The sequence below is a fragment of the Eublepharis macularius genome, chromosome 13 (assembly GCF_028583425.1).
Source record: "Eublepharis macularius isolate TG4126 chromosome 13, MPM_Emac_v1.0, whole genome shotgun sequence".
NCBI classification, from domain to species: domain Eukaryota; kingdom Metazoa; phylum Chordata; class Lepidosauria; order Squamata; family Eublepharidae; genus Eublepharis; species Eublepharis macularius.
The window spans coordinates 22495594-22566477 of NC_072802.1; the positions used below are offsets into that span (position 1 = coordinate 22495594).

At 46.0% G+C, this 70884-nt stretch overlaps 2 protein-coding genes and 2 long non-coding RNA genes across 4 annotated transcripts in view; 3 read left to right on the forward strand and 1 right to left on the reverse strand.

The window, feature by feature from the left end:
• Positions 1-5445: 5445 nt before the first annotated feature.
• On the reverse strand, positions 5446-8778 carry LOC129341568 (uncharacterized). The gene is made up of 2 exons (XR_008598129.1): positions 7588-8778; positions 5446-6601 (listed from the first exon to the last, which is right to left on the reverse strand). It is a non-coding gene; the product is annotated as an uncharacterized LOC129341568 (long non-coding RNA).
• Positions 8779-8908: 130 nt separating this feature from the next.
• FAAH2 (fatty acid amide hydrolase 2) lies at positions 8909-40255 on the forward strand. The gene is made up of 11 exons (XM_054996831.1): positions 8909-9288; positions 17921-18003; positions 19423-19559; positions 24137-24346; positions 26084-26203; positions 30465-30600; positions 30933-31050; positions 34175-34294; positions 35985-36096; positions 36985-37179; positions 39414-40255. Exons 1-11 carry the CDS (start codon positions 9043-9045, stop codon positions 39587-39589), a joined length of 1653 nt encoding a protein of 550 aa, XP_054852806.1. The 5' UTR covers positions 8909-9042; the 3' UTR covers positions 39590-40255.
• Positions 40256-50053: 9798 nt separating this feature from the next.
• LOC129340921 (interleukin-20 receptor subunit alpha-like) lies at positions 50054-66411 on the forward strand. Its single transcript, XM_054995819.1, has 5 exons — positions 50054-50125; positions 52285-52432; positions 55879-56054; positions 65833-65987; positions 66259-66411. Exons 1-5 carry the CDS (start codon positions 50086-50088, stop codon positions 66409-66411), a joined length of 672 nt encoding a protein of 223 aa, XP_054851794.1. The 5' UTR covers positions 50054-50085.
• Positions 66412-68364: 1953 nt separating this feature from the next.
• The window catches only part of LOC129341038 (uncharacterized), a 7389-nt gene continuing 4869 nt past the window's right edge, over positions 68365-70884 (forward strand). The window contains exon 1 of the long non-coding RNA XR_008598086.1: positions 68365-68428. This is a non-coding gene — a long non-coding RNA (uncharacterized LOC129341038). The remainder of the gene's footprint in view (positions 68429-70884) is intronic.

The following is a 70884-nucleotide window of genomic DNA, read 5'->3' on the forward strand; positions in this document are numbered from 1 at the left end:
CTGTCAATCGTTTCCCCTGCTTTCTTCTTTGAGCCATGTGGGCCTTGCCAGGCAAACAGTATCAGTAGGGATTGCCAAATGACCGCTTTCCTATTTATCTGGTATCATATTTGCAGCACCTAAGGGCTAACTCTTGCAAAGTTGCTTGGGCTCAAGTCTGAGACACCTTTCTAATGACAGGATAGTTAATGGGTTTAGCAGGATGTAACTTCTTAGGATTAGCTGGATGTAACTTCCTAGTAGCCGTTGGTTACTGCCACTTCCATAGTTTGCCTACAGTTCCTTCTTTTAAAGTTTTATTTCTCCCGAACGCAAGCAAAGGTAGTTTCCCCCCCTCTAAGAAAACTTCTAAAAGATTGCATGGTTTAATTCATATGTTACTCTGACCTGGATAACCCAGGCACCTTTGATCTCGGAAGCAAAGCAGAGTTGGCCTTGGTTAGTAATTGGATGGGAGACCTCCAAAGCAGAGGCAGGCAATAGCAGACAATTTTTTTCCTTCTAGAAATGCTGAGCTGGATCATGCTACAAGTGGTTTAAATAATATGCATAATTAAAACGTTTGGCATAATTCTCCAGAATTACCATATTTTCCCTCTGTTTTTGCACTCTTGTTGGCTTGGCAGATCTTATACGGGCTAGAAAATAAACACACACGCACACTAACGCAAACTCGTTGAAGATCTCATGTTTTGGTTTTAAATACTTGAAATACTTTTTTAAATGGAGGAGGATGTTTTTTCGTGGTTATAGCAGACATACAAAAGGCAAGGTTTTATGTAGCAGATCATTTCTATCTCCTAAAAGGTTTGGAATGACAGGCCATATGACTTGAGCTAACTAGCTTTTTATTGCCAGCTGGCAAAGACATCTTTCTAGCTGCAAAAGGCTGAATCAACATGAAATTAGCAAATCTAATCATAGATAGAATGATTTCAGTATTTGGCGCTTTATCCACCTAAATGCTAAACTAAACTAGATTCCGCATTCTAATACTTAAAAAACAGTTCTGTGTCACATGGAAAATTGCTCCTATACCAACATTATGGCTTCCACAAGATGTCTAAAAATTTTCCTTTTGCTGTCTTCTGAAACTTGCTGAATAACATGGAGTGCGCCAAGATATAAAAAGTACAAGAAGCGGTGCCATCGCGTGGCTACAATCTGTCTCTGCATTGTTTGCCACAGAGCTCTGACTTTAGTAGATAGTGTTGTTCTGTAATTCTGTGAAATATTGCTGCATAATTTATGGGGGCAGGGACAGATAATGACCTTATGAAACGAGATTCTGGGAATTTTATAACTTTGTAGTGAATTCTAAGGGTGCAACTGCGAGTCTAGGTCTGCCTCCTTTGCCACAGATATTACTGACGCAAGAAATAAGAAATGAGAAAAACAATGGTGAAAAACTGGTGCTGTGGAAAGTATCTGATATTATCACACAGAACCTATTGAAGAAGCATCTGTGAATCAGCCCATGCATCTGACAAAGAGAGCTGTGGTTCTCAGAAGCTTATGCTACAATAAAGTTGGTTAGTCTTAAAGGTGCTACTGGACTCTTTACTATTGTGAAACACTTGGGGCAGTATATTGGAATAAAAGCACTTTCTCTAATGCACCACTGTTTCTCTTGTTTCTTGCCCTGTACTTGGTGTGGGGGAGGGAAGGCAGTATGGTATAGCTTGATTGTGTCAGATCTTGGAAGCTTGTGGTACCTTGAAGACTAACACATATGTTGTAGCATAAGCATTGTGGACTTGAACTCGCTGAATTATTTATGTCATTTATGGTCTGCCTTTCTTACTGAGACTCGAGGCTGATTACATGGTGTGAATCAGTCCAATCAACATCACAATGTTTCAATACGCATGTAATAGGTATGTACCTGCAATTTTCAATAGAAAGAATTAAAAGAAAGGTTTAAAGATTTAACTTTGTCGAAACAGAGCACAAGCAAATTCTATGACTGATATATTAAACAACATAGGAACTACCAGTAAGATCATACTCATAGCAATAGTGAATAGATGCACTTCACTGGATGTAACTACACTTTCTTGTTTGGTGTTTACTTTTCCTCCATATAAAATTTCATACCACGTTTAGAAGCAGGGCTTTTTTTCAGCAGGAACGCGGTGGAATGGAGTTCCGGAACCTCTTGAAAATGGTCACATGGCTGGTGGCCCCGCCCCCTGATCTCCAGACAGAGGGGAGCTTAGATTGCGGCGCGGAGGGCAATCTCAACTCTCCTCTGTCTGGAGATCAGGGGGCGGGGCCACCAGCCATGTGACCATTTTCTCCGAGGGCAGCCCACTGAGTTCCGCCACCTCTTTTCCCAGAAAAAAAAGCCCTGTTTAGAAGTACAAACCTTCCTGCCATTGGTCTGAGCTAAAGTCCAGTAGTGTCCTCTTTCCCTATCATTGTACCACCTCTCCTCTCTCATACGACAGATTTGCTGCTCTGTGCCATCTGTGTTCTCATTTGTTTACTCCTCCTGATTGCTTAAGAAAACCAGAAGAAACTAGCTGTTTCATATTGCAGGAATACAAACACTCCTCCTCCCCACTGTTGGGACAATATGCCTCCTTTTGACATACTGAAACTATTGCTGTTCCTATAGTCTGACCAGCCCAAATCAGAATGAATAAACCTGTGTCTTGAAATGCCAGGATGGGGAAAAAAATTACGAACAGAGAATGTTGTGAAAAAGCAAAATTACATGTTATGGGGCTGTTGAATTGGATGGAACCGTAAAAGATGTTTAGCCAGTATTAGTCTTGGACATTTTGGAACTTAAGGTCAAAATTCTCCCTGCCCTCCCCCCCCAGGGCTTTTTTTCAGCGGGAACGCGGGGGGACGGAGTTCCGGAACCTCTTGAAAATGGTCACATGGCTGGTGGCCCCGCCTCCTGATCTCCAGACAGAGGGGAGTTGAGATTGCCCTCCGCACCACTGAGCGGCGCAGAGGGCAATCTCAACTGCCCTCTGTCTGGAGATCAGGGGGCGGGGCCGCCGGCCATGTGACCATTTTCTCTGAGGGCAACCCACTGAGTTCCACCACCTCTTTTCCCAGAAAAAAAGCCCTGCCTCCCCCCCCCCAATAGTAGGGAAGTTGAGCCAGTTGTCCTCAGTTTGTCCCAGATAGCAGGGGCAGTTGAGTGCATGTAAAATATATTGGACTATCAACAAAGTCTGTTGTGTGAAAAAATACAATGGGCTCTAGAAAGAGCAAGGTGGGCAGGCAGGCATTCCCTCCTCCGTCACTGATCCTGGCTAGATGAAAGCAGGGGTGGGTGGGCATGGCCACCTCTTCTGCACCTGATCCTGGCCGAGTGAAGGGGTGGGTGGGAATTGCCACCTGCTCCACTCCTGATCCCGGCTGGGTGAAGAGGCGGACCTTGCTGCCTGCTCTGCGCCTAATTCCGGCTGGGTGAAGTGGGTGGGGGATGCTGCCTGCTCCGTGCCTGATTCCGCCAGGTTGAATGGGATGGGGTGGGGGGCGGGCATTGCCTCCTACTCCATGCCTGATCCATGCCGAGTGAAGGCGGCGGGTATTGTCACCTGCTCCTCGCCGGATCCCAGCCATGTGAACAGGGCAGGCATTACTACCTGCTCCACTCCTGATGCCTGAGGGGTGACACTGGGGACAGGTATTACCTCCTGCTGTGCCCCAATCCCAGCTGGGTGAAGGGGGATGGGCATTGCCTCATGGTCCACTCCTGATCCCAGCATAGTGAAGAGGGCATTGTCACCTGCTCCTCGCCTGATCCCAGCCAGGTGAAGGGGGAAGGCATTGCCACCTGCTCCGCTTCTGATCCCGGCTAGGTGAAGGGGTGGGTGGGCATTTCCTCCTGCTCTGTGGCTGATCTCGGCCAGATGAAGGGGAGCGGGCATTGCCACCTGCTCTGCTCCTGATACCAGCTGGCTGAAGGCGGGGGGGGGCACTACCACCTGCTCCATACCTGATCCCACCTGGGTAAAGGTGGGGGTGAGTATTGTCACCTGCTCTGCTCCTGATCCCACGTGGGTGATGGTGGGGTGCGGGCATTGCCCCCTGCTCCGTGCCTGCTCGTAGCTGGGGAAAAGGTGGGCAGGCATTGACACCTACTCTGCACCTGATCCCAGCTGGCTTAGGGTGGCGGGTGGGCATTGCCACCTGCTCCTCTCCTGCTCCCAACTGGGTGAAGGTGGGACGCCTGATCCTCGCCTGGGCTTTCTGCCGTGGCATGCTCTCTGGAGGTCTGGCTGCCTCATCTGGGCTTCCCTCCACAGCTCACCCTCTGGTGGCTCACCAGGGTAGGAAGCGAGTTGTTTTGAATATGCTTAACCTTTTATATAGTAGTTTAAGAAACGTTTGGTAAAATGGGCTAAAAATGTTGGGTATAATATACAAATGAACCAGTGGGAAAATATGTGGGTAAAGGGGCTAAAATTCACTTTGAGTTCCACACTTAAACTTTTATAAAATGATGCCTTCAATGGATGACTGGATTGTGAAAATGATGGAGTAAGCAGAGATGGCTCAACTTACTGCTCTGAGATAAAATATTTCTACCTTTATGGTTAATTGGAAACCCCTTATGGACTTTCTGCGTGAAATGAGAAAAAATGAACTGATGATTTGTGGATTTGATTTTTAATAAAATAAATTTGGGAAAAATAGATAGAAGGGGGTAGTATTGAAAAGGTAAATTCTGGACGTATCAAAACTACAAGTATAATAATTGTAAAGATATGATAGGTGTAGCGAAAAATGGAAAAATAAATTATGTATTTTTTTGTTCTTTTTGTATTCCTTTTCCTTTACTTTCTCGTTTATCTACCCTTTTTATTGGGCTTTTAATTTAATCAATAAAATAAAAAGTATTCTTGCAAAAAAAGAAACCTAGCCATTTATGGGTGCAGGATTAGGTGGCACTTCCTCTTCTGGAATATTGAATAAATACATGGAGAATTTTATTTATGAAATTTGGAAGCAAGTGGTACCATTCTAAGTGGAAGAGCATTTACTGCAAATGATGGCATGATGTCTTTTGAGAGAGCTTGCTGTGACTTTGCCCTTGATGACCTAGCCTGTGGGTTTTGGTGCTGCAGCGGCAACGTTTTAGGATTATTGTTTTCACAAGGTAGGTACTCATTTATACCACTTTCTTTCCACCTGAAATGCCGGTGTTGGCGGCATGACCGCTTCTGGGTTGAATGCACCTGTGCACCGGTAGGGTTTTAACTAGGCCAATACCATCATGCCCTGCCTGCATTTCATAGAACTATGTTTTAAAAAAAGCTTTAATTTTTCCAAGAAAACACAGTCCATTTGTTTGCTTGGGCCATCAGAGTGAGGTAATTAGCACATACAATGGATCTCTGAAAGTCCCTCTCTGCTGTTTTCAGAGATTCTAAGGTCTGCAACTCTTAGTGAAGGAAAACAAACATGTTTAGACATCTCTCTAGAGAAAAGTAGTTCCAGGTTTATTAAGAGAGTTATGCAAGTGTACATACATACAAATTGATAGGGAACCCAGTCCAGAAACTAGTCATGATGACTATCCGTGGTTTCTAGAGGGAGGAGATTCTAGAGGGAGATTCCATGTGCTGTGGCAGGCAAGTTCAGCTTGCCCTGGTAAGGGCTTCCTATATATTTCATCCATCAGATCCTTGTCCTTCTTTGTGGGCTTTTCTTCTTTTAGCACCAGAAACTGAAAGTGAGATAGAGCAGAACTTCTACAGGCAAGGCGCCAGGAGGTTTTTTTTTTAACATCTTGGTTTACCAGGGGAGGGGGGTGAGACTAATTGCCAGATGCGAGCAGTTTCATCCTCCGAGTTGCCAAGAAAAAAAAATGGTTTGGCGTTCTTGCTTATTTTTGTGCAGCTACGTTTTGTGATTATACACTTCAGTGGGGGCGGCTTTGCCTTTGTTTTGTTTTTTTCTAGGCTGTTTCCCATCAGTGGGCAAAAGCATTCTGCTGACTGTCCAAGACACAGTTTCTACAGCTCCATTTTTCAAAGCAGCTAATCCTATATCCAAATGAAACATGCTCAGAAACCACCATGTTTTTTCCACTCCGGGAAGGGCATGTTGCACACGCTTAGAAGCACTCAGCTCAGGATGCCAGACAGTTTGGAAAATTAATGTTGCAATGTAAGCAACTTTAGTCCCCATTGGTGAGACAGTATAAATGACTAAGATAAATAAAAATCTTAGGGCAGGCTATTCTCCTCTGGATGTGACTCTCTAGCCAGAAGACAGAACCCACTGTGGTAAGTGGATGGGAAGAACACCTTGACAAAAAAATAGCACAAGTAATTAAGCATATATATACAGGCATCAGTTAGCTTTATATCACCAAATTATAAGTAGTGTTAGGAACTACGTTGTTAAAAAGATCTGTTTATACAGCACTGCCAATGTGGAGCTGTTTCTTCTTTCTTGTTGCCTCTCTCCTAACACTGTATACCTTCCAATTGTCCCGTATCACCTAGGATTGTTACATTTACCAAGTGATAATCCTGGATACTACTCCGGAGAGAATTCAGAGCATTAGCCTTCCTTTCCACACCGTGGAGTCAGCCATTATCAGCGTATGCAGTCACAACTCCACCTGCTGTCATAAAAATCAGAAGCAGTATTTCAAGTTATGGTAAAGTATGTACAAGTCCTCTGCTGGAAGAAACGAATGACTGGGGAGGGGTTATTTGGGAAGAATCAAATAGGCCTACTCTTTCTTGAGTGCGTGTAAAGCACTGCTATTTATTCAGCCAGGTTTCTGGGCAAGTTGGAAGGCTATTTCCCCCCTTTTTTCTTAATGTGTAGGCAACACACCCACACACTCCATTCTTTTCTCTGACTGCTATTATTTACTCCTTCACTGAGGAATATACATTTTCTTTTCCAATGTTCAGATTGGAGCAAGATCTCCTAACTTCCCACCAGCAACAGAAAAATAACAATAAACCCTCCTTCTATTCACCACAGAGAGGTGTGTTGCATATTAGTGCCCATTACAGGAAATCCATCAGCCAAAGATTATATATGGGTATATTTACTTGTGTGTGTGACATAGAAAGGATAAACCTTTTTTTCTCCAAGAATGTTCACCTAACTGCACTGCATATGCTTGGCATATATCAGGTAAAATGAACCTCAACCATATCGCTAGGATTTCTGACTTTCATATCCCCACCCCATTAGCGCTCAGATTTCTAAACTCTTACAATATTGTATATACTCTTTAAAAGGAAAAGGGTCAACACTAAAGCCTTCCTGAAATCCTACCCTCTGTCATAGAAGCCTTCCTTCCTCTGTCCCTCTGTCCTCTGATGCATTAAAGCCCTCTGGCCTTTTCATTATTTCATATAGGCTTGACAATATTCAGAAGTCTGAAATGATCCTAATGCAAATTCAGATGTAATTTAATCTGTCATGGAAGCCTTAGTTGTCTCAGGACTGGATGTGGCTATTTAACAATACACTAAGGCCTTTTGCACATGTTTTGAGACTCTCTCTAACCCCTCTATTCCTACAACTTCTAAAAAAATTAAAGCAAAAGTTCTGAGGCTTGTGTATTTAACAGGTAATTGGAGTTACTACCTTTATGTTCAGCTGGTTGTGGTAACTTGGTGGTGATGGCTGCTATGTACTTGACAATCAGCATACTTTTGTTTATTACAGAACAATTCCAGGCTGAGAGTTAACATCCAATGAGCACTGGGTCAAATTAAACCATGATACATTGCCTAGTACAGTGATCCACTGTGGCTACAATAGCTCCTGATTTGATTCATGGCACCTGCTTCTCTTCTGTGCAACAAAACAAAACAGTCCTGGCTTTCTTCTACTTCACACGGGCTGCTTCAGAAGAGCCTCGGAGACATCACCTTTGCACCTGCAGGGAGGCATTCACAAACAGCTGTCTGCATCAAAGGATGCTTTGCTTGGAATGGTTGGCCCCTGCCCCAATAAGCAGCCATTTGTGGCAGGATCCATTACCACATTTCAAATTTTTAAGTGTCCACAAGGCTGGGGAAGGCAGTCTAGTGGACTAGAGGCAAAAAGGCTATGACAGATAACTCCCCCCAGGCCTTTCTTCCTCCTTAACTTTGAAGAGTACCCTGACCTGAATAGCCCAGATTAGCCGGATCTCAGAAGGTAAGTAGGGTCAGCCTTGGTTAGTAATTGGATGGGAGATCTCCAAAGAAAACCAGGATAGCAGAGGCAGGAAATGGCAAACCACCTCTGTTAGTCTCTTGTCATGAAAGCCCCAACAGGGGTTGCTGTAAGCCAGCTATGACTTGACAGCGCTCTCCACCACCATCCTTTAAGGGTAATAAAAGCTGACATGGCGGTGTGCGGTAATCTTCGTGAGAGGCAGTAATCCCCTCAGTCGGAAGAACGCCAGGGCACCCTTTTGGGCCCTCCTCAGGTTGCTAGCTCCAGGTCAGGAAAGAGCTGGAAATCTGGGGAGGGGATGGAGCTCAGCAGGGTATAATCCTATAGAGTCCGCTGTCCCAAGCAGCCACTTCCTCCAGGGGAACTGATTTCTGTCACCTGGAGACCAGTCCTAATTCCGGGAAATCTCCAGCCATCGCCTGGAGGTTGGCAAGTCATATGCATGTCAACGAGTCTCCTTTTCCGGACGGCGCTCCTCGAGACTGAAAGTGCCTTTCGACCCAGTTCAGGCTACTGCGGGGGTAATCAAAGAACACCCAGCCCAGTCTCGTGCTTCGAAACCAGGGCCGAGGCACAATCGCGACGTCGATCTGCGAGCCGTGGGAGGGGCCGCGGCGCGCGTCCCGGGCAACAAAATGGCAACGCCCGCGGGCTGAGGCGCTCGTCTTCCTCCTCGCGCTGGGCTTCGGGCGCGCCCGCCGCTTTTCCCCTCAGAAGAGCCGGTCTCGGCACCGGGCCCTCCCGCTTAGAGGGCGGGGCCGCACCTGCCGACGACTTTCCCCCACCAGCAGCCGGTCTCTGCCTCCGTCCCTCCCTCCCTCCCTGCGGGTCCCCGGCCACATTCGGCTGGACTCTCGACTTCGAAGCCGCCGGGCCATGGCGCTGTCTCGCGCGGAGCGTTACGCGGCCCGCCTGCTGCGCCTGGTGTCGCGCGCCCTGCTGGCGCTGCTGGGGCTGGTCTCGCGCGCCTCCTCCCTCGCCGCCGCCGCCCCCTCCCCTTCGCCGGCGAGCCCCGCCGCCTCCCCCCGGGCCTGGCGCAAAGCCCCCTGCGTCCCGCCGCCGGCCCACGAGCTGTTGCTCCTCTCAGGGGTCCAACTGGCGAGGCGAATTCGCCGTAAGGAGGTAAGGAGAAGGGTGGGTGATGGCTTAGCCATCCTTCGGGGGCCCGGTGACGGAAAGCCGCCCCGCAGAGGCTTCTGGGAGATGTAGTGAAAAGCAGGGAAGGGGGGAGTCCTGCACCTGCCAGGAGCGGTGCCAAGCTCCAGGACGGGCCTGGAGATCTCCCGATCGGCAGGCCACAAAGATCAGTTTCCCCTGCTTTAGAGGGTAGACTCTCTGTAGCATAGCGATTAAGTGGTTGGGTTGCAAGTTAACACTCTGCTGGTTTGACTCTCACTACTGCCACAAGCTCAGCAGGTGGCCTCGGGTAAGCCACTCCTCCTAGCCCCAGCTGGATTGTGGGGATAGTGATAACACTTGACTTTGTTCACCACTCTAAATGGGCCACTAATCTGTTTAGAAGAGCAGTGTACAAGTGCCGTTATTGTTACAGACTGCTGCTCTGCAGGTGACCTTGGGTAAGCCGCTCTTCTCAGCCCCGGCTCCTCTGCTGGATTATGAGGATAATGATAGCACTGCCTTTGTTCACCACTCTGAGTGGTTCACCACTTATCTGTTTAAAAGAACAGTATATAATTGTTATGCCAATATAGATTAAAATCATATGCCAATAATCAATACTGAACAATACTAGGCCTAGCTTCTGTACTCTCTAGATGAACTTTTAAACTTTGCATGAACTTTCAGTGTATTTTTCTATGTGTAAGGTAATTCAGCAGGTGTGCTTTCATCCTTTCACAATTAATTAAAATAGTGGACTCTACCGAGATTGATGTTCCTCTGTCAGAGATTCAACCAATGGTGATCGCCCAACTTAACTTTTTCTTGACACTTGTCAGAGATTTATAGTATTCTCTTGCAGATCAGACTATGACATAATTTTTAACTAATTGGAAGGCTGTACTATGAAATTATGGATATTCAGTGAAGTGTCAAACCAATCAATATTTGTTTGTGCTATCATGTGAATAGACCCTAAATATTTGCATATGATTAGGTATATAATTGCAAACACAGAAAGAATAAGCAGGGTACTGATGGAAGAGATATCTTGGGAGAATCTAGGTGAGAACCTATTTCTACCTATGTATTTCATAGAAACTTTGAGCAATGTTAAACTTAGGATTTATTAAGAAATGTTAGTGAACTTATTTCTTATTGCCTTTCTATGTTCTGTTGTTACAGGATTCATATTAATAGCCATTTATATTTTGATTACTTGCTTCATTAAAAAACTAGGGTATATTTTCAATAAAGTGAAATAAACTCTAGATTGGTGTCTGTGTGTTTGATAAGGAGTTGCAAAGCAATATTGAACCCTATATAAATAAATGTACTGATAAACAGCTGGTTCAAAGAACTTATCTGTTTGACAGGTCTAAAGACTAACTGCTTTCGGCTTCCCCGGAGAGAGATCCATCTTTCTCCTGGCAAGTTGAAGCTTGGTTTTAGACACGGGCAACCATCCCGTTACATAATCATAGTTATTATTATCCCTGCTAAGGTCCCTCCCTTAGGTTGCCAACCTCCAGGTGGTGGCTGAAGATCTCCTGGAAGTAACAGGCCACAGAGTTCAGAGTGATTTCCCCCCACATATCTGAAGAAGTGACAGGGTTGCCAGGTTGCTCAAGCAGCTGGCGGGCAGTGGAGGTGGGGGGGTGGATGGAATCCTGTGCATGTGGACTTCAGTATCCTAACAGCATCACTTCCAGTAGTGAGTGACATCATCATGTTGCCACTGCGCCAGAACTGCTCTGGGTTTTGCCCATATACCAGGTCTTCACTTGCTGATGTAGTGACAGCATTTCTGGGCATACAGAAAGTGATATTGCCATGTGCTCTGCAGGCAGGCTGTGTCTAGGCTTCTTTTGAGTGAGGCCTCAGGCTTGGATGGCTAGTCTTAAGACACAGACTGGAGCTTGGAGCCCAGGGCTTGTGCCTAGTGGACCAGTGGAGCCAGCAAAGCAGGTTTAGAGCTAATCTGGCTCATCTGCACTTGCTAGCAGGTTTTCCTGCCAGGATCCTGTGAGGAATTACCACTCTCAGCACTACAAGGAGACTGCGTGCAGCCAGTCTGGCACTTTGCCTCCTTTGTGCCACCTCTGCCTTCCTCTACCATCAGAGTCGAAGAGGGTCCTGGGAAGACGCAGGCTCGAGTTCAAGTCCTACCAGGAGGCATAACACCTAACTTGTGTGTTGGTGGCATAGTTTCTCTTTCAGGCTCTGTCAGGGTGGCCTCTAGTGTTGCTAGTTCATTCTCGGCAGGTGCCTCTGCGGTGCTGAGCCCTCCCTGGTCACACTGGTCCTCCTCAGCCACCGACTTGGGCTCCTCAGGCTACTCCCCTGAGGATTCTGAGTCCAGGGTCCTGAGATGATCTGAGGGGGTCTTGACAATGTCACCTGGAAGGGCTCATGGCAACTGGGTAAGTCCCTCATTTCTTCCTCTACTGGCCAGCAGAGCAGCGGGGAGGAGGGGCACCTGGGGGCAGGAATTCCCTGTCCCAGCTGGGAGTCTGCCACCCCTAAGAAGGGAGCTCTGGCTCACAGAACCTCATTTTGAAATAAATCTCGTCTTTAAGGCGCCGCTGGACTTTTGTTTTATTTTGCCTTTGCCACCCACTCATAATTCTTATGGATTGATCATATTTTGGAAACTTTGTTGATAAGATACAGAATGTTTATTAAAGACTGAATTGGTGTTTAGAACACCTACTTCCCTCCCCCCCTTCAAATGTGGACGAAGCCATCTGTCATACACTGAAAACTCATTATGAATGAAGTTTGGCTGTATTTGGGAGTGAGGGAAGGGGGAAGTCTGTCAGCAACCTTCAGTTGGTCCTTTTGAGTTCCAGAAATAGGTGTTTGAGGAGAAAAGAGATTCCTGGAAACAGCAAAGAGCAATGGCAAGTACATGCTGCTGTTGTTATTAATCGACTAAGATGCCCTGTTGGAATAAAATGCATAATGTTATCTTGCTTCTCATATATCCCATTTGCCATACCAGGAAAACCTGAAATTCTTGTGTAGGATGATAATGAGGCATAATGGCAATTTGGTATTGGTTTCCTGTTTTCCATCTTCTTTAATAACTGAAACAACAACGCCAACACTCAAAGAGTACTTGTGCGCTTCATAAAACAGTCCTTGCAACAATTGTATAAGGTAGATAAGTATTATTTCCATATTTTGGCTGAGAATGAGAGAACTCCTGAAGCGCCAGTTCATATCAGAAAAATGATTCAAAAGAAGCACTCCCTGTAGCATAACTCGTCAGCCACTAGCTGTCCCAGCTGCATGTAAGATATTCAGTGAGATACTCATGGTGACACTGTGATTGCAATAGGTCGTTCGTCATCCTTGTTTTGTTCTGTGGCCACTGCGATGGTCTGAGTTGTCCACCGTTTGACAGTTGAAAAACTGGCAATTGTGGTTGCCGCTGTCTCCAAACCAGTGAAAGCATCGGCCGTTCTGTACAGCATCCCAACTCATTTTGTGAGTGTTTAAGGTCTGATGAAGAATAACAGTGCTGTTTGGCAACTCTCCTAGGCCTTCTTGTCAGGGTTCAATCTGTAACTCAGTCCCAAACCTGATCCCATAATTAAGACATTGGCCTGGAATTAAAGGGACTAATAAAAACTTGGCTCCATATGCCCAAGAGTATAGAGGTGTAATTGGCATGAAGGCGTGATGAGCCTCTAGAACCTCTCCTGTTTTTGAAACTTTTCCTGTCGCCTCCCAGTGCATGGTATGCTCTGAAGCCAAAGTTGGTTACATTCTTTGAGCAGTGCCTCATCTTTTGACCTGGTAGCTCCATCAGAAGCAAGACAGCCATGCAGAAGTCTGCAAGAAGAATGTGCTCCACCTTGTCTTTAAAAAAGAGGCCATTGCTTATCTTACCCTGTAAATGGGTAGGATCTATAGACATGGCTCCCAGCGGGTGGCATGGCCTGCCCGAAAAGATCAGGAAGGGGGCTGCCATACTTCTTTCTTTCCACATGATGTACTGTATAACACAGAATTGTTTTTATGAAGGGAATAGGGTTGTAGTTTTAATATCTGGCATTTTATAAAGGGAATAGGGTTATAGTTTTAATATCTGGGTGGGGAAATTAAATATTTGTTTTGCTTAGTTTATTGTCTATATCACTATTTTTGTTTTCTAATTTTGTAGTCCAGATTTATCGCACTCTGTTCTGTATATTATACTGTTTTACGGCATTGTTCTCCATTTTTAATCTTGTTTTATTGCCGTTTGTTGCATGTATGTAGTGCCATCTTTTACATTGTTTTCTAATTTTGCAATCCAGTCTTAATTATTGATATTGCTGTTTTTATTGTCATTATTACACTGTTTTAAAATTAGGTGAACTGTAGCTCGTCTCAGCGAGAAAAACAAATCATAAATGAATGAAATAAATGAAGTTTTGTTCGGGACTGCGTCTGCAGGTGGAAGACAGCTAATTTCATACAGTGCAATCCTAAGAATTTCAATGGGCTTAGACTGGAGCAAGGCTTTTTTCCAGCAGGAACGTGGGGGAACGGAGTTCCAGAACCTCTTGAAAATGGTCACATGGCTGGTGGCCCCGCCCCCTGATCTCCAGACAGAGGGGGGTTTAGATTGCCCTCTGCGCCGCCGAGCGGCGCGGAGGGCAATCTAAACTCCCCTCTGTCTGGAGATCAGGGGGTGGGGCCACCAGCCATGTGACCATTTTCTCTTAGGGCAACCCACTGAGTTCCACCACCTCTTTTCCCAGAAAAAAAGCCCTGAACTGGAGTAACTCTTCATAGGATTGCACTGATAGAGTCATAGAGCTGGAAAAGACCCCAAGGGTCATCTTCACAATACAGGAAATTCACAGTCCCCCCTCCCCAGTGATTCCTGTGCAACACCCAAATGAAGGCAAAACATCTGATATGACTTTAAATCTTGCTGGGTAACTTGGCAGGATTCCTGAATTACATACACAAGTATGCATATGTTTGTAACTTTTATAAAGAAGTCTCCACACACTAAAAATAGCACTGTCTCCCCCCCCTAGGGATGTAAAAATTCTAGAAATATTGAAACCATAGAAAGCCAGGGGAAAAAACGGTAGGGGAAAATTGAAATATATGCAGTACTTTATTATTGACAAAATTTATTTTACTGTTTCAGCAAGATAAAATGCAATATTTATAACTTAGCAAATAACATTTTACTGCCATACTTACAGAATTTTGAAATATAAATACCTCAGTTTTCTACACACAAAATTATGAATATAATTCTAGAGAGAACTGCAATATACAGTACTCTTTGCTACCTTAGCGCATATACCCTCTGTGAGGCATCTGAGAGGGAGGAAAAATAAGTTGATGGGGGGGGGGGGGAACTGTATTCCAGAAAAAATGTATTATTTGGACAGAAATATCTTACATAGTCGCAATAATGCTAAGTATATTTGATATCAAATTTTATAACATTGGAAAAATCTGCAGGTTATCTTACATAAAATTTTTTATATTACATATTTAAAGTGAGTAACATTTTGTCTTAAAAATCATGCCATTCATTTTAAAGGAGAAACATATCACAGGAGGTCCCTCCACTCTTTGGCACTGCCACAGAACAAATTTCAACAGGAAAAAATGGAAAAAAATTCAGTTTTTAAAAACTAAAAACTAAAGTCCCCGGGGATGACCTTTTTCTCTTGGACCATCACATCTTCAGCTTAGGGAGTCAATATCTTATTTGGTGGTGTTGGCTCGATTTTTTTTGTTTGTTTTAGGCTTTTTAAGAGGAGAAAGAACGAGTTGCCAAACGAAAAAGAGGGTCAAGTGCCTACATTTTACCTGTTGTACAGCAAAGTTTTATCAAGCGCAGCCTGGAATTCATGCATACGAAAAGCCACACCTGAATACCCTCATAATATGTAGCACTTCACAAAAATTCCACTGCTATACAGTTATTAAAGCACAGACGATCTGCTTTCTTTTTCTGTGGTTACTGTACAGACGAACATCCTGCAAAAATTAAAAAGTGAGTTTCAGGTGCAATTCAATGCTGGTTGCAAATCTGCAAAGGTTGCAGACGGCCAGGGTAGACTTTGGACACTAGCGAAGAGTGTTCCCTGCCGCTTGATCATTGAGGCTATTCAGAAGAGTCATCTGATCTTTATTCATCACGTACAGTGTTGTCTTCCTTATTCCTTCTCATGGCCAGTTTCCAGAAACTTGTTAGGATGTGGCAGGAACTGAAAATGGCAAACCCGACTAGTAACCGCCTGTATCTGTGGTATCCTGCTATGGCCGTGTGGATTAGTGCTCAGGGTAAACAGAACCGGAGCAGAAATGTGTGAAGTTGACACAAACTGACTCATCAAATGCAGCCGTGCAAAACGGTTGACTGTCAGGTTGATACAATTTACCCTGCAGACATTCTTCACTTGAACACAGTACCTGATTTTTGAGAATAGCCTCTGGGACTTGTGGACTTTCTTGAAGTGGGTGAAGGCTTAAGGAAGCCAGCACCAAGTTGCAAGGGATCAGTAACTGATAACAGTGGGCAGCATGAGCCACTGGCCTCTCCTTGAAATCCATTCTGACCAGCAGCATCCATTTCTCTGGTCATCCCCATTGAGGTTGTTTGCCTTCGCCTTTATGCTCAGAGTGGGGATTTAGTTATCACTTCATTTTATTTAGCACACTGTATATCACTGTTTCACCAAAATATTCAAGCTGTTGCAGGCGGGGGGGGGGGGGGAGATTTTATTTTTAATGACTGGCCAAAATTTATCCAGTGACCTTCATGGCTGGGGTGAGTGTGTTGCACCTAGGTTTTCCTGGTCCAGAGCCAGCACTCTTATCTACCACATCACACTGTCTGCCAACCAAATATTATCAGGGAGGAGTTGTAGCTTAGTGGAAGAGCCTCTGCTTTGCACGTGGAAGGCCCCAGGTTCAAGCCCCAGCATCCTCAGTTAAGAGGACCCAGTAGTAGGTGACGTGAAAGACCTCTGCCTGAGACCCTGGAGTCAGGGTGGATCAAAATCAGTGATTTTTTTAAAAAAATAAAAAATAGGTTTTTTAAAAATTTAAATTGGATTTTTTAAAATTTAAATTGGATTTTTGTAATAAAATGTTTTTGAGAAAAAAATCTATCTAACGATACAGTTAGCCATGTTAGTCTGTAGTAGCAAAATCAAAAAGAGTCCAGTAGCACCTTTAAGACTAACCAATTTTATTGTAGCATAAGCTTTTGAGAATCAAGTTCTCTTCGTCAGATGCATGGAACAGAAACTGGTCAAATATAGAAGAGGAGGGGGGAGGAGGGGAGGAGAGAGAAGAGGCAATGGGGGGGGGGGGAGAGGGAGGGTGCAACCAAAACATTCCTTTGCCAGTAAATGTAAACATCTCCTTTTGGAGTGGAGATTAATTGGCTTGTGTGAGGCTTCAAAGGAGTTTGCCGTGTTGGTTTGTAGCAACAAAACAACCAGACCATCCAATTCCAATGTAGTATAATTCTCTTTGTCAGATGCATCTGATGGGGAGAGCTGTGGTTATCGAAGGCTTATACTACATTGGAATTGGATGGTCTGGTTGTTTTGCTGCTACAAACCAACACGGCAAACTCCTTTGAAGCCTCACACAAGCCAATTAATCTCCACTCCAAAAGGAGATGTTTACATTTACTGGCAAATGAATGTTTTGGTTGAACCCTCCCTCTCCCCCCCCAATTGCATCTTCTCTCTCCTCCCCCCCTCCCCCCTCCTCTTCTATATTTGACCAGTTTCTGTTCCATGCATCTGACGAAGAGAACTTGATTCTCAAAAGCTTATGCTACAATAAAATTGGTAAGTCTTAAAGGTGCTACTGGACTCTTTTTGATTTTATCTAAAGATAGTTTGTATTTAAGATAGATTATAGTCCAAAGGTTATAATTGTGAAATAAGGATTTGTTTTTAATTATGTAGCATGAGGCTGTATATTCATGCAATGTTTAAATTTTTGGTAAACGAATTCCATTAATCTATTCACAATGTCATGCTCTTCCAGAGGTTTCTGTAAGATTATTAGGCAATTTTTCTTTATAAAAGATATTATCACAGATGCTTGGTTTTATGGTTCTCAAAACTGTGAATTTGTGTCTGCAGAGATCACGTCTCTTCTTTACAGCAAAAAGGTTATAAAATAAACATGCACAGTTGAGAAAAAGACCTTAATCCCATCGTTCCTTTGCAAATCTTTGTACACAGAACCAACCCCTTACCTCTTAAGCGCTAAGTTTCAAAAAAATTCAATGAATAGAAGATGGTTGGGAGTAGAATAGATCTGCACAAGAAGCTAAGTGTGAGGAGTCTCTATGTAGAAAAGAAAGATTTAAATGTAGTCTTACTGACTAGTGATTTAAATCATGTTTTAAATTGATTCGATTTAAATCAAATCCACCCTGCCGGGAGTGCTGCTGCCACTCTGAGTAGACAACACTGCCCTTGATGGACTGATGGTCTGATTCAGTCTAAGGCAGATTCGTGTGTGATCTTTTATATAAATCAAAGCTTTAAAGTACAGAGTTAAAAAGCTCCACCACCACTCTGAACACGAGCTAGCCCGGTAGTGGGAAAAATACATTTAATCATTTTCTTATCCCATGCAGGTGACATGTGTAAGTGTCATTGAAACTTACATTGGGAGGATTAAAGAAGTCAACCCACTGATCAATGCAGTTGTCAAGGACAGGTGAGAGCCAGAAAAAGAAATCCAGACTTCCTGTTCAACAGGTTTGGAATTTGGGGAGAGAGAGAGAGGCGCGTGTGGTGCTCCGCTTGAGGCTCTCTGTTATTTCTGACATTGAACTGTTTTGTCAGAACACAGAATGCTTTGAAACACTCTGTTACATTTGCTATACGATCACAGCCAAAGTGGCTAATTTGCAGGCTGCTGTATCCCCATGAAGGGCTTCTCAGTCCTTTCAGTGACCTTGGACATTATGTTTTCAAACTAAGAACGTGCTGCTGCATCAGAAAAAAACATAAGAAAGAGCCCTGCCGGATCAGACCAGCGGTCCATCTAGTGCAGCATTCTGTTTCATACAGCAGCCAACCATTGCCCTGGAGGGTCAACACACGGGGCACAGAGATGCCAAAGCCTTTCCCCAGTGTTGCCTCCTGGCATCGGTAGTCAGATGTGTATTGCCTCTGAACACTGAGCTTCCTTTTAGTCACCATGGCTGGTAGCCATTGATGGGACCTCTCTTCCACGAATCTCTCTTAATCCGCTTTTAAAGCTGTCTGTGCTTGCTGCCATCACTGTGTCCTTGGGCAGCAAAGTCCACACTTGAGTTAAGAAGTATTTCCGTTTGTCCATCCTGAATCTCTTGCCCATCAGCTTCATTGGATGCCTTCAAGTTTTGCTCATTTGGGAGAAGGAGAAAAAATTCTGTGCCCACTTCCCTTGTAACTGAGTATTCTGTCTCCCACAACAATTGGTTAGAAGCTTTGGGATGCTTACAAGCACAGGATGAAAGAAAAAGCCATTCCCCACACTCTTTGTGTCCAGCATGTCTTATTCAGAAGTTCTATACATTTAAGTGTTTGGTTATCCCCCTTGTCTAGGCTTATCTTTCAGAAATCCTGTTTATAAAAGGCGAGTAGTGCGGGATGCCATTGAATAGTCTGGCAGTGCCTACTGTAATTTTTCAAAAATGGGTAGCGTAGCCTCTCCCTGCTGAATTCTGTTTAATCTGGGGGTGCATCACGTGAAGAGGCACCTGTTCCCCTTCCACACTACAACAGTCCTTTTCTGCTAAAAACTTTCAAAGCTTTGGACCTATTTTGTGCCCAAGAACCGGAGCAGAACTGCACATCTCATCTGACACAAAGCTGGGGTTTGGGTTCTGTTCGTCTTGAGTTCAGCTGCTACCCTCTTTAATGCTCAGTGAAGGGGTCTGAAGAGGTTGCCAGAGGATGCTGACAGCTGCAGATCTGCTCTTGCTCCCCTTCCTGAAGCTCTGCTCCCACTTCACTGCTGACTGAACCCAAAGTAGAAATTTGGCAGAAGCATGGGAGCGGGGAAGGGCCGGCATCATCAGAGAGGCGGGTCAGGGTACAGCTGGAGACTGACCGGTTTTCTCTCTCCTAATCCAACCGTCCCTCCTAGGTTCGAGGCAGCCCTGCAGGAGGCCCATCAGGTTGACAAGTTGGTCTCTGAAGGCCACGATGATGAAGAGTCACTGCAGGAAAAGTTCCCCTTCCTCGGGGTCCCTGTCTCCATCAAAGAGGCCTTTGCGCTGCATGGTATGTACTTTTGCGTATCCTTCTTCACCTAGTCTCTGACTGTCCTCTGCAGCCGTTGCTTCCTTTGTTCTATCCTCTTGCCTTATCTTACTAGCAGCTCACTTTTCTTTACTCCTGTCCGATGGGATGGGCCTGACTGGTAGAACTCGTCTTTCTTCTCAGCCTTGTCACTGCATTACTAAAATGAATATTTCATAGTCCCTAACTACCTACTACCTTTTGACCCTGCCTTTCCTGCCAGAAGCTGGTGGAAGTGCTGTACATGATTCTCTTTTCCCCTCTTATTTTAATTTCGTGTGACAGGCGAAGGGGTGGGCAAAGCACCCTGCAGCTCCCAAGTGGAGCTTCAGCAGCTAATAGCTGCTGAGGGTTGGGAAGCTGAGAATGAACCGTTGAGTTTTGACAGTTAACGAGACACCTGGAGATGAGAGTTGAGGGGGTTGGCCTCAGCAGGAGAGAGGGCTGAGCGCCACCTGCATAGGGGGAAGGGTTTTTCATTAAAGCTGCAGCCTGAAGAACACTTTCCAGGAAGTAAGCCCATAGAAGAAAATGGAACTTCTGAGCAGATCTGTTTCGGATTACTCCCTGAGTCAGATTATACTTTCCAGGGAATTGAGTAGAAAACGTGCTACTGAGTTGCCATGGCTATGCTGTGTGACTTATGGACCAAAGTTATTCAAGGAAGGTGTTTCATGGCATGAACAGTTCAAAAACTTTAATCCCTGATGCCTGTTATAATGATCTCAGTTCAGTTTGTGTAGTATGAAATAAAGCTTGATATGGTTCTCTTATAAAGAAAAATCCTGTCATTCTGTCAAGATTACCTCATCCCTTGGCCCCACAGATTCAGGTGGGTTCTCTATCCAAGCAGAAGTCTATCCCAGAACTATATTCCTGCTGGTATCCCTGGTGCAGCGGGGACAGGACAGGTGACAAATTTGGGATTGCATCTGGTGAGATCCTTTATATTAAAAGACACACCCCAGGAATGTCATACAACAAGCCTGTGACATGAGGCTGAGAGTGGGCAGCTGGTCCAGGGTCATCCAGTGAGCTTCATGACATAATGGTGATTTGCACCCAAGTCTCCCAGATTCTAGTTCGACATCCTAGTTGCTACACCACAGAGGTTCCTGTGTTCCATTCCTCCTAATTTGCCCCTGCTGTGACCTCTTATCCTGTGCTCAGCATATCTTATATGACTCCTGTTTTGTTCATGTAAGGCTATGTGCCGCACAGGGATACCTGTAACTGTTTTGGTTTCAGTTTATTTTGGCTTCAATTTATTTGCTATCCATTAGCTTTTCCAATCTTTCTCTCATCTAATTGCTCAGTTTTCTGTTTGCCTGCTTTTGAAGGTTCCTCCTCTCAGGGCTTTACTTGCATGACCAGAATGTTTGCATGCTAGTAATTTTAGCTTTTTTATTTTTAAAAAGGGCAGTGGCCAGTGTTCCATGCCATGATAGTTGTATCACGTTCATATAATTTATCACGTAATTTATTAACATTTTTGTGGAGTCATTATCTGTACTTTAGAACCAAACTAAAAACAACAAACTCCCATTGGTGGTCACACCACTCCAAAAACTTGTTCAGTTTTCCCAGTAATTTTTTAATCGTTCTGTTTGCCATAGAACGAGCAGTACTTACATAAAGAGTAGCTCAGGACTTTGTTTTGACACTCAACATCTTTTTTCAAAAATGCAGCGTGCCCAGTTCTAAAATGAGCAGAAAAACAGGCGTAATTGATGGCCAAACATTTAGGCCCTTTGCAGGCTTTCAGGCATTAATGGCCTCATCGTCTCCTGCTGTGAAACACACCTTTCTGACACTGTTGCTGTGGATATAAAAAAAGAATGATTTGCTTGATGTATAGAATTTGAATTATTCGATTTCCAGTATTTAATCCACAATATAACACACATTCAGATTTCTTTGCAATATCCTACAAAACATAAAAACAAGGTGAGCCCTGCTGGATCAGACTAGTGGTTCATCTAATCTACATCAGTTGTCCTGAAGGGCAGTATATGAACCGAATGTTGTTGTTGTTGTTATTATTATTATTATTATCCTGTTTACAGCAGCCAACCAGTTGTCCTGGAGGGTCAGCAAACGGGCCCCTGAGGCCATTCCCAGATGCTGCCCCCTCACACTGAGTTTCCTATCTTTTTAACTGTTAAATGTCATAACCAGGGCTTTTTTTTCTGGGAAAAGAGGTGGTGGAACTCAGTGGAGGAACTCAGGAGCACACAATGATGTCACTTTGGGTCAGCTGGAACAAGGGGGGAATTTTTTAAAGTTAAATCGCCCTTGGAGAAAATGGTCACATGGCTGGTGGCCCCACCCGCTGATCTCCAGACAGAGGGGAGTTTAGATTGCCCTCCGCGCGGAGGGCAATCTAAACTCCCCTCTGTCTGGAGATCAGGGAGCGGGGCCACCGGCCATGTGGCCATTTTCAACAGGTGCCGGAACTCTGTTTCACCATGTTCCAGCTGAAAAGAAAGCCCTTGTCATAACCAAAGCCATGACTGGATCTGTCTGCACACGGGAGATAATCAGCCTAGAACTTCCTGATGACTTGGCAATTTCTTGTTTGTTAGCCACATCTATATTTTTGTATGCTGCATGCTACCTTTTTGAGAGAGAGAATAATTTTTAAACTGCCTTTCTCCCCTCAAAAACTCAATAGTGGATTGTAATGGAAATAACAAACCAAAAACAATTGTTTTAAATCAAGTAAATTGTTTAAATCAAGTAAGTAAATAACTTTTATTCTAAGTAGAACAATGTATTTTACAGGACACAGCAAATACATTTTCATAGGTGTGTGAACTTGCCCTCCAGTAATAGCATTTTAAAAGCTTTGGCTGTAGTTGCGTTTCAACATACCTAAGGACTGCAAAATTTCAACAACTTCCTTGATTATAATGCAACCCTTTGATATAATTGAAATGACCCTGCTACAATTGGCCACAACTTTCTACTGAGGTTAATTTCATTTTCTCCTCTCCAAAGGCTCTGTCCTTTTCATCTCCCCTTCTGGGAGGTGAAGATGAAATTAACAAACCCTCTCAGGAGCAATTTCTGTGGGCTCTGTGTAGAGAGGTGAAACGGTGACAGACCCTTTCTTTCTGAACTATGCTTCCTGGCTAACATGGCATTTCCCTACACTTGAGCCAGTTTGGTGTAGTGGTTAAGAGCGTGGGACTCTAATCTGGAGAGCTGGGTTTGATTCCCCACTCCTCCACTTGAAGCCAGCTGGGTAACCTTGGGTCAGTCACAGCTCTCTCAGAGCTCTCTTAGCCCCACCCACCTCACAGGGTGTTTTGTTGTGGGAATAATAATAACATACTTTGTAAACCGCTCTGAATGGGCATTAAGTTGTCCTGAAGGGTGGTATATAAATCAAATGTTGTTGTTGAGCATCCTCATGTAAGATGTCTTGTGTAGAGAGACCCCTAGAGTGATTCCGCACACGTTGGATAATGCACTTCCAATCCTCTTTATAGATCATTTGGAACAGATTTTTTTGTGTACGGAACAAAAAATCCACCTCAAACGATTGATAAAGTGTACTGAAAGTGCATTATCCAATGTGGGTGGAATCAGTCCTAGTCTGACACTAACCACTCACTATCTTACATAGGCTGTCTCTTGATAAAGAACTCAGATTTTGTGTTTTCAAAATTCCCACCCACATCAGTGCCATTTTCCTTCTGTTAGCTCCTTTCAGTCTCCATTTTCTGGCTGCAACACTGGAGAGCTCTTTAAAAAATAAAGAAACCATTTATTGTTATTCTGCTGCAGCAAAGCTCCACAATGAAAAGGGCTAGAGACTGGGTTAAAAAAAATTCAGAGGAATGAGTGGATCATGGTAGTAGATCATTTTAATTGAGGAGAAGTAGTTCTGTAAGATCAAAGAAATGGCTCAAAGGGAAAAGACCTTATAAAGCATATATATATGTATGTGCCGTCAAGTTGCAGTCTACTTATGTTAACCCAGGGCAAGCAAGGAGCAGAAGTGGTTTGCCGTTGCCTTCCTCTGTAGAGTCGTCTTTGGATGGTCTCCCATCCAAGTACCAACCTAGCTGAGCTTCCGAGATCTAATGAGACTGGGCTGTACCTGCCCTTCTACCATCCCTTATAAAGCATAGGATGAACAAAATCAGCTCTTCAGTTTCATGATTTTAAAAACCTTTGCCTTCTAAGTGTTGCTTTGCCTGGGTTAGCAGAGTGGATGTGTTGCTTCAACAAGAAGGAATATTTGAACAAAGAGGGCAGCTTGTTGCTCTTCTCCCAAACCAAACACTATTCCCTAACAATAAAAACACCCGAGAAGCATCAGAATCAAAGGTTTACGTCTTGTGCAGAATCATAGAAGAATTGCAATGTATCTGTAGTCTTCTGTACTACATGCTAGTTTTAGGCAGTGGTGGAATAAAGAGTAGAACTTTATTACCTTTTGGGAGGCAGCTGCTGTGGACTGTGGACTCAATAGTCTTTATCTATGGGAGCGCAGCCAGCATGTAATCTTGGCTGCTCTGACTCATTTGTTTCTTCTCTGGTCATGATAGGACAGCCCAACACCTCTGGCATGGTTAACCGCCGCAACATACTCTCTACAACTGATGCCCTGGTGGTGTCACGGCTAAAGCAAGCTGGCGCCATCCCGCTGGGCGTGACCAACTGCAGCGAACTCTGCATGTGGTTTGAGTCGAGCAACCGTGTCTATGGCCGGACCAACAACCCGTATGACTTGAGATGCATAGTGGGAGGCAGTTCAGGTGAGTTGGGCGGGCCCTCTTCGTAAGCATGTCCTTGAATAACCGGATGAATGGGCTGTGAGTTAACCAGGCCTCCTGAGAGTGAATTGTGCACAATAGCAGGTGCTATTGTGTAGGGGACAATAGAGATCTGATGGTTTTGTGTACAAGAAAAGTTCTTAAAGACCTCAAATGTGAAATGGCGGATGGTCTAACTAGCATTTGTTTCTGAGACTGGCCTCCCTGTCAGAGGACTGGACAGTAGCAAATTTATTTTATTTTATTGATGTCATTTATAGTCCGCCTTTCTCGCTGAGACTAAATGCGGATTACGTAGTGTGAGATTAGTACAGTCAGTATCAAGGACGTTTCCATAAACAATGCCATCGGGTAAATACATGCGAGTTTACAAAGATGTAACATTAGCAAAAGCTCAATTCAGAGTTGGAGAAATGCTGAAACGGAGCATAAGAAATTCTAGGACTGACATTAGACGACATAGAACTACCCAGTAGGGTCATACTTAAAACAACAGGTAGTACATAGGAGCACATACTTCAAGCAATAGATAGTATTTACGGCAACGCAGTGGTGAAGTCTGTGGTCCCTAACTCATTAGCGAAGCATCTCTTTGAGATCATCTCCCTGCAGTACAGCCCTCCTATCTATGTAAAAAGCCTATTTGAAATATAACACTGGTTTTCAAAAATGGGTCCAGAAGACATCCATCAAATTACAGGCCAGTTTGCCTAATATCTGTTTTGGGTACATTAATAGAAACTTAGTATAGATAGAAATGTTAAGCACGTGGAAGAACAAAGCCTGCTGAAGGAAACTTAGCATGGCTTCTGCTAAGGGGGGGAGCGGTTCTGTCTCATTAATCTTTTAAAGTTCTTTGAGAGGGTTACTGATGGTGGGAAATAAACCATGAGGTCCCACAAGGATTAGTATTGGGTTAGGGTTAATGCTATTTAATTTGTCCATAAATTTTCTGAAACTGGGGAGTGAGTACAGTAGTGGCCAAGTTGGGCTCAATCTGTGCTTAACCGCTGAGACTCCTTCACCTGTATAACGTGTATAACGAAGGTGCTAATGTGTTTTAATATACTTCTGTGTATTTTTATCATTATCATTTTATCACTTCTTGTTTATGTTTTACGTGTTTTACTTGGTCAACTGTGATGGCCTTTGGCCGCATGCAGTAAACATTCTGATTCACTTGGGATGGTGAAAACAAAAACAAAAACAAGATTGCAAAGAGCTCCAAGAAGATCTCTCCGGATTTGCTGAACGAGCAACCATATTGCAGATAGTGTTAAGCGGGATGGATCCAACCATCCTCTGGGGAACTTTCCTCCTGGCAGGTTGGAGGAAGAGCCACTTAAGCGGGAGGATCTTTAGTTCAAGTGCCTGACAAGAAGAGGCACATTGGAACAAAAAATCCTGGTGTATATTCCATCAACCATGGATTTCACAGAGTGGAACCTTTCTGCTTCCCCCTCCTACTGTAGCTCACAGTGCCTGCCCCACCCCAGTTTTATTCCTCAGTCAGCAGACCCTTGGAAGCAGCAGAGGATCAAAGCGGTGGTGTGCAGTGAGATTAAATAAAAGTACATGGTGGTGACATCATCCCTGAAGAAGGTACTGATGTGCTTAGCCAGCATGCATGTGAAAGAGATCACAGAGAAGATTCTGTGTGTATCGGTCACTCCGTTTTGTCTTGTGCTGCTCTGTTAACCTGGAATTGCTTTCTTGCAGGGGGAGAGGGCAGTATCCTGGCAGCTGCTGGCTCTGTGATTGGTGTAGGCTCAGATATTGGAGGCAGCATCCGTATGCCTGCCTTCTTCAATGGCATCTTTGGACACAAGCCCACCACAGGTACCAATGGCCAGTTCTTACTGTGAGCATTCTTTTAAGGGAAAGAGAAGAGGAAGTTTTCCTTATGTCTTTATCTTAAGCAGTGGGACTTATTTCCTTTAGTTCAAGTGCCTGACTTTTTTAAAAAGTTTGTTTGTCGGACCTATATTGTGCCCTTTCACCAAGGAAGTCAGAGAAGTATTGTGTGGTTAAACTTGCTTCTGTTCTCAAAAGCTTGTCAAGCTGAGAGAGAATGTCTGACCAAAATCACCCAGTGTACTTTACGGCCAAATAAGGATCTGAACACAGAACTTCCTGCTCTTGAGTTCAGCACTGTAAGAACTATATTTCACTGGGTCTCAGAATTTACCTAGAGCACAGAGCACTCGTTTTGGGGGTTCTCAGATGCTGAGATCCTTTTTGCACTCTCGCTTTGCTTCTGATCTTGTCAAAAGTGAAAGTTCATTGATTTGGCCTGTTTTTGTAAGACTCATTATGCTTCTCCACCTCTGCGTCAGATTTCTCTCTAACGTTAATTGTCCACACAGTCCCAAATTGGAAAAAGAGTTCTGATTGGAAGAAAGATGCTTATTTCATTGCACATCATTTGTTTTGCACACTTGTTAAACGGCTAAAGCAATCAAATGCCAACCCTCCTGCCTGAGAATCTCTCCTCCTCTCGCTCCTCCTACAACTGTAGCATGTGCAAATTCTGGCTAAACCCATCTTGTTCTGAGAGGTTAAGGCAGTATCTTCTTGGCTGCTAAAACTAGAATCTGTTGTGAAGCCTTGTGGGATCTCCTCATGCCACAGAGGCTGTGCCTTGATAATCCAGCTTGCTTTTTTTGCTTTGGGTGATCCTGATTGCTGTGATTGTATGCAGAGTGATCTATAATTACACTTCAAGTCATCCAGAAAACTTTAGATTACATGTATGTAATAGGGTCGCTAATTCCAAGTTGGGGGAACCCCTGGAGATTTTTGGGAGGACCCTGGAGAGGGCAGGGTTTGGGGAGGTGAGGCACCTAGACAGGGTATAATGCTATAGAGTCCACCTTCCAAAGCAGCCATTTCCCCTGGAGGAATTGATCTCTGTGGTCTAGAGATCTGCATCCTTTGGAATTGTAGTTCTGGAAGATCTCCAGGCCCCACCTGGAGCTTGGTAACCATAGTATGTAGATGGAATGTAGGCAGTTATCGGAGAGACAAGGCAAGAGAACTGTAGTGCTGGAGGAAGGGCTGAGTGCCCCGATTAGAAAAGGAGGTAAATTAGAAGAGGTTTTTTTTGTAATCCAGGAATAAATCTATATTTTCCTGCAATACTAGTGTACAAAATGTACATAGATGATTTATTCATAATTATTACAGATAGAACCATTGTAAAAGACCTACGTGATTGGATGAACCCTGTAAATAACAATGTCCAATTCACTTGGTCTTCGAGTGAAACATCTATTAACTATTTGGATGTTGCCACTTGCCACACTACTGAGGGCACACTGGAGATTCGGCCATTTTGCAAAGAGATGGACAGAAATGCATATTTGCATTTTCAATCATTCCACCATTTATATTTACATAAAAATTTCCTTACAGTCAGGCTTAAAAAAAATTCAACACAGGAAATTGATTTCAACCTGGATAGCAAACATTTGGAACAGGATTTTTCTGCCAAAGGTTTCCCTCTTATATCATCAGGGATTGTAGACAATGCGCAGTGGCATGGGATAAAAGAGAACTCTTGAATGCACAACGAAACACCAAGGACGACAGAGCGACTTCTGCCATTGACTACACTCCCCTGGCTAACTTAATTAGACGGGTAGTATATAAGTACTGGCCGCTGGTGCAGGACCTGCCAGGATGTAACAACCCTCCCTGGGTAACTCTTCACAAAACTAAGAGCTTCTGCGTTCATATATGCGGGATTGCAAGCATTAGAGATCTTCCTAAAGGACACCATAAATGTGTCCGCTGTTCCACTTGTAATTTGGTTGTACCCATAGAGTTGGTTGGGACCCTGGGTTTACTCAAGGATGACTTTTCGAAGTGTAACACCTGTAATGTTGTGTATTTAATTCAGTGTCCATGTGAGAAAATGTATGTAGGGAACACAACTCGGGCTATAAAAACACACATACAGGAACACCTCTCAAGAATCCGTTGCAAGGCTGAAGATGCCCCTACGGTTCCCCATTTTATACAGGCAGGACACAGTGAAAAGGAGCTGAAATACACCGTGCTTTATGTCAGCAAACTTAAAGATCCTGCTTTTATTAAGAGAGATTTTTTGAGAAAAGAAGCTTGGTGGATCTTCAAATTAAACAGCGTTAGTCCTAATGGGTTGAACATAAACAATGATCTGTCTTGTTGTTTATGAGGGTGTGTCCTCTGGTAGGACTAACCCTTTAAAAATTTCCTGTAACTTGCTTATAAAGTAAAGAGGCATGTAATTACAACTACGCGCCGGGAATTGGAGGCAGATGCTTGGAGAAGCTGTAGGAACTGTTTGGTATTTATGCTTGTGAGTACTGGTCCAGTGTTTTAATTTTATATTGCTTATAATGGAAATATTTTGTGATTGGACTGCTATTGATTTTTGTAACTGGCTTGATGAAGAATAATTTTGAAATGGGGAAACCCTGCTAGCTGCCCGTCGCGAATACAACTGGATTAACTGTAAAGAGTTCCCATCATACTACACACTGGACCGTTCATGAATTCTATATTGAATAATCGGAATTGAATTGTATTAGAGAATACTTTACTCAGGTTCCTTTCATGGTACTATATATTCAATACACTGAGTAGCTATGGTCACCTTATGAATAGGTGCTAGCACTTTGCATATTTGTATAGGAATGTACTGTTCTTATGTATACAAAGCACATCACACTTTATAACAGACTAGCAACAAAGCCTGTTGTGGGGGAAAATACAACGGGCTCTAGAAAGGGGAGGACAGGCAGGCATTACCTCCTCCTCCACACCTGATTCTGGCTGAGTGAAGGAGGGTGGGCATTGTGACCTGCTCTGTGCCTGATCTCGGCTGGGTGAAGGAGGGGCGGGTATTGCCACCTGCTCCACTCCTGATCCCAGCCGAGTGAAGGGGGAGTGAGCATTGCTTTCTGCTCCGTACCTGATTCCAGCTGGGTGAAGGGGAGCAGGCATTGCCTCCTGCTCCACTACTGATGCCATCTACATGAAGGCGGGGGGGGGCAGGCATTGCCACCTACTCCGCTCCTGATCCTGGCTGGTGAAGGTGGGGGTGGGCATTGCCACTTGCTCCGCTCCTGATCTCAGCTGGGTGAAGGGGGGCGGTTCTACCTGCTCTGCTCATGATCCCAGCTGAATGAAGGCAGGGGCGGGCATTGCCACCTTCTCCATGCCTGAACCCAACTGGATGAAGGTGGGGGACAGGCATTGCCGCCTGCTCTGCTCCTGATCCCGGCCAGTGAAGGCGGGGGTGGGCATTGCCACCTGCTTTCCTCCTTACCCTTGCCTGGGCTTCCCACTGCAGTATGCTGTCTGGAGGGACAGGCTGCCTTGCCTGGGCTTCCTTTTGCAGCAGCACCCTCTTGTGGCCCACCAGGTAAGTAAGTGAGTAGTCTGGGACACACTCTTATATATAGTAGGATTTCTGTATTTGAGTGCGAAATTTATTTTGATTGCCTACTCTTGTGTTCAGACCTGGCTGCCTTTAAATACCACTTTGCCTTACATGCATTAAATGATATACGAAGTATACTTACATTTATTGAAGTTGTTATTTATTGATTGATATTTATCTTCTGTATCAGTCTATTTAGTTAGCTTGTCACGGCGTGTCTCTTGTTCTGAGTCTGTTTACCGTGACTCTCTCCACTAAACTCAGGCAACCCTTGGCGTATGGTCGAGATCACCACTGAAGGTACCGAGTGCTGTGCATAAATCAGAAAAACCTCCAGTGCAGTACAGGGCCAAACAGGAGCAAATACCCGGTGCATAAAAAGTCTGAGTCACACAGTTCAGAAGGGTCAAGAAGTTTTCATGGAGGACTTACCTTCTTCACTAAGTAAAGTTTTTGTAGTAGTGTTTTTTTGTAACTGTATCCTATTGAACATAAGTTAAGCTTGCAGCTGTATCTAAAGACGTCTTGAAATATAATGCTAATCTTTTTGTTTAATAGCATGTGAATTCTGTCTGGTTATCCTTTCCCTCAAGAATAATCGTCCTTGCAAGAGAATGCCAATCAAACTATCTTCTTTGTCACAAATCAACTGCGTTCTTTGCCTGTGTCTAGGTGTTGTTCCCAATGATGGGCAGTTCCCTGAGGCTGTAGGTATACGGAAGACTTTCCTGGGCACGGGCCCCATGTGTCGTTACGCAGAAGACCTGGAGCCCATGTTGAGGGTCATGGCTGGACCGAGCATTGCACAGTAAGCGATTCTCATCTTATCACTCTCCCCTGTATAGAAGTAATCCTAATCTCTTGTAAGAAGTACAGAGTTTATTTTGGTACCTGGCATTGATATTGTTGGCTTCCCCCCCCCCCTTACAAAGAAAGCCTCATGGTAAGGACACTGTTCTCATGGTATTGAACCTTCTGTTAGGGAGTCCCACCAAGAGCAGGTGATAATAGCCAGATATCCCTTGACAAAGCAGTCGTTGCCGCAGCCGCCTGTGGAAATATGAGCTGATACCCCTTTAAGTCAAAGCAGAGGCTTCCTCCCTGAGGCTCAATTGTTTTCTTTTTTTGGTTCCTGTTCAGATTGAAGCTGGATAAAAAGGTATCTCCGGAGAACATAAAGTTCTACTTTATGGAGCATGATGGAGGTTCTCTTTTTGTCTCTCCAGTGGACAAAGAAATTCTTCAAGCTCAGCGGAAGGTAAGAAGGAGGCCATACAGGGTTAGTCAATCACTGGAGACCAATCATTCTTAAAGGATGCCTAGGTAGAAGTTTAAATAAATTGCAGCTCAGCCTTTGTGAATTTAATCTGTCTATGCTATCATGTACCCTTTGGGATTGTGCTGGCCAGAAGCTTAAGAAGTAATGGGAGGATTGTGTTAAAGATAAGAATGGACTGAGGGTTGGCTGTGCCCAGTGTCTTTTCACTGTAGGAAATCAAAATGGCGGACTTAGGGGAGGTGCCTTGGAGCTCCATCCTTTGAACTAAGGTGCCAACAAAAAGAAACAGTTCTTCACTGGAGGAGAGATCAGCTTGTGGGATTCACTGCTGTGGGATGTGGTGATGGCCCTTCGTTTAGTTGAGTCTGAAAAGTGGCGAGACAAAGCCATGGAGGGCTGGTTCCTGAGTGGCTCAAGGCCATGTTAATGAAGTGAACATGGAGGTTTCAGAGGCAAAGAAACCTTTTGATCCCGTCACTAGAGGGCAACAACGTAGGGGAGACTTTGGCCTCCATCCCCTGCTTTGGTAGGCCTTCTTCGTGGATTGGATTGGGCACTGTGTGAAAGAGCATGCTAGACTAGATGGATCATTGATCAGATCCCATGCACCTGCAGTTATATTCTTACGACATTGATGTCCTGTTGAGCGGCGATGAATGGATAGAGCACTTCTGTCTCACGGGCCGTTGTTGTGGGGCATCATTCCCTCTCCTTTGCTGCAAGGGAGAGTTGATGCAGGCGTGCCTTTCGGCTTCCTATTGTAGTTGCAACTTACATGCACATGATGAAAAACGACCAGCACATTGCGCTCTCCAGCTTTAATAGCGGTCACTTGAAGCCCAGGGCCGTTCAGCAGCTGCTCACAAGTTCGGCTGTGACTCGCCAAACTTGTATAAAATAATCTCCTTGCATGTATGAATCAGCCCTCTGCTGTCTGCAGCCGAGGCTTCCAAGGCAAGGGATGCTGCTACTGTCCTCTGTCTCCAGCGGAGCTGTGTTAGTATTATTTTGCTCTCTCTTTTCCGATGTAATGGGGAGGAAGGGTTCAAAACACCCTTCACCGCATCACTTTCCTTGGGTATAAAAGCAGCCAGAGGCTTTTGTGGAACTCCATTTACAAATGAATAAAGGACGGATCCAGCATTACAGCAATGCAACATACCAGCAGGTTTGGGTCAAAGGGGGTAGAATTTATTTATTTATTTATTTATTAGATTTTTGGTCTGCCCTCTCCGCCAGGCGGGCTCAGGGCAGACTACAACATTTCAATTGACATAAATAACAACTAAAAACAGATACAACATTATACAAATAACATTAAAACAACTTTATACAATAAATACAATACAGCTTCTCTTCAGATGGCGGCAATAAAATACTACATTTCAGGGCCTAGATCATATATAGGATCATATATAGGGTGGTGGACAGATCTTTAGTGTGGCTGGTGGGGGCCCAGCCTAGCCTCTACCATATGCCTGGCGGAACATCTCTGTCTTACAGGCCCGGCGGAAAGATAACAAATCCCGCCAGGCCCTGGTTTCCTCAGACAGAGGTCCACCAGGTCAGTGCCAGGACCGAAAAGTTCCTGGCTCTGATCAAGGCCAGGCGGGCCTCCCTTGGGCCAGGGACCACCAACAGTTGTTTATTTGTTGAACGAAGCATCCTCTGGGGTACATATGTGGAGAGGAGGTCCTGCAGATATTCTGGGTCCAGTCCACATAGGGCTTTATAGGTCAACACCAAAACCTTGAACCGGACCCGGTACTCAACCGGCAATCAGTGCAGCTGGCGTAGTATAGGTGTTATATGTTCCCTAACTGGGACCCTTGCAATTACTTGCACAGCTGCATTTTAGACCAGCTGTAGCCTCCGGATCAGGCCCAGGGGAAGCCCTGCATAGAGCGAGTTGCAGTAGTCTAATCTAGAGGTGACCATTGCTTGGATCATTGCAGTTAAGTCATGGGTTGATAGGTAGGGGACAAGCTGCCGGGCCTGTCTTAGATAGAAAAATGAAGACCGGGCAACCGCTGCGACCTGTGCTTCCATAGTCAGGGAGGCATCCAGGATCACCCCCAGGCTCCTAACTCTCAAAACCAGTGCAAGTAGCACTCCACCAAGAGCGGGGAGCCTGAGCCCCACGCCCATAGCCCCCAGACCCACATGCAGGACCTCCGTCTTTGTGGGATTTAATTTCAACCGATTCGGCTTCAACCATCCAGTCACAGCTTCGAAGGCACGCTCCAAGACATCTGGGGCAGAGTTGGGCCGTCCGTCCATCATCAGATATAGTTGGGTGTCATCAGCATATTGATGACACCCAAGTCCGAAACTTCACACCAGCTGGGTGAGGCAAATAAATGGGAATGGGAGGCAAATAAATCTGCCTTTTGATAGGGCAGTTTCTGCCAGAAAGAGCAGACCCCGTTCATCTCAGTAGGGCTTATGCAAAACATTGCCTCAGGGGGAGTCACTGGAAGAGGACGCCATTTCATTTTTCTGGCTCAGCCACCAGTGTGACTCGGACTAGTCCTAATTAACTGATGTTGTTTGCTACCAACTGGTCGGTTCCATCCAATCAAAAGGAAGTCAGTTTCTCCACTTTGCATAAGTTTCTCTACTTTGTGTAAGAGAAATTCCACGTGATTTTGCCGCTACTTCTTCCTGATCCTCCAAGCAGAAGATTGCTGGAGACAATGTATGCATTCACCAACACACGTCTCAGGGCAAATGCATCTTTTAAAACTAGAGTTGTAGTAGTAGTAGTAGAGAAGTGAGTACCTTTCAGCATGCATAGGATACCTTTCCATAGCTTCTGTACACCTCTGATAGTTGGAGGAAGGGCCTTCGAGGCAGAGAGCTTGCCGTAGTTTGCCTTGGGCCCTGGTTCCTTTCATTTCTGAAATGAAGCCTTGTCCAGCTGTCGGAAAGACCATTCTTTGCCTGCTGTCTGCCTGGAATCTTCACAAGGTTCCTCTTGGGCAAAAAGTGTTATCCGCATAGAGGGCCATTGTCCCACAACCTCTGTTCAGCTGCCTTCATCACTGTTACTATAGGAGGGCAGGCGTGGTCTTATGCCTCTTCTTTCCCCCCTTGTTTTAAGGTGGTAGAAAACCTGGAGGCTAAGCTGGGAGTTGAAGTTCAACGTGTGGCTATTCACAAAATGAAGTACTCCTTCCAGATCTGGTCCACCATGATGTCTGCCAAGTCCAGCGATGGACAGGTGAATTATGTGCATACCTCTTGCAGCGGAAAGGCACTGCCCCTATGCTGTTGGTGACAAGAAACACTTGATTTCCCACACTTTCAGAGACTTTCTGCTCACTAGGGTGCAGTCAGGTCTGTAGAACCTCATTATCATCCTGCACGTACTGAGAGTGCGCCATGGATACTCCCTCTGCCACACAAAGGCATATTGCAGGAGAAGGTCAGTTGTGATGGGCAAACTGTCTTTCCATTACTGATCTGGTTCAGTTGTGGGACACGTGCTTTGCATACAGAATGTTGCAGGTTTAGTCCTGGGCATTTACAATCAAAGGATCTTGGGTACTAAGGGCAGGAAAGACCTTTCTTTGCCTGAGCCACTGCTGGTTAGTAGCGATCTGACTTGGTATAAGGCCGTTTTGTATATTCACGTTAAACTCAGGGCTATTTCTGATTTGTTTTGCCTTAGCTTCCTTATTGCAGTGCTGTTTTCAGGATCTTCCACACGATGTCACCCTCTGGTCTGTGTCCCCCCCCCCCTTTGCTGCAACCTTTTCCCACACCTGGTTTGATGATCACAAAATTCCTCTGCGTGTGATGTAAACGGGAAGGGGTGCAGTTTTTTCACATCCTGCAAGTATTGTAAAGTGTTGGGCTAGGATCTGGGACAACTAGATTCAAATCCCCACTCTGCTGTGAAAGCTTGCTAGGTGACCTCGGGCCAGTCACACAAATCTCAGCCTAACCTCTACCACACAATGTTGTTGTGAGGATCAAATGGAGGAGAGAATTATGTAAGCCACCTTAGATCCCCATTGGATAGAAAGGTGGAGTATAAATGAAGTAAGTAAATAAATAGGTACCATTTTCCTTACCTAAGTCCCTGCTGTGGCCATTTCACCGCCTTTTCTGGAGGGGCTAGAGCGAAATAATGTTATAATGACCTATCGCAATAATATATTAGTTGCCGGGTTTCTTTTTTAAAAAGCAATCTCTAGCTCTTCTGGTTGTAGGGTTGTAATGGAAAAGGTACTGGATGCAGGTTATGGCTCCACAACAAAAAGGGCTAGAGGCTTACTTTTTTGGAAAAATTGAAAACTAGGAAAAGTTCTCTGGTGTCAGGGTAGGAAGTGGCAGCCACAGATGGCTGAGGGCCAAGCTACAAGTGACGAATGACACTTGAACGGCAAGTGAACAGACACACGTGTATTCCTCCCTGTTCACTTGAGCTCCACTTGATCACTACGTGGAGCGCAAGTGGAGCACAAGTGAACAGGGAGGAATTCACGTGAGTCTGTTCACTTGCCGTTCGAGTGTCATTCGTCACTTGTAGCTTGGCCCTGAGAGAAGGAAGGTGTAGGGATGCTCTGTTGTGGATGCTGTGTTGTCCCTGCGAATGCCTCCGCATTCATAGCGGTCATGAGAGGCACACAGAGAATCATCTCCATGCGGAAGCAGTCTTGGTAAGATTCCAAGGAATCCGAAGGTTGCCTGCAATACAATTTGCAAACGACTAGCTTAGGCTTTTCATTGTCTGATCCCGCAGCTCATCCCTCACCCTGGGAAGCTGGTCATTGTGCTCTGTAAAGTGAAAGAGGCGGCAGTCTGTCTGCACCAAATCACCTGAGAAAATGCTGGTGATGGGGACTCAAATAGGAAGTGTTCCAGGATTCTCTCTCTCCCTCCCATTTAATGCATGTTACTTTCAGAAAATTCATAACTTTGCGGACCTGCTCGGAGACCCTGGGAAGCCAGTGTGGCCATCGTGGGAGCTTGTGAAATGGATGGTGGGGAGGTCTCCACACACCCTTCCAGCCGTTGGTAATGTTGCATTTCATAAGTCTGTTTGTCAGTTGCATCTTTTCACTGCTTTCAACTATCATCCGTGATAGGAACATTCATTTTTTCCTTGGTAGCTATCTAACTAACTTTGGATCTGTCGTGTTATATCCTGTAGTAATGTTCAGCACCCAAAGGTGGCACAAGACCCTTGAAAGTAGAACTGTAATACTTTACATGTCACAACATGCTCCAGTTAAGCCGAGATTGTGTACGAATACAACTTTCTGCTCTGCGCATCCCCCGTCTTCTGTAGGACATCATTAAGGATTATTCCTTTGCATTATTTATTTTAAAGATTTCTACCCTGCTTTTCTCCCCCATTGAGGAGCCAAAACAGCTTACAGCATCATTCTCCCCTCTTCCACTTTATTTTCATAAATACTACCTTGTGTGGTAGGTTGGGATTGAGAGGGAATGACTAGCAAAAGTCATCTTGAAAAATTCCATTGCAGAGAGGAGATTTGAACCCATGGCTCCCAGATCCTGGGAGCCCTTACCTCCATTGCACCATACAAGACACCTACTTGCAGTTATGAAAGCAGCAGCTGCATGAGCAAAGCAGCTAGGGAGGCCCGACTTTTCTGACCTTTACCCCCCCTCCTTCCCCTTCCTGACTCACAAGTGGGTCAGATACAATGGTTCTGTTTATTCTGCTGACAGTGGGACCTTCCTTAAAGTCCTTGCAATACATGGTCCCACTATTAACAGCAAGGACTCTTTGGATCCAGGCCATTGTTTTCAGACTTGCATATGTGTTTTTGGATTTAGTAGAACTCTTTTATAAATGCCACAGCAGGCTTTGTCTTGATCTGTGTGTCCTTTTGTCTCCCTTTAACCTGCCTGTGTCTTTGAATTCTTTCTCCTTAGTATTAGCCATAATGGAGAAGTTTATGAACAACAGCTCTGAGTCGAATGCTAAGCTAGAAGGGATAGCACACAGTCTACGGACAGAGCTGGTGGATTTGCTAAAGGATGACGGTGTCCTCTTGTACCCTTCACATCCTGTAATAGCTCCTAGACACCATGTTCCTCTAGGAATGCCCTTCAATTTTGCCTATACAGGTAAGGGTCAACATTGCCTTCAAAAAGCCATTGACCACTTGAACTATGTATTTGGCGTCCTTAACCAGAGCACCTTAAATGAAAATCATGTTAATGTGTATTGATATATCCCTGAGGATAAGGTCTTTTCTGGGAGCTAGCTGATACTTGTGTGTATTTGGCAGTTCTCTGCACATAGCTGGATGTGATCCTTGTATCTCTTTTCTCCTCCTCTCCCCAAGCCTTGCAGAGTTATCATATATACTTTCATCTCTATTTACAATACAGCTCAGTCCCATAGCACTTCTGTCTCAAGCAAGCATGAAGGACAATTACACTGAGGCCTTAATGGTCCTGTATCCTGAGTCTGGGGCTCTGGGGCTTTGTCTGTGCCCAGAATTTGATGATGATGATGATGATTGCTTTTTTGTAGTCTGCCTTTCTCACTGAGATACAAGGTGGATTATATACTGCAAGTGAATACAATCTTACTACATAAAAGGGAAACCGTGTTCAAGATGACACACTTTTTATCCTGGTGTGCCTACACAGGAGCACCAGGATAAAAAGTGTGTGGTGGCCAATACAGCCTCCGGAGGGCGCTGCCGCAGCAGGATGACCAGGTGAGCCTGCCCGTCTCTGCCGCAAGCTACCTGCAGCCCTCCAAAACCCCACTTGAGCCAAGGAAGGGAGGGGAAGGGCGAGCCTGCCTGCTCCACCCTCCTCAGCCCTGCTTGAGCTGGGAAGGGAAGGAAAGGGTGAGGCGCCCACCAGCCGCCACTGCTCCGATTGAGCCGGGAATGGGGTGGGAAGGGTGAGCCATCCGCCAACCTTTGTAGCCCCGCTTGAGCTGGGAATGGGGAGGGAAGGGCGAGCCATCCACTGGCCTCTGCAGCCCCGCTTGAGCCGGAGAAGGGGCAGGAAGGGTGAGGCGCCTGCTGGCCTCCGCAGCCCAGCTTGGGGCAGGAAGGGCAAGCCCCCCACTGTCCTCCAAAGCCCTGATCCTCAGCTCCCCCCATCAGCCCTCCCCAGCCTCTATTGAACCAAGGATGGGGTGGGAAGTGTGAGCCCACCTGCCGCGCCCTCCCCAGATCCGATCCCCAGTCACCCGCCTATCAGCCCTGCCCAGCCTCCTCAGCCCCACTGCCTGCCAGCCCTCCCCAATCCACCACCTGCTAGCCCTCCCCGACCCCTCACGTGTCAGCCCTCCCACCTGCCAGCTGTCCCCAGCCCCAGCTTTCTAGAGCCCGTATGTTTTCCCACAATGGGCTTTGTTGCTAGTATAATCAATAACTAGGACTTTTCAATAACTTGGACGTCACAGCAAAAATACAATATGACCAGCACATTCAATGAGAAACAGTATACAATAGGGTATGGTAGCTGTAAATTTGAATACTGGTATACAGCTGAAACATATAGATGAAACCTTTCTGAATTCAAGCATAAGTGATTAACATGACATCTTTAGCAATGTCAAACTACCCAGTAAGAGTGTATCTACGTTAGCAGATAGTACCCAATATCCTAGTATACAGTCTCTGTCCCTTACTAAGGTATCTCTTTGAGCTATTTCTTATGGCACAGCCCTGAAGTCTGGGTAGAAAGCCCTCCTGAATAATTCAGTCTTGCATAGTTTGCGGAAAACCACGGGAGTAGAAGCTTTCCTGACCTCTTCAGGCAGACCATTCCACATGGTGGAGGCTACTACATAGAAAGCACGTGTACGGATGGTTGTTGATTTTGCCTAACTGCATGGCAGTATCTGGAGAAGGCCCTGTTAAGATGAGCCAGTGTGAAGCTCTACAACATAGTTGGGTATTCAGAGCAAGTGTGGTATAGTGGTTTGTGCTGGGCTAGGATCTGGGAGGAGGTGTGGCATAGTGGTTAGAGTGTCAGACCGTGTTCTGGGAGACCCAGGTCCAAGCCCTGACTCTGCCATGGAAACTTACTGGGTGACCTTGGGCCAATCACACCCTCTCACCCTAACCTACCTCACAAGGCTGTTGTGAGGATACAGTGGAAGAGAGAAGAACAATGTTAGCCTTGTTGGGTCCCCGGTGAGGAGAAAGGCAAGATATAAATGAAGGAAATAAATATCCTTATACTTGCTCCTCAGTAATCCGTTTGCATTCTAAAACCATGCCTTAAAAAGTCCCCAAATTTCAGAGAACAGCAGAGTAAAACATGAATGGATTGTTTTGTGCCTTGAGCCTGCTTCTCAACTCCTCTCTCTCTCCCTCTCTCTTTTTTAGCCATCTTCAACATACTTGGCTTACCGGTGACCCAGTGCCCACTGGGCTTGAGCAAAGATGGCCTGCCCCTTGGCATTCAAGTGGTGGCTGGCCTTCACAATGACCACTTGACCCTGGCTGTAGCACGGCACTTGGAGAAGGAGTTTGGGGGCTGGGTTTGTCCTGGCAAATGCTAACTGTGCTAGCGTGGGACCCAGAGATAACCGGAACACAAAGACCATCCCACCTGTGACCCATCTAGCAAAAGGCAACTGTGTCTGAAATGGGAAGAACCTGATGGGGGCGCCAGACAACCATTTTAGTTGCTTCCTCTGATATGGTGGAGGACAAGCTCTACATTTAGTTTTTCTCCCTTGCTCGTTGCAACTGATGTGAAACAATAAGGGGAAAGGATATGCTGTGGTGGGCTGTTCGGATCCCTGGCTGGAGAGAGTCACGTTATGGGAGAGGACGGCTTTGTCTGTTTGTTTTGTCTTGGCTAAGGCGGCAATAGAGCTGGGCTTCAATCCTTCTACTTCTGCTTTTTCTTTTACTGCTTTAAGGACAAAACCTGACCCAGGAGCCTCAGAGGGCTGCTCTGAAGTCTCGCTCCCCGTCTTTTTGTTGGAGTTTTGGGGGGCGCCAACTCTTTGTATCCGAATGGAACGTTAACGGTGATAAAGGAACCGTTCCTGGGAGCCTCATTCCTTCATGGCCTCAGCTTGGCTTGAATGTTTCCGTTCCGCAGCTCTGGCTGCCTGCTTGACTGTAGGATTTTGCAAAACTCAGAGCTGGGGTAGGCAGACGTGCAAGGCGACGGCTGACTCTTGTAATGCATATGTTGATAAATTAGGGAAAACCTTGTGGAGCCCATTCTCTTTCTTAAAACTGCAGGGATCCAAGGGATGCTTTGTATTGTACAGGAGTTTCTTTTTCTTCCTGTGCTAATTGATCACGGGTCCTCATGACATCAGTTAACTCTGTTCATTGGATGCGCTGAAAAACAACGTGACGTTCACCATTTTGGTTGGCTCAAACATATGCTATTGCACTGGTATTAAAAAAACCCTAATATCTTAGAATCATATAACAATAACAACAATAACAATAAATAACATTTGGTTTATATACTGCCCTTCAGGACGACTTAACACCCACTCAGAGCAGTTTACAAAGTATGTCATTATTATCCCCACAGCAGCAAACACCCTGTGAGGTGGGTGTGGCTGAGAGAGCTTCTAGAAGCTGTGACTGACCCAAGGTCACCCAGCTGGCTTCAAGTGGAGGAGTGGGGAATCAAACCTGGTTCTCCAGATAAGAGTCCCGTGCTCTTAAACACTACACCAAACTGGCTGTCCCAAACTGGCTCATAAAGTTGGAAAGTATCTCCAGAGTCACCCTCTGCAAAATGCAGGAAATTCACAACTACCTTCTCCCACATCCCCAATGACCCCTGCTTCATGCCCAGACGATGGCAAAACACCTCCAGGATTCCTAGCCAAACTGGCCTGGAGAAAATTGCTATCTGACCCCAAAGTGGTGATAGGCATTACCCTGGGTGTGTTAGAAGGGTCCAAAAGAACTAAGCACTGATGTAACCCTTCCTGCCCTCCCTCTCGTGATCTGCCTAGGTTCACAGAATCAGCATTGCTGTCAGATGGCCATCTAGCCTCAGCTTAAAAACCTCCAAAGAAGGAGAGCCCACCACCTCCCAAGGAAGCCTGTTCCACTGAGGGACCGTTCTATCAGGAAGTTTTTCCTAATGTTTAGCTGAAAATTCTTTTGATTTAATTTTAACCGATTGGTTCTGGTCCGACTTTCTGGGGCAACAGAAAACAACTCCGCGCCATCCTCTATATGACAGCCCTTCAAGCACTTGAAGATGGTTATCATCTCACCTCTCAGTCATCTCTTCTCCAGGCTAAACATTCCAAGCTCCTTCAACCTTTCCCCATAGGAGTTGGTCTCCAGACCCCTCACCATCTTCATTGTCCTCCTCTGGATACGTTCCAGCTTGTCTAGATCCTTCTTAAACTGTGGTGCCCAAAACTCAACACTACAGCAAGTCTAACCAGAGCAGAGTAGAGCAATACCATCACTTCTCATGATCTGGACAATATACTTCTGTTGTTACAGCCCGAAATTGCATTTGCCTTTTTAGCTACCACATAACACAGCTGACTCATGTTCAGTGTATGGTCTGCTAAGACCCCTAGATTCTTTTTGCACATACTACTACCAAGCAAGAATAGTATTACGAGTAGGAAAGTATAACAAAAACAATACCATGAAACCTAACTAAGAAGGAATTTAAGCTATCAGAATCTATATTAAAGTATATTTAATGCAAGTTTCCATGTAATCATTCAAATGGTATTTCACTGCATAACCATCTACAGCCAGTTAGTACATAAAATGTATATATCTACAAAGAACTTTAGTTTCACATATACCATTCCTATAATGTACTAAAGTGCGAATGCCATTCAATATTACATATAGCAATTCCTATATCCTATACCTGGAGTGTACACTAGGAAGTGCTATTGGCAGTCAGATACATCAATATTGCACTAGCCCAACATTGTATAACAAAAGTTACAACAATAACCAAGAAGCACAGTCCTTAATACAATCTATGATGTTCATGAAAAACTTTGCTGCTGTAGGCATCAGAATACATACTGAACAGTGTTCATGGTAGCATAGAATATAGGAATTGCTATACCTTTTGAATGATTCTGAAGGCTTAAATTCCTTCTTAGTTAGGTTTCACACTATTGTTTTTGTTAGACCATACTATTACCAAGACAAATCTCCCTCATCCTATAATTATGCATTTGATTTTTCCTACCTAAATGCAGAAGTTTATCTCTCTTGAAATTCATTTCATTTGTTTTAGCTCAGTTTTCCAGCCTGTCAGGCTCATCCTGTATTCTGACACTGTCTTCGGCAGCATTTGCTACCCTTCCCAATTTAGTATTGTCTGTAAATTTAATAAGCATTCCCTCTTTTCCTTCATCCAAATCATTTATAATATGTTGAACAAAACAGGTCCCAAAACTGATCTCTGAGGCCCATTCCATACGGCACACTTTAAGCCCACAATACTGAGTATTCTTGCTGAACAGCACTGAATCAGCTTGTACTCCTAGCATTCTGCATGGCACGACCTCAAGGCGACTTGGTGTCTGCTTTCTTATTCCAGATGGGTTGAGAAGTGTATTTCAAGCCGCCTTTTCTAGGGGCTGGAGCTAACGTCATTTTTTAAAGAATTACAGAACATGCATAGTAACATTGCAATGTTGGAGCCCATTTTGTTCACCTTGACCCCCTTCTCCCTGTCCCTGTATTCACGGATTGGGCAGTCTCGTGCCCACCAGTTTTTATTTTTGAACATATGCCCTGGTTGTAAAGAATGGAAACAAAAAAGTAAACCTAAGAAGTGATCAGTGGAGAATGTGGATTGCCATCATGGAACGAGATGCACATTGTGCTTAAAAGGGTAGAATGCAGGAATGTCAGCTTTGCGACTCTTCCTTAAAGGAGGGGGGGATGGGATGCTCATTTGCTTGGGGCTTGTTTCAGGCGTGTCTTAATGCCAAAGAGGGAAAAAATAAAGACGTGTGTGGAGAGGTGGGGAGGGAGGAAGCGGTTTCTGCAACTGTTTGAGAGAGGAGGACGCAGAGCTAAGATCCTTCACTGTAAACTTCCCTGTGTGCAGGCCAAGATTTAGACAGTTTTTTAGATTTAGAATTTACAAATTAGAAGGAATATATGTGTAGTAACATTCCAGCATTACTGCCATTTTGAAAAAGAAAAAAAATGGCGGAAAAAAAGTTCATGGAGCTGAGAAGGGTGGGTGCAGCACCGGATCTAGAGTTGCCCGCGCCCGGGGCAACCCTAGGCCGACCACCTCGTGCATGCGCACAGCGCGTGCGCGCTCCCCGCGCTGTGTGATGACGTCACTTTGGTGATGTCATCACTCAGGGCAGAACGGCGGAGGCAGCGTGCGGGGTTGGGAAGCCACCCGCGCCATTCGCCTCCCTGCAGGCGAATGGCGTGGGTGGCCTCGCAGCCCCCTGCGCTGCTTTTGTCTGCCCCGCAGGACGGGGCGGCCAGCTTGCCGCGCACCCCCTGCCCTGCAGGGCAAGCATATGGTGCGGGTGGCCTCGCAGCCCCCCGCGCTGCCTTTCGCTTGCTCCGTGGGATGGGGCGGCCACCTTGCTGCGGACCCCCTGTCCTGCAGGGCAGGCAAAAGGCAGTGTGGCCACCTGCACCATTCTCCTGCCCCGCAGGACGGGGTGCGTGGCAAGCCGGCTGCCCCCTGTCCTGCGGGGCAGGCAAAAGGCAGCGCAGGGGGCTGCGAGGCCGCCCGCGCCATGTGCCTGCACCCGCTGGCAGCTACTCCCGGCGCCCCCTCCCTGGAGGCACCGGGGGCAGACTACCCCCCCCCCCGCCCCTCGATCCAGCCCTGGGTGGGTGTGATTACTGGTGGACAGACCAATCAGCTCATGGGGGACAGGAAGCAGGGGGACATGAAGCAGAACAGGAGTATGGTGTTTCACACAGATATAACACACTGCAGCATCAACTAGGCAGTGGTTTAAAAAATAAATCGCAGAATGTGCTCAGAGGAAAATAACGAGAGGAATGTGTATCTGTGTCCCATGACTCCCTTGCACATGTAGAACTCTGGAGAACATGGAAATCAGAATGGGATACAAAATGCTGTGAAATGACTATGTGGAAAGGGCCTGAGGCACTCCACTCGTCTCTCTTCTCCAAGAGGATGAGGAACCATTAACAAGCAGGGTTCCCGCCAATGTGCGCTCCTGCGCTTTGGCGCAAGAATTGTAACCGCAGAGCTTAGAAGCTGCAGCGCACGGCAGGAGCCAGGCACTGAAGGAGGAGCCGCAGCAGGCGCCTGCACAGCCTCTCCCAGGACCCTCGCCGAGCTCTGGAGGAGGAGCCACGCCCATGCAGCCTTTCCCCGGCCCGTCACCAGGCTCTGGAGGAGGAGCTGCGGCAGGCGCCCGCACAGCCTTTCCCAGGCCCCTCACTGGGCTCTGGAGGAGGCACCACGGCAGGCGCCCATGCTGCCTTTCCCCAGCCCATCGCCAGGCTCTGGAGAGAAGCCATGGCGGGCACCCGTGCAATCTTTCCCCGGCCCCTCACCATGCTCTGGAGGAGGAGCTGCAGAAGGCGCCCACGCGGCCTCGCCAGGCTTGGGGGAAAGAGCCATGGCAGGCGCCCACATGGCCTTTCCCCGGCCCCTCACCGGCCTCTGGAGGAGGAGCTGCAGTAGGTGCCCGCGTGGCCTTTCCTCGGCCCCATGCTGGGCTCTGGAGAAGGCACCATGGCAGGCGCCCGCGTGGCCTTTTCCCGCCCCCTCACCAGGCTCTGGAAGAGGAGCCACAGCTGGCGTCCGAGCGGCCTTTCCCTGGCCCCTCGCCGGGCTCTGGAGAGGAGCCATGGCGGGCACCTGCACCATGGCAGGCGCCCGCGTGGCCTTTCCCCGCCCCCTCACCAGGCTCTGGAAGAGGAGCCACAGCTGGCGCCCGAGCGGCCTTTCCCTGGCCCCTCGCCGGGCTCTGGAGAGGAGCCATGGCGGGCACCTGCACAGCCTTTCCCCGGCCCCTCGCCAGGCTTGGGGGAAAGAGTCGTGGCAGGCACCTGTGCGGCCTTTCCGTGGCCCTTCACCGGGCTCTGGAGGAGGCACCACGGCAGGCACCCACGTGGCCTTTCCCCGGCCCCTCGCCGGGCTCTGGATGAGGCACCATGGCCGATGCCCACACGGCCTTTCCGTGGCCCCTCGCCGGGCTCTGGAAGAGGAGGCATGGCGGACACCCACGCAGCCTTTCCCTGGCCCCTTGGGGGCTCAGGGGAAAGAGCCGCGGTAGGCACCTGTGCAGCCTTTCCCTGGCCCTTCGCCGGGATCTAGAAGATGAGCCATGGCGGGCACCCGCTCGGCCTTTCCCCGGCCCCTCTCCTGGCTGGGGAGGGGGAAGAGCCATGGCAGGTGCCCATGCGGTCTTTCCGTGGCCCCTTGCCGGGCTCTGGAAGAGGAGCCATGGCGGGCACCCGAGCAGCCTTTCCCCGGCCCCTCGCTGGGGGAAGAGCTGCAGCAGGCGCCCGCGCGGCTTTTCCCAGGCCCTTTGCCGGATGTGGAAGAGGGGCCACGGTGGGCATCCGCAAGGCCACAAAGGCTTGCATGGCAAGGAAAATTCATGACAGAGCTAGGGTCTGACTCTGGAAATTTTACACGGGCTGGTACGACAGGCTGTCCTCTAGTTAAATTACTCCATGGGGAGTGGGGAGCTGAGGCCTCAGTTTTACCAATATTTTTGTACATCAATGGCATTCTGCTTATATCTTCAGGGGAGAATAGATCATTCCAGTACAGTGTAATAAAACAGAATGGCAAGCAAGGAGAAGGCAGGACTTCAATGCTGACTTTATGCTTTATGACTTGATTTCATTTCAAAGATTCCATGACCATAACTCACAAAGAGAAGAGGAAAGAGTTTTAAAGCCATGAAGCCTCTAGGGTGACTAAAGGCCAGTTCTAGGCTGTTCCAAATGAGCTGCTCTCAGCTGGAAGCTAAATAGGTGCTCCCCCTGCAACTTCAGCCAGCTTTCTTCTTCTTTCTGCAGACCTGGCCACAGAAGAGACAGGAAATGCCAATAGACAGAGCAGAGGTAGAGGGAGGGATGACTGCACATCACATTCTGTTTAGGATTTGCTTGTGGGCAAATAGGAACCCTTACTGAAGCTCAACTGCCTGATGTTGCCCAAAATGCAAAGAAAACTCTGGCAATACACTGATGCCTGCGGAAAGAAATGGTGTCTGAGCCATTCGCAGGCCTGCTTCACAAAACTTTTTTATATAAAACATAGAAGGGAACAGCCAGAGAGTGAGTGCGTTGCGGGGCTGGATGATGCACAATTCTTCTTCTCTGTAGATCCAGAGGAGTTAGCTGTGTTAGTCTGTAGTTGCAAAATAGTAAAGAGTCCAGTAGCATCTTTAAGACTAACCTAAGTGGGTGTCATCAGCATATTGATGGCACCCAATACCAATGCCTCAGACAACCTAAATCAAAAGTCTTTTAATCAAATGGATTCTGGTTTTTGAAAAGGCGCGCTCACAACTTGCAAGTTGCTGCTCACAAATTGGATTTCTGGCTCACAACACTGCACCGCTTAGAGGGAACATTGTTAACAAGCACTCTTTGGGTGAGTTCTGTCAACCAGTTACAGATTTACCTAACAGTAATAGGATCCAAACTACATTTTACCAACTTGTCAACAAGGATATTATGTGGAACTTTATCAAAATCCTTCCTGAAATCGAGATAAACAATGTCCTCAACATTTCCCTGATCCAGCAAGGTAGTAACTTTCTTAGAAAAACAGATAAGATTAGTCTGACATGACTTGTTCTTGAGAAACACATGTTGGCTCTTAGTAATCAGTGCCATCCTTTCTAAATGCTCAAGGACTGACTGTTTTGATGATTCGCTGTAAAACTTTCCCCAGGTATAGATGTCAAGCTAATGGGTCGGTAGTTACCCGGATCCTCCTTTTCCCCCATCTTGAAGATGGGGACAACATTTGCCCTCCTCCAATCTTCCGGCACTTTGGCTATCCAGAAATTCTTAAAAATAATGGACAGAGGCTCAGAAATTACATCTGTGACTTCTTTTAGTACCTTTGGATGCAATTCATCTGGTCCTGAGGACTTCGTTTTTATTTAAGGAAACTTGGTGTTTATGTACTACCCCCCCTATGCTGATCGTAGGCAGTAACTCCCTTCTCTCATCATGTTTTCTGTTATTGCCATGTTTAGCACCGTTTCCCTCGCAGGAGAAGACGAAGAAAAAGTAGGAATTGGGCAGTTCCGCCCTCTCTTTTTATTGAATTCCTAATGTTTGTTGTCTTCATTCCTCGTGACAGGTGCCTGAGGCTAGATTCTAGATCAGCTAGTCCTCATGAAGTTAGGGACCAGAATGGGCTTACTTTGATGGGAGACTCCAGGAATAACAATGTATGTAGGTAACTAGATAGGCAGTGCTGTTTTTTAAGGATGAGACCTAAAGGAAAGTCTTGAGAGAAATTCATAGGGGTCACTTAACGCGGAATAGGTAAACATATTTTCAGCGTGATGTATAAGAAAAATTAATAAAATGTTTTTTTTTTTTTTAAATGCTGCTTAATAAAAACCTAACTTATTCCAGAAGGGTAGCTGCGTTAATCAGTTGCAGCCAGAACGTCGTTTGGCACATAGAGATAGATGCCCTTGACACATTCGATCTACCCCCCAGGATTCACACCACGGCAACATCAAGACTAGACAATTATAGTGCATTCTGCACAGGTCTCCCCTCAAAATCAGCTCAGAGATTTCAGCTGGTGCAGAATGTTGACACTTCGTTATTATTAGGTAGCTGAGTCTAGGTAGCAAGAGAATTGGCACACTAGACGCACCATGCCAGCCTGCTTTTCAAAGAGCAATGCAGGGTCCATGAGCTCTCTCAAGAGGCTGCCAATTCAGACTGCCCCGTGCTGCCACCACCAGCACACACTCCTGGCCAGGCGCAGCAGGCAGCCAGGGTGGCACATGGGTGGCTTCCCAGCCCTCCTGTTCAGCCGCCAATGCTGCTGCCGCCAGCTCCATGGTGTGTGCCCCCGCCCCCAGCACCCCCTCCACCGCCTCAGCGCTTGAGGCGGCTGCCGGATCCGCCTCCACGGATGCGCCAGCCCTGGATGCATTGTTAGCCGGGAAGTGTAGTTTTGAAAAAAAAGAGCCAGAGATCACTCCAGAGGAGACGGATTCTCTCACAGTCCTCCGCCGCCTCTGGTGTCTCCCCTTCCAAGGCTCAGTTAATTTAATGTTTTTGTCAGGCCCCCATCCAGGCATGGCTACACTTGGCACCCTGCTGCCTGTTGGCTTCAGGTAAGCGGCCTTGCCCCACCTCGGCTGGGGCATATCTGCACTTGGCCCCTTGGCATCTTGCTGGGGCTTCACGTAAGCAGCCTTGCCCCTCCTCGGCTGGGACACTGCTACACGGAGCCCTCTGGCGTCTGGCAGGTGCTTCAGGGAGGCTGCCCTGAGGCTTGTTGCTGGCACTGGGTTTGTGGCTGGAGGGGGGGATATACACCCATGCACAACCCCAGCGCCAGGGTTCCTTGCGCCAGAGGGGTGTGCACGCCCCTGGACTGTGTGATGATGTCATCACGTGATGACATCATCATGCAGTGCCAGCGCACGGGTGGCTGGGGCAGAGCGAGGAGGCTGCCTGCGCGCTGCATGCTGCCCCGGCCACCTGTCGATCCTTGCCGGTGGCTGCTGCGCCTGCCAGGGGGCAGGTGGCAGCGGCGGCAGTGGCGGAGTGGGGCTGGCTGGCGGTGGCACAGGACGCGCGCCTCTGCCCCTGGCACCCCCTCTGGCACCCCTGGCGCCCGGCGCCCGCAGCCCCCGCCTCACTGCCTCAACGATGGCGCTGGCCCTGCCCTTGCACCCTCTTGTCCATTCCATCGCCTTGACTGCCTGCTGCCTTCAGCTTCACTCCCATACGCAGCCCCGTGCTCCCACTCCCGCTCCACACTTCCCATTTCATTGGACTCTATTCCACACAGCTATTATGGAATAATAAACAATAAGGACTGACTTTATTTTATTGGATATTCTCACTCATTACTGGACTTTTGCTGTCTAGGACCCGTGAAATAGAATATGCTGGGTTGTTACTACACACTTGCACTTTAACTGTTATATGTGCAATGAATTTATGTAGCAAATTGTAGCACCAGCACTTTATTATTCTGAGGTACCTGAATTATAGCAATTGTATTAATGGTTTTCCATGTGTGAAGTGTAGAACTACTTGTATAAATAGTTGTGTTTTGTGTTTTACTGTTTGATGTGATTTATGTATATGTTTCATTAAATATACTATTGTGGTTGTTAGTTAGGCACATACTTGGTTATTGTTGTTATACCTATTTTGTAATACCACTTATTACTCTCCTTTTTTATTACCACATGTTGAACAGTTGTACAAGGAAAAGTGATAGTGATCTATTGGAAAAATATACAGAGTGTTTTTTGTTGGAATGTTTGACATGATTCCTCAAAAACAGGTCATGTGAAAGTGATCAGTACTTTGCATGTGCAGAATAAGTTAAATAGGAGGAAGGGAAAGGATCCTTCCATGACTGCAGCTGGGATGGGAGATGGGGGCGGGGGAGTGTGTAGTATATACATTGGTCCTTTAACTTTTTGTAAAAAAGAAGTTCAGAGACTGTTTTAGCTGCTGTGTGTGATAATGGGCAGGTATAAAACCCGAGTTCCACCTGTAGTCGGGTGATGCACTCAGTCGAAAGTTCAGAAGGAGGAAGTTTGTGAGTCATCCTCAAGATGGATAGCGGCCAGCCTTCTGCTTACAAGTTGACAGAACTCATACAAAAGGCATGTCTCTGAGCCAACCTGGTTTTGCTCCACATGTTTAATAAAGAATGCTGTCATTGATCTCTAATTAGCTTCGTCACTGGTATGATGGGAGAACAGAGTGGAGCCTGTTCATGCATTCTCCTGGTTCGTTTTTCTGCCCTGATGCAAATGAGATGCTTGGAGACAGATGGAAGTGGACCCAAGTCCCCTCAGTGAAGGACCAGGTTGTTGCACAAGGGATGGTTATTTTTCTCATTCTTGGCAATGCCTTCTGTTATGGTAAGTCTGATTTCTCCCACTGTCAAATACAACTTGTGAGCCAGTTTATGAGAATCTTTCTGCTGCTTTGTCCTCCTGATGATTTCTTTTATTACAGGGCCATCAAAGCGACATGTACCTTTGCAGGGCAAGAAGGTTTTTAGAGGAAGGGAGCAATTATGCAACCAGATAATCCCCTAGCAAACATTTTACTAGGAAGCAGCAAAATGTTATGCATGAACAGTACAGGGGTTATATTGAGGATAATTTTGAGCAAAAATGAACCAAAAATCCAAAATACCTGGGATAGCCTAAATGCTAAAGAAGAAACTCAATGATTAGTTTTCCAACAGAAGACTCTTGTACTACATTCAAAATATTTTGTCATCGATAAGAGCAACCATAGGAAGGAGATTTATGCCAGCATATGAGTATTGCAAGGAAAATGCGATTCTGGTGAGTCAGTGATGAGCTGACCCTCTTTTGTGAAAACTTTTGACAATCATTTGGGATAATCAATTGATATTTCCTCTATGGGAGCTAACAGTTAAGAAATGGTTTCTTGAATGCGGAAGTCTTACTGTAGGGTGGAGGGAGGGAGGAGAAAAGAAAGGAGTTGAAACTGGAACAAGGCCAGCAACAGCCAGAACTGAACTGGCTGAAACTATTGCAATAATTTGCTTTTAAAAGAATCTAGTACAGGAATGTGAAAAAAGTCTTGTTGAAGCTGTCTGAAGATCAGTTTAATAGTGTAACAGCCACTCTCCTGCAGTAGCCAATCAGATGTTTCCAGGAAGCCTGCAAGGAGGGCATTAAGGAAATATCCATCCCCTGTTGTTTCCCCCCTCCTGCCAGGGCTGGAATCAGCACATGACAAAGTGGGGCAGCTGCCAGGACCTGTGGCTTCAGGTGGGGCCTACTGCTGCTGACTCCCTATTCGCTCATCTCCTCTGATGACTGCACGCACACCCTTCCACTGCCTGCTTCTGAGTGCTTTGTCACCTCTGCTCCCAGGCTGCATATGTTGCCTAGTGCTGCTGGAGAAGGACATGTGGGTGGTGCATAGAGCATCAGCATTCCTGGTGGCCATGGCAATGGCACTCCCAGTTGCACCCACCACTCAGCATCATTGAGGAAAGGGCATGCAGGCACCATGGACAGGTGGGGGGAGAGCTTACAGGTGGGCAAAGGAAGGATGCACAGGCAGGTGGTGGCAGGTGTATGGGAGGGCAAGAAGGGAAGCCTAGTAATGGGTATGGGGGGCCCTGAGCATTCTCTGCTGAGCCCCCCCCCCACAAAAAAACCCTGGAACTGACCCTGCTTCCAGCAGTTGGCATTGTACATCCCAGGAAATAAAGTCTGATATCTGAGCTTCATGCAAGAGGAGGGAGTCCCATGAGTAAGCCTGCAAACTTGAAGGCTTATTGTTACGTGGTCTGTGAAAGCCGCTTCCTCAGACTCCACTCCTGTAGATTCGCTGCCTGGGTAATGGATACCTAAGTTTTATTGTTCGCCTTCGTTTCCAAACCGGGGTGCTGTTTTGTGGACATCCACATGACATCACCCCCTACTTCCCCGCTTTCCATGTTTTCCCCATCCTTAGCATGTTTTAAAAATCTGATTTAATATGATTTACTATGATTTTTCTCCAGGCATATTAGCTGTCTGGACAGGAAGGTGTACATTTTTGAAGGTCCCGCCTTTTTCTTCTGATGGCACCCCAAGAGCAGCCATTTTTCCTGCTGCGGCGCTGAAGGTTTTTTTGAAAGCTTCTTAAATCAGTAATTGCTATGCTGCTATAACAATTACTGATTAAATTAGAAATTCTCTCCATTGGTACGGTGGGAGGTGGGGAAGTACAAAAAATTGTGGCTGATGGGGAAAAGTGCACAGAAAATGCTGGTGTGGATGCTTTGTTGACAATGCAAATTGTCTGCGTTCACAACAGCTATGCATGCAGAACAGAGAATCCTTGCTGCGTGGATGCAACCTAAGATTCTTCTGTACCCATAAAACTCAAAAAGATAGAATATCCGTGCAATGGCCACTCTCTGCTCCCACTCTTCTTTTCTGCTGAATTCTAAGCACGTGCTCTCTCTGGATTTCCACTTATAACTAGAGAGGGGTTGGGGGTTTTGTCCTGTGATGCAAACAACTCTTTGGAGCTTTTCTCTTTCCAGAGTCCTTAGGTTCCTCAGTTCAAGGAGCTCTTTTACGTCCTCCACAAAATGTGACTCTCACATCTATAAACTGTGACACCTTCTTGACCTGGCACCCATCTCCAGACCTCACCAACAGCACAGAGTATGAAGTAGAGATAATAAGTAGGTATGGTGATCCTTGATTTTGCATACAAAGTTGAGATGCACAAGATCTGTGTTCTTGACCCTTTTCAACAGACTAAAAGGAATCTTTAGGGCACAAATAACCTGATAAATACTACAGTTCTCTGACCACCTGTCAAAGGTGAAATGTACATGCAGGACCACTCAGGAAGGGGAGAGGGGATTTAACCTTTCAGCCCCGATTCAGTTTCACTGAACTGAGCTCCCTGTGTTATTTTTAGTGTTTTAAAGACGAAAATGTGTCCTTAAAAACCCCCAAATCTTTCTCCCTTTAAAATGCTATTAAAAGTATGATGAGGCTAGTTTCAAGAAGCAAGACTGAGTGGGGAGGGGGAAGGTAAAAACCCCACCCCTCTACCTTCTGAATTATGGCTGCACACACACGCCATTTACCTCAGAGGGACAGATGGAGATTGGTGACCTGATTTTCATCTGTTTCTGCCCTGATATTTGTGCCTCTTTGATTTTATTGGCTTTTATGTAGTTTTCCCACTTCTGGTTTTCTTGTGCGTGTGCGTGAGGTGGTTGGGTGTGGGCAGGGCTTTTTTTCTGGGAAAAGAGGTGGTGGAACTCAGTGGGTTGCCCTCCGAGAAAATGGTCACATGGCTGGTGGCCCCACCCCCTGATCTCCAGACAGAGGGGAGTTGAGATTGCCCTCTGCGCTGCTCGGCGGCGCGGAGGGCAATCTCAACTCCCCTCTGTCTGGAGATCAGGGGGCGGGGCCACCAGCCATGTGACCATTTTCAAGAGGTTCCGGAACTCCGTTCCCCTGCGTTCCCCCTGAAAAAAAGCCCTGGGTGTGGGTGGTTATTCATGTTTAGTGGTTTGTTAAGTGGTTGTTCTCTGCTTTGAGAATCACTGGACGGAAAAACAGTTCCTTGATTTTCTTACTAAATAAAATGCTAAAGAAGTCCCTTTCCTGTCCCCAGTACATCTACAACTGCCATCAAAGGCTGCTCTGATTTCCAAGAATACAGCCCATGTATATCATGTATAGCCACTTTCCTCACTGAAACTCAAGGAGAATTGCAAAGTATTTTAAAAAAATACAAGCAGGCAGCAAAGACCTCCATTAAGCAGTGCAATAGGATTACAGAACTAGAAAACAATGAAAACAAAAAAATCTCTATGGTATGACATACTGTAGTATACAGTGATAGATTACAAACATAGAAGACAGTACAGTAAATGCAAGGTGGTACATACAACAAACATTGCAATAGACTACAACCTTATTCCCTTACATAAGCATCTGCCTGAGTTGTTCCATTGATACTACAGTTCTAATCAGGGCTTTTTTCCGGGAAAAGAGGTGGTGGAACTCAGTGGTGGAACTCAGGACTGCACAATGACGTCACTTTGGGTCAGCTGGAACAAGGGGGGAGTTTTTCAGTTTAAATCACCCTTGGTGAAAATGGTCACGTGGCTGGTGGCCCCACCCCCTGATCTCCAGAGTTTAGATTGCCCTCTGTGCTGCAGCTCGGAGGGCAATCTCAACTCCCCTCTGCCTGGAGATCAGGGGGCGGGGCCACCGGCCATGTGACCATTTTCAAGAGGAGCCGGAACTCCATTCCACCGCATTCTTGCTGAAAAAAAAGCCCTGGTTCTAATCTTTTTATAAAAATGCCCTCCTGAACATCTGTTTTGCACATTCTGCAAAACGATAGAGGTGCAACTGCAATGAACTGCCTATGCATATTTATACTAGAGAATAAATATACTAGAGAATAAATATTTATGCTAGAGAATAAAATATGCATGGGCACTTCATTGCAGTTGCACTGCAAATGTGTCATCCTACAAATGGGTGAGATCGGCAACTGCCCACGCATGATTATTCTCTGTTATGGCTCCCACCGTATGGAACAGCCGACCTGAAGAGGCCACAAAGTCCCCACACCTCTATCATTTTGCACAATGTGCAAAACAAATGTTCAGAAGGACATTTTTATAAAGGATTAGAACTGTCGTATCAATGGAACAGTTCAGTTGAGTGAAGTCGCAGTCCAGTCCAGTAGGAGAGGCATGTGGATCCAAGACTTTGTAGGTCATGGCCAGTACCTTACATTGAAATGAATGTCAAATCTTGGCTCTCCTATCATAAGGACTTGGCATTCTATTGTTTAAATCTGCATCAAGTATGAATTCTGTGCTATGGAGGCCGTTTTCACATGCCCAAAGCCTCCGGAAGATCACGCGAAACTCACAACATGAAGTGTCTTCCTAGCCGGATTTCGCGGCACGATCCCGTTTCGTGGTGCAATTTCTGACGTCATTGCGCCATTAAAGAGGATCATGCCAGGAAATTGCACTAGGAAGATGCTTCACGTAGTAAGTTTCACGTGATCTTCTGGAGGCTTACAAGTGCGTGTGAAAACGGCCATACTATCTCTCCTTGACATAAGTTCAACCTTTCCCCACAAATACTAGAACCTGATGGGCTGTAGAATCAGGATGGAATAACGGACTTCTTCACTCAATGTGTGTTTCATAAATGGCACTCGCTGCCATAGGAAGAAGTGATGGCCTTTAACTCAAATGACTTTAAAAGGGGTTTAGACAAATTCATGGAGGATAAGTACTGGGGGGGGGGTAGCAGAGTAGCAGAGTTTGATATTAGCAGCACAGTGGAAATAAGTAGACAGACTTCTGTGGTTCTGCTGTATAAAAATACTTTACTACATAACAGGATAAAAAGGGTACATTTGGTAGAAAAACAATAAAGAGCTGACTGACTACATCTTGACTAGACTAGGAACTTAGAGAGAGAAACTTAGAGACTGCGACTGAGCAAAGAAGTTGCATCTGAGAAGAAGCTGCATCTTCTACATCTTCTCTCCCCCTCAGACACAGTGAACAAAGACCAATAAAACCTTAGTATATGTTGCTAGCTAATTGCCCCTCCCCAATAAACTGGCTCATCCAATAGACATTCCTAGATTCCTTCATCAAGACTAAATACTCCCATTTTCTCTGGTGGAAACTTTTTCTCGAAGCCTAAGTGGTCCTATGATAACTAGCAATCTGACTAAACAAACAGAATAACAATTTAACTCTTTCATGACTGAACGTAGGACACTTGCAAAAGGAAACCCAACAACAAGTCCATCAAAGACTATTACCCAAGTTACTAAATCAAAGCTCAAGTTCAGAGGCAGTGTACCTTGCAATACCAGTTGCTAGAGGACACACCGAGGGAAAGCGTTGGCCACTGCACCCTTCCTGTAGGTTGTCTGAGAAACTTCTGGCTGGCCCTGCAGGAAGCAGGAAACTCGACTAGATGGATCTTTGGTGTGCTCCCCACTGTAGTGTTATCGTCATACTTCGCTGTTTCCTTTCAGGAACCCTAAAACGGAAGCTTCCTTATAAGACAGGGGCTAAGCAAGCGTCGAAGAAGGGGGATCTCATCATACTGTTTCATCTTCTTAGCAGGAATGTTCCTAAATGGACCAAAGTGACATCCTGTCAAGGAAATAAGACGAGAGAGAGGAGCAAACTTCTGCTGCCGGATCCATTTGATCATTACAGAGCCAGAGTGAGAGTACGTGATGGAGCCAGGCTGTCTGAATGGGCCTTTACTGAAGTGCTGCAGCCTTACTCAGACAGTAAGAAACCTGTTTTTTGTGCTGAGGATGGGAAAGGGATGCGGAGCAGATCCTTGAGTGGGAAAGGGAAAACATACTCGTTAGCTGTTACTTAGCTCTGCTCACCCTGTAAGATCTTGGCCATACCTTAGCAGACCAGAACCTACACACCTAGTCTTGGCAAATTGTTTTCACCTCTGCTTTGACAGATAGCTGGCTTGATGATTTGAGTGTGTTGTTGCTCCCGGTTTCTTCTGCTATGAACCTCAGGGCGGTTTACTGTAGAACTCCTCGGAAGGCTCTTGCGTATATACTGACCAGGGCAGAGCATAGTTAGCGTCAGGTAAAGTCACTTCCAGCCCATATTCTCAGGTGGGCCTCACAGCCATGTGTGAGGATCTGCCAAGTAACTCTCAAACAGACCTCACTGAGAGCAGTCAAAGCACTTTATTGAAAAGCTACTAGAGTCATGAACCTACTCCTTCTTTGCTAGGAATGACATACACCAACAAGCAGAGGTCATTTTGTAGAAAAAGAGCTGGAGGGACTCATTAGCATAACTCATTAGCATATGCCACACCTCTTGCCATCACCAGAAGTGTATCATTAGTATAACTGATTTGCATATGCCACACCCCATGACGTCACCTCTCCTGGCTCTTTTGGACCCAATCCCGGCCATTCAGGGCCGAAATTGTGCCCAAAATGGCAAAAAGGTGCTGAAAATGGCCAAAAAGGGGCCCAAAATGGTAAGGATCGGGCCGCTGCTGAGTGGGAAAGTGATCTACCACCCGTCAGAGGCCCGATCCGGGCCATTTCGGCCCCAATCCAGGTTGAAACAGGCCCAAAATGGCTGCGTGTTGGGTGAGTCCCAATCCAGGCAGAAATGGGCCCAAAATGGCTGAGAGTAGGGTGGGCGGGGTCACCTGATATGTGACCTCTTTGGGGAACTGCCGGAACTGCGTTCCTGCGCATTCCCCCTTGAAATGAGCTCTGCTAACTAGCATATATTGTTCCCCAAAGCCCAGGCATTTGGAACCACTCCCCCCCAGTCTAACGGTCATCTATGGTCAGTGAGAGGGCAGGAAGTCAGCAGCGGTGGTGTATGGTGCTTCCAAGGCCACAGTGTCCAGCTTTGCACTCCTTCCCAAGCTGAAGAGAAACAGTGGAGATAACAGATAACAGCCGCCTCCCTTGCATAGTTTCCCAGCCCCATGCATTTCCTCTCTGGAAGCAAGCATAGTCAAAGCACAGTCCCAGCACAGAAACATAAACACCACATTAGCACTAGAATACCATCATGCCAGCAGGGGGTTGGTAAGCACCTGACACCATGTTGGTCTGCAGTAGAACAGCAAGATTCAGGTCCAGTAGAACAACTAGATTTCCAGGGTACGAGCTTTCGAAAGTTAAAGCTTCCTTAGTTGGGTACCCTGAAAATGTTGTTGGTCTTTAAGTTGCTACTGGACCGGAATCCTCCAGCCCATATTGTGGTATTTTGAAGTATAGTCCGTGGGCCAGACCCGATTTTGGTATCAACTAAGGTGACAAAACCTCTTTATGTTTTTCTAAAAGGTATATGTCTATGTATTATATTTTGATGTGATAACCTATTCTGATTGGCTGTAGGTGGCTAGCTGTGTTGGTCAGCAGTAGAACAGCAGAATTTGAGTCTAGTAGAAACTTAGAGACCAGCAAGATTTTTAGGATATAAGCTTTTGAGAGTCAGAGCTTTTAGGTATCTGAAAAAGGGAGCTCTGACTCTTGAAAGCTTGTACCCTGGAAATCTTGTTGGTCTTTAAGCTGCCACTGAACTCAAATCAAGATGGCTACAGCCAATTTTTCCTATCTTTTCTAATTTGAACTATAACTCATGTCCCAAGTGGCCACTTTCAAATTTTAAAGCACTGTGAGACAGTTAATAAATTCCCCTACAAACAACTAACTCTAATAGTGCCTCTATCCATTTCTGTTTGTGTGATATAAGGCATAAATCAAGGAAAAAGTCTTTTTTTTCAGGCTTATGGCATATGATGCTTTTCCTAATCCAAATAGTCACCTAAAGGGTATTAGACAATTGTCGCTCCTTCTTTTGTGTTTCCAATGAGCACAGCATGATGAATTTCTGTTTGATATGCCACAGTTAGGAACATGAGAACAAATCCACATGTTACGTGATTTTTAACCAATGTAACTAGATAATAGATAACTTTGTGTTACTGCTATGAAAAAGCTTTTAATGTTGTGAGTTCAGCAATGTTCAACATCGTTTTTATTTTCAAATCTTACATTATCATTTCTCAACTGCTAACATCTAATGTTTGTTCACACTATTTTTAATGTTCATGATCACGGAAGTCATCTTCTGAATCCTCAAGTTCAACTGCAGTGTCAGCAGGGCTTTTTTTCAGCAGGAACGCGGTGGAACGGAGCTCCGGAACCTCTTGAAAATGGTCACATGACCAGTGGCCCCACCCCCTGAGCGGCATGGAGGGCAATCTAAACTCCCCTCTGTCTGGAGATCAGGGGACGAGACCACCAGCCATGTGACTATTTTCTCCGAGGGCAACCCACTGAGTTCCACCACCTTTTTTCCCAGAAAAAAACCCCTGAGTGTCAGCATCTGTTTTTTATCCTGGTTGTTACATGTCTGTAATTTACACATAACAGTGCAAGTAAGTCCATAGGACAGGCATGAGCAGTTTGGCAGTTGATACTTGAATCATAATATCTTCGGTATTGCAATTGGTACTAATGATTTATGCATTCATTCAATGACACTATTACCATCTCTGTCTGTAATATAATCATTTGGGTTAGGTACATTTGGCTGGTTTTGCCAGCTGCTCTTCCAAATTCCTGCCTGGAAGTGGGCCCTGTGTGCGTGAATAGGCAATTTGTGCATGGTGGAAGGTGGCTGGACGCCACCTCTCCATGTCTGTCACCAAAACATTTATAGCTTATTTCATTTACATAAGTTGTGCAAGTCTTTGGAACATACATTTGACAGGTGAATTGCTGTACCTTCTCAAACAGCAATTTAGAGATACCCCATGTCTTTCCTAGTTGACTGATTGTGTCCTGGCAGTTCGTGACTTTTCCCAGTAGCTTCAAGGGAAGTAACTTAATTTGACCTGCAAAAGTACTCACAGTATCACGCCCAGCAAAGGCACACCTGGCGAAGGCAACAAGGAGCCAGTTTGGTGTAGTCGTTAAGAGCGCAGGACTCTAATCTGGAGAACCGGGTTTGATTCCTCACTCCTCTACGTGAGTGACCTTGGGTCAGTCACAGCTTCTAGCTCTCTCAGCCCACCCACCTCACAGGATGTTTTGTTGTGGGGATAATAATAATGTACAGGATGTTAAATCATCCTGAAGGGTGGTATATAAATCTATTATTATTATTATTATTATTATTATTATTATTATTATTATTATTATTATTATTATTATTATTATTATACATTCTGTCCAAGGGAACTTCCAAGTTTGCTTATCTCAGTAAATCTTGTGTGACACTTCATTCCACATTTAACAGACATATTTCACTTGCAAATCCAAGGTTTGCTATGAGTACATCTCTGTCTTCTGAAACAATAGATTTTGTCCCACCCTTTGCTGCATATAACGCCTGCAGCGGCATCCTATTGGTCAGCTGCTTCATGTATTGACTTTAGCTCCTATACTTCTTCCCAAAGGTCTCTGGTGATCTTGAAACAGGCCTCATCAGTTGTTGCATCAAGAGTTTTCTCTTGCAACCTCTTCATGTACTTAGGTGGGGCATTTTCTCTCTCTGCTGGAATGCAGCAATACTGCATACCAGCACCTCTCTTACATGCGGGCGCTCCATCAGGACAGGCTGTCAAGAGGCTGCCTGAGGTGTGATCTCTGGTGCCTGGCCCTTCCTGCAGCTGAAGTCAATCTGACTTCAGCAGGAGCCACTGTGGGCCAAGCTACAAGTGATGAATGACACTTGAATGGCAAGTGAACAGACTACGTGATCGAGTGGAGTGCAAGTGGAGCGCCAGTGAACAGGGAGGAATACACGTGAGTCTGTTCACTTGCCATTCAAGAGTAATTCGTCACTTGTAGCTTGGTCCTCAGTCTTTCAGCTGTTCTGCAACCCACCTTCATCAGCCCACATGCCTACCATGTAAGAAAGGACTTTCCCTGGTGGGAGGAATAATTACTTTGCACCCATATTTTTTCACGTTCCTGAGCATTTACGAACAGCAAATCTGCTTTCCTACCTCTCTGCATCTTCTCTCTCTCTCTTCCTTGCTGTCTCACTTTAATTCTCCTCAGCCAGCTACTTTGTGTGTCTCTCTGTGAGTGTTAATTTCTTTTTGCAGATTTGTGTGTGTATCCCTGAGCTATGCCCATTCTGCTTTGGGGGCCAGAGGGGGCCCCTATGAGCAGCGACAGAAAGTTTGGGCTGCCGTGTCATTTGCAGTCTGAAGAATGTTGATCTTTTCACTAATTACACCCCTCCCACCCCCGCCCCACTTGCTTGCAGATCCAGTAAGAAGTGAGAGAGGGAATGGAAAGTTTTTCTTTAACTTTAAGTAGCTTGTGTTAAATTTAGGATGAGAATCGATTTTCTTTCCAGGCTGATCTTGCACGTTCATTGATATTTTGAGGTGGGTAGTTGTGTTGGCTTGTAGTAGAAGAGCAAGGTTTGGGTCCAGTAGCAGCTTAAAGATGAACTAGATTTCCAGGATATGAACTTTAGAGAGTCAGAAACTCTTATGGTGTTTGCCATTTAATCCAACTAAATCCACAATAACTTCTCCATGAATGAGTGTCCTCCCCTCTCCCCATGCTAGCCACATGAGCGCTTCATAAACTGGTTTGTGAAGTCTGAGTGCACAGTTATACTTGTGACTGTATATTACCCCAGCTACTGAACCTTCTGCAACTATGCATGACCCAGTGGACAAAACCTGCAGTCTATCATCTGGAAACTACTTACCAATGTTGGCCAAAAAAGTGCATATATTGTATACTCTTGACCAAATAATGGTACGCTTCTTCTATCTGGGATGGTCATCCTCTTCCAACGAGCACGCAGCTTCGGGAGGGACTCACATGGAGTGGTAAGGAAGGAAAAGAACATCTGCCTTGCCAGCCAGATTAGTAGAATCAACCCTGGCGATCAATGGAGTGACAGATGTCGCAGCCAGATCACCCTCACATATAGTGTGAAATGGTGGAGGAAAGTGCCTTCAAGTCATAGCTGACTTATGGCGAACTCTGTTGGGGTTTTCATGGCAAGAGACTAACAGTCAGGGCTTTTTTGAGGCAGAACGGCCCAGAATGGTGTTCTGGCACCTCTTTAAAATACCCACGTGACTGGTATCACATGGGTATTTTTAAAATGGCCTCTTTTGACCATTTAGAGCCAAAATAGCCCAGATCAGGGCCAAAACAGCCAGGATTGAGCCGATGCCAGAAGAGGGAGTGCTGTTTTGCAGCCATTTAGGCCATTTTAGGCCCATTTCAGGTCCAAAACAGCATGGATCGGGCCCCAAATGGCCATGATTGGGCCTTTGTCTGGCAGGAGAACACTCCCTCACCTGGCAGCAGCCGGATCCTGACCATTTTGGGCCCAATCCTGGCTATTTTGGGCCCCTTTGGGCCATTTTGGGCCAAATTCAGTCCCAAAATGGCCAGCATTGGGCCCAAAATGGCCAGCATCGGGCCTCTGCCAGGCAGGAGAAGACTCCCCCACCCCACAGCAGACCGATCCTTGTGATTTTGGGCCCCTTTGGCCATTTTGGGCCCAATTTGGGCACAAAATGACCAGGATTGGGCCCGAAATGGCCAAGATCAGGTCTCTGCCAGGTGGGGAAACACTCCCCCATTCAGCAGCTGCCCGATCATGGCCATTTTGAGCTCCTTTCAGCCATTTTGGGCCCAATTCAGGCCCAAAACAGCTAGGATCAGGCCCAAAACGGCCAGGATTGGGCCACTGTCAGGCGGGAGAGTGCTCTACCATGTGGCAGCAGCCTGTTCCAGGCCAATCCAGGCAACTTTGGGCCCATTTTGGCCCAATCTGCACCCAAAACGGCCCAGATTGGGCTGTAAACGGTCAGGTTCGGGCCACTGCCAGGCAGGGGAGTGCTCTCCTATGTGGTGGCAGCCTGTTTCAGGTTCGTTTTCGCTCAATTTGGGCCTGAAATGGCCTAGATCCGGTTACTGCTGGGTGGGGGAGTGCTCACCTGCGGCAAAGCGGCCCATTCCAGGCCTATTCAGGCCTGATCCAGTCAGAATTTAGCAATATCTGGGCCAAATTGGACCTCTCCCATGGAGTACAGGAGCGCTCCTGGGGCAACCATGGCCTGCGTGATGATGTCACTTCTGGGAAGTGACATCATCATGCAGTCCTGGGAGCGTGTGTGTGCATGTATTGACAGGCGCACCACCTCCTCCTGGGAGTTGGCCCAGGTGAGAGTTCCCCCACCTCTTTCCCCAGAAAAAAGCCCAGCTAACAGAGGTGGTTTGCCATTGCCTGCCTCTGCAACCCTGGTCTTTGTTGGAGGTCTCCCATCAAATTACTAACCATGGCTGACCCTGCTTAGCTTCTGAGATCTGCTTTTGTATAAAGTACCTGATCAAACACAAACTAAATAGAGACTGCATTATGTTGGTAGATCGGTTTAGGACCTCACCAACAGTTGGTATTCCAGTTATAGGAGCAATTATTGTGGGCAAATAGCAAAAGGGTGACCTCGCCACAGACAAGGATGTTACAGCCTGTCCAGCTGCATGTTGATTGGTCTTCATGGTTAGACACGTGTGCCAGAAACAGCATGAGATTCTTCTGCAAGGTACAGCAGGATGATGTCTTGGTATCTACCTCTAAACTATAACAGTGGATACCATCTGAAGAAGTAAGCTGTGGCTTCCAAAAGCTCATATCCTACCGCTAATTTTGTTAGTCTTATAGGTGCTACTGGACTCTTGCTGTTTTCTACTGCTAGAGACAGACTAACACAGCTACCCATCTTGATCTAGACTATAAGTTCTTGAAACGCCTACACTTTTGCCAGTGTTGTACACTGGTAACATAAATGACTAGCTAGAAATGCTTCCGTTCTTGGGTTTCACTACATGAGGCCTTGAGGCAAAAGAGGCCCAATGAGCTTCAGCTGGACAGCAATCCCATTGACTGTGTGATGATGTCCCCTTGCCCCTGAGTGTGTCCTCTAACCGCTCTACATTATCGCAGGCAAAGGTGAACATATGAAACTGCCTCGTACTGATTCAGACCCTCGTTCCATCAAGGTCAATCTTGTCTACTTGGACTGGCAGCAGCGCTCCAGAGTCTCAGGCAGAGTCCTTTCCCATCCCCTACTGCCTGGTCCAATCTGCACCCAGGTACATGAGATGAGAAGAGATTGACATGTTATGCATTTTTATCCAACATAACTGGATAATAGGTAACTTAGCATTTATGCAAAGAAAGAGCTTTTAGTTTTGTGAGTTTGGCAAATGTTCAACATATTAGAAGGTGATTATGATGAATCCCTTACCGAATTCTTATGCAAAATAGTCACTGGAACACAGAAGATGGATAATACCCCTGCACATTTCTGCAGGCTTGTGTCCTCCTTTGGTCAGGAGGTGGTATATGCTCTTACCGGTGGCATGACAAAGCCCCAATCACCCAAGCATATGCTCCTTCCATTTGCAGTAAAGCCTCTAACAGAAAATGTAGAACCTATCAGGATCCTGAACTGACTTGGTCACAGCGTTTCATACTCTCCGTTTCAAGAGGTGGATACAGCTCTCTGCATGCAAAGCTTGCAATGTCGGAAGGAGACGTTGCACTTCCAGCTAATATTTAAACTGGAATATCTACCATCAGGAAGGGGTTGTAGCTCAGTGGCAGAGCATCTGCTCTACATGTAGAATGGCCAGGATCAAGCCCCGGCATCTCCAGAAGCTAAGCAGGGTCAGCCATGGTTAGTAATTTGATGGGAGACCTCCAACAAAGACCAGGGTTGCAGAGGCAGGCAATGGCAGACCACCTCTGTTAGCTGGGCTTTTTTCTGGGGAAAGAGGTGGGGGAACTCTCACCTGGGCCAACTCCCAGGAGGAGGTGGTGCGCCTGTCAATACATGCACACACACGCTCCCAGGACTGCATGATGATGTCACTTCCCAGATTGGGCTGTAAATGGTCAGGTTCGGACCACTGCCAGGCAGGGGAGTGCTCTCCTATGTGGTGGCAGCCTGTTTCGTTTTCGCTCAATTTGGGCCTGAAATGGCCTAGATCCGGTTACTGCTGGGTGGGGGAGTGCTCACCTGCGGCAAAGCGGCCCATTCCAGGCCTATTCAGGCCTGATCCAGTCAGAATTTAGCGATATCTGGGCCAAATTGGACCTCTCCCATGGAGTACAGGAGCGCTCCTGGGGCAACCATGGCCTGCGTGATGATGTACCTAACTTTGGCATATCAAAATTGAATTTCTTCATGCTGCGGCTCATTGGAAGGCAAAAGAATAAGCTACACTTGTCTAATATGCAGCCTGGATTAGGTAAAGTGCTGCTTTGAGCTTTGGTGTGCTCCATAAAGATTCCTGAATCTTTATGGAGCATACCCTGATTGAAACCCGAGGGGGTGCACACCTCTAGTGACAAACCAAAAAATGAACCAAATGAACTGGCCTAAAGTTTGTTGCTGTTAGTCAGAAATGGGCTCTGACGAACCGCCAGTTTACAAATCATGACCTAGCTCGGTTTGTGACAAACTTTGGTTCATATTTTGGTTCATGTCCATCTCTACTCGCTACCGATATGCTCTTGCCCCACAGACTAGAACATTCTGAGGTTTGCCATCTTTTGGGCATGCAGTATGGGTCACTGGGTGTGTGGGGGGGAGGTAAATGTGCATTTCCTGTGTTGTGCAGGGGGTTGGACTAGATGACCCTAGTGGTACCTTCTAACCCTATGATTCTATGATTCTAGGTAGGTTGGAAAAAATGACAACAACAACAGTTTGTTTGTTTGCTTGTTTATTCTAATTATAGTCTGCCTTTCTCACTGAGATTCAAGGTGGATGACACAGTATGCGTTAGTGCGGTCAGTTTCAACAAACAATGTAATTGGGGGTATAAATGCAAATTTGCAGAGATTTAAAGCCAGCAGAAATCCAATACAAAGTTGAAAAAATGCTGAAACAAAACATAAGCAAATCTAAGAACTACACAGCTTGGGTCATACTTAAAGCAAGAGATAGCAGATAGTAGCACATGGTAGTAAAGTCTATGGTCCCTATCTCTTTACTGATACAGCTCTTTGAGGATAGATTAGTGCCATATTCAGAATGGTGAACAAAGTCAGTGTTATTATCCCCACAATGCAGCTGGGGAGCTGGGGCTGAGAGGAGTGGCTTACCCAAGGCCACCTGGTGAGTTCATGGCAGTAGTGGAATTCGAACCAGCAGAGTGCTGCATTGCAGTCCAACATCTTAACTAGGTTTGAACTTCAGTGTCCATATTTCCCCTTGGCCTACTGATGGACAGTATCAGAGCAAAATGGAAGAGCCATTTAACATAACAGAAGACTGTGCCTCAAACAAACAGCATGGCTGGTAGTGTCCAAATTTTGGCAAGCAGCAGCTACTTTCAGGAAGCCCAGACTTGCTCAAAGAAGGTCATTGAAGAAATGCTAACATTTGGAAGAACAGGTCGACCTGAGGCAAGGAGGCAAGAATGGCCATACCCTCCTAATGTGTTGATGGATGAAAGGAAACCTGACAGCTGTCTCTCTTCTTTTCTCCCTTTCTCTGCCCAGCTGTCATTGGCCCTCTTAACCTGTCTCTTGCTGCCACATATGACAGTCTTACTGCGGTCTTTGTTTTGCCACACATTCCAACGGACAACAACGTCTCCAAATTCTTTAAAATGTTGACGTATGAGAGGACCCTCACTAAAGAGGATCACTCAATGGTAAGTAATACTTAGTAGTGCTGAATAGGCTAGTGTGATGTCAGTAAATCTTGGCAGTCTTGAATCAACATTTTCTTACAAATCCTTCCAGGGTCTCAGTGACTGTAACCAGCCTTCTTTACTCAGTGGGCTTGCTGTATTTGGATGGAGAATTCGTGATTTCTCCCTAACAGACAGAAACATTGAGAACAGTGATCCCCAAAGCGGTGCTTATCAGCACTGTGGCACGTGCCTGTGGGTTTCCTGATGCCCATTTGCATCTTTGACAAAGCATCTCATCGCCAAAGCAGAGAACCAGTTTTGGCTTTTCTTCACCTCTTTGCACCAGGAACTGCTTCAGAAGAAGCCTGGAGGCATCTTCTTTGACAGTGCAGATTCAGAAACAGTTGCCTCCACCGGAAAAGGATGTCTGACTTGCAACTAGAGATGGGCACGAACTGGAAAAAAAACGAACCATGTGGTTCGTCAAACTTCACAACCCACAACCCACGAACTTCCACACCCCCACCCCTGGTTCGCGAACTGGTTCATTTGGTTCATGAAAACGTCACATCCAGGTCAGAAAACCACCACTTCTAGGCCAGCAGAAGGTCACTTCTGGGCCAGCAGAAGTTCAGTTCCAGGTCAGCAGAAGGTCTGCAGAAATTCCATCCCCTGTTGCCTAGGAAACTGATTGATTGGCACGAGGCTGTCTGTAGTGACGAACCAAACGAACCAGCCTAAAAGTTTCTGGCGGTTCGTCAGAAATGGGCTCTGACGAACCGTAGTTCGCAAACCACAAACCAGCCTGGTTCGTGCTTAATTTTGGTTCGTATTTCAGTTCGTGCCCATCTCAACCTCCTAACATTTTGTGATTGCCCCGGTTGCCTTGGCAGCCATTTTGATGGTGGCATCCTCAAACTTCTAAAGGTTGCCCACAGGCTCAACAATCCTGGGGACCCCTGATTTAGAAACCTCACATGAAAGCCCAATGTTGATGTATGTTTGATGTCTGTGAGTTGCTAGTATGAGAAACCTCCAAGATCATTTATTTTTCAAGTTCAGAAGTGTTTACTTATAACAAACACCTTCCTTGAGATAAGCTTTAGGAAGTTATACAGGATAGAATGGAGCAAAATAAGCAAAAAACTGCTAAGAGGATGAATTGAGGACAATGTTGTATGTATGCACCAAAAAACCCCAAAACCCAACCCACTTGAGCAAAAGCTCTAGGAGTCTCTCTACAGGAGTCCCCTCGGCATGTGTTTGTCAAGTGTAGAGAGACGCAATGTTAGCCAGAAAGCATAGTTTAAGACTGAGCCAGCAGACATCGCTCCTTGGAGGGTTTGTTAATTTCGTCTTTGCCTCCTGGAAGCCTTTGTCAATTTCACCCTTCCAGTCTAAAACTGAAATTGACAGAGTCTTTGGCTATCACAGGTACCATTGCATCTCCCGACACATGTTCCTCACACGTCAGATGTCTCTTGTAGAGAGACTCTAGGTGGAGGCAACCATAAAGAATCTCTTACCCTTCAAGTGGCTGCTGTCATGCTGCAAACCAGAGCACCTGTATATAAAAAATAAACCCTTCTATGGGGTGAACCAGTACATCTACTTGCCTCTCCCTGTCCAAGGCTCTGCCTGTATCTCTACAATACAAACATTACGAACACTATTTGGGAAGGTTTACATACATGCTGCTGGATTGGCTGGACCTTCCCTGGCAATTTCCCAAATGACAAAGACATTAAAAGGGATATCCCAAAATCCTTGTAAATTGACTGCCTATAAGCTCTGCTTTTAAATAGAAAAGAAGTAGCATTCCTGTGCCAAGAGAGACCAAATTTCATCACAGGCATCATTAAACACAGTTATGTAATCTTATTTTGCATACATTGCTTTACTTTATGTGATCTGTTTTTACTGCAGTTTTTTTGCTTTATGTGATCTGTTTTGGATCTGCTAGTTGTGGTTCTAGTGCAGTCCACTGAACCACCTACCCCCAGAACCACTGAAAATCTGATCCAGCAATCTTCTAGCTCTGGGTTTTTTACCAAGCAGCGCCCACATTCTTTCAAGCCTATCTCTGCAGCCACGAGGGCTATGAACTTTCTTTTTATAATTGACAGACCTAAGAAATTGAAATCTGCAGCATTTGTACAGTGCTTTCGTATAGGATTATATTGGTGTCATTCTCAGAACAACCCTGTATGCTAAGTCTATGTTGTTATCCCCCACATTGCTGATGTGGGCAGAGACAAGCCCTGAGTGAGCTTATAACAGAGATGAAATTCTCTACTAGGTGACACCAGAAATGGCCTATTTCAAATTCAAGGATGATATATTTAAATACACCTATGTTAATTTGGCCTCAAACACCCGTTACTGTGTCAAAGCCAAAGCAAAAGACCAGCCAACCAAGGAAGTTGAGCAATGTATCATGATGCCTGACGGCCCAGCAGGTAAGAGCAGGATCGGGGGGAGGGGCATAGCTACTGCTGCTCTGTTTTATAACACTTCTTCTTCCAAGCACTATTGAGAGCCAGTGTGCTGTAGTGGTTAGAGTTTTGGACTGAACATCTGAGAGAACCTGGTTCAAATCCCTACTTGGCCATAAAGCCATGGGTGAGGCTCCCCTTCTCTTTTAACCTAACCTACCACACAGAATTTTTGTTGAGGATAAAATGCAGGAGGAATGGCATGCAAGATTCTGAGTTCCTGAGATAAGGATGGGGTAGAAATGAAAGAATAGCTTCAGCTGGTGCAAAGTGCAGCAGCCCGCTTAGTAGCTGAGGTGGGCCACTGAGTCTGTATAAAACGCAGGGCTTGTTTTCAGCTGGAACGTGGTGGGACGGAGTTCCGGCACCTCTTGAAAATGGTCACATGGCCGGTGGCTCCGCCCCCTGATCTCCAGACAGAGGGGAGTTTAGATTACCCTCCGTGCCAGTGGCGCGGAGGGCAATCTAAACTCCCCTCTGTCTGGAGATCAGGGGGCGGGTCCACCAGCCATGTGACCATTTTCACCTAGGGCAATTTAAACTTTAAAAAACTCCCCCCTTGTTCCAGCTGACCCAAAGTGACGTCATTGTGCGGTCCTGAGTTCCACCCCCTCTTTTCCCAGAAAAAAAGCCCTGATAAAACCTATTTGGAGAACTTGGCGCTGGTCTCTGGTTTGTGTTTTAGTTCAGTGCAAAGTGCTGGTTGTTAAATTTAAAGCCCTTTATTGCCTGGGACTCACATACCTGCAGGACCGCCTCTTCCAGTACCAACCATTGTAATCAACAATTGGTTATTCCCTCTTGTGGAGTCCTTAGGTTGGCCACTGCTAAAGCTAGAGCTTCTCAGTGGGAGCTCTTATTCTGTGAAATAGCCTTCCTAAAACTCTTAAAAAGACCACCACATGGCATGAGATTCTGCTCTGTATAAGGTAGGGTTGTTCAGGAGTGCTTTTGACACTGACACCTCATTGTTGTTTGATGTTTTGTACCTCCTCCGTTTAGCTGGAAATGCCATGGAATCTGCATACAAAGCAGACGTTTTACCACTGAGCCATGGCTCCTCCTCAAATTACAGAGATTAGCAATGAGCCCCCCACACACCTAGGCTGGTTTAGGTGTGACCTCCTGTGACCCTTTGCTTGGGAAGGTGCTGCTCCAGACACACTATCTAATTGACCGTGAACCAAAATTTAGCAGCTTTTTAGAGCTGAATTAGTTGTGATGTTTGGCATGAGTGAGCAAAAACGTTTGGGAAATAGCTGGGAAACAAATTTTGCAAGCACCCAATTCGGGACTGCAGTGCAGAGGAGGGAACAGTTCAGCCTCCCCGATGCTCTTTTCCAAAACCCAAATGAACCAGGGTGGATTATTTGCTGCATTGTGGGGTGGCACGTGTATTAAATGCTACTCGTGGGACCAATAACACCCCCTCAAAGCTGTTTGGGATCAAGATAACTGTGAGGAGGGGGCTTCAGCCTCTTTCCTCTACGCCATAGCCCTGAGCTAAATTGGGTCCTGGCGTACTTGGGAACTTTGTATCCTGACAATGTTTTTCTGTAACGTAGATCAGGGTTGAGCTGGGGCTGCCCCTCCTGACTCATGCCAAATTTCTCAGCTGATTCAGCCGGAGGGCACTATAAGATCTTAAACATTGGTACTGATTATGCTCCAAGCAGTTTCTAACAGCTGATGCACATATCTGGACTGTCTGGTTTCTTTTTCCCTGCCGTTTCCCCCCTAAATGGGATGACATGGAGAAACTTCTGTGAGAATGAAGCAGGAAAAATAATAATGGCCAGCGATCTCTCTGTCTAGCCTAGTTTACACCGAAAGGCTCACATGGAGAAAATAAATGTCTTTGCAGTCTGCATGGGTGAACTGGCCCTTAACAGGTTAGCTTCCCTAAGCTGGAGCCACTGGGAATAAAGTATCCTTTAGAATCTTTTAAAAGCTTCTCAGTTTCTCTGTCATTGCAGCTGAAGATGCAGACGCATTTGCAGTGGCAACAGAGGGTTCACGTGGGAATTCTTGCACATTTTCCTCTGCCAGCTTCCACTTCCCCGATATTTTCCCCTGCCATACCACCGCAGAACTTTGTGAAGGCTTTATAGTGCCATTGCAGAAGAACTCCTGAGTGCGCAGGAGCACTGCCAGGGCGGTGTGATTGGCCATGGAGTGCTCCTGAGCTCCACAGTGGGCTGATTTTGGGCCTGTTTGGGGCTAAAATTGGGCTGGCGCAGAGCTCAGGAGCACTCAAGGGCTCATGTACCACTCCAGCAGCGTTCCTACACTCCTGTTTGAGGCCAAATTGGGCCCGTTTGGGGCTCATATTGGCTTGCTGCAGAGTGCAGGATAGCGCGACAGGATAAAAAGTGAGTCGTTGCCAATTCAGCTTGCTTTTTATATAGTAGGATCAGGGG

Bases quoted from the DNA above. Each gene is read 5' to 3' on its own strand.
- FAAH2 (XM_054996831.1), top strand. From the start codon at position 9,043: ATGGCGCTGTCTCGCGCGGAGCGTTACGCGGCCCGCCTGCTGCGCCTG. The intron at 24,347-26,083 runs GTGAGTTGGGCG...GCTTTCTTGCAG, and splicing joins CATAGTGGGAGGCAGTTCAG to GGGGAGAGGGCAGTATCCTG. The intron at 36,097-36,984 runs GTAATGTTGCAT...CTTTCTCCTTAG, and splicing joins ACACACCCTTCCAGCCGTTG to TATTAGCCATAATGGAGAAG.
- LOC129340921 (XM_054995819.1), top strand. From the start codon at position 50,086: ATGGTTATTTTTCTCATTCTTGGCAATGCCTTCTGTTATG. The intron at 50,126-52,284 runs GTAAGTCTGATT...TTCTCTTTCCAG, and splicing joins TGGCAATGCCTTCTGTTATG to AGTCCTTAGGTTCCTCAGTT. The intron at 52,433-55,878 runs GTATGGTGATCC...TCATCTTCTTAG, and splicing joins GAAGTAGAGATAATAAGTAG to CAGGAATGTTCCTAAATGGA.